General features: G+C 38.9%; 3 protein-coding genes across 3 annotated transcripts; 2 read left to right on the plus strand and 1 right to left on the minus strand.

The window, feature by feature from the left end:
- Positions 1 to 15,478: 15,478 nt before the first annotated feature.
- LOC127096351 (uncharacterized) lies at positions 15,479 to 16,081 on the minus strand. The gene has a single exon (XM_051034934.1). It carries the CDS (start codon positions 16,079 to 16,081, stop codon positions 15,479 to 15,481), a length of 603 nt encoding a protein of 200 aa, XP_050890891.1.
- A 10,000-nt stretch (positions 16,082 to 26,081) lies between these two features.
- On the plus strand, positions 26,082 to 27,075 carry LOC127097055 (endonuclease 4). The gene has a single exon (XM_051035569.1). The coding sequence runs from the start codon at positions 26,143 to 26,145 to the stop codon at positions 27,043 to 27,045; it is 903 nt and encodes a 300-aa protein (XP_050891526.1). The 5' UTR covers positions 26,082 to 26,142; the 3' UTR covers positions 27,046 to 27,075.
- A 19,142-nt stretch (positions 27,076 to 46,217) lies between these two features.
- LOC127097047 (endonuclease 4-like) lies at positions 46,218 to 47,205 on the plus strand. Its single transcript, XM_051035560.1, has one exon. It carries the CDS (start codon positions 46,276 to 46,278, stop codon positions 47,176 to 47,178), a length of 903 nt encoding a protein of 300 aa, XP_050891517.1. The 5' UTR covers positions 46,218 to 46,275; the 3' UTR covers positions 47,179 to 47,205.
- The last annotated feature ends 24,884 nt before the right edge of the window (positions 47,206 to 72,089 follow it).

Genomic DNA, 72,089 nt, shown 5'->3' on the forward strand with positions numbered 1-72,089 from the left:
ATGAAGTACCTGTTATGATTTAATTTTGTGGGAAATAATTTCACAATGATTGCAAGCTTCCATAGTGAAATATGAAACATATAACCACATTTGAATCAAACAATCGTAGTTTTTATACTTTCAATTTTTAAATAACAATAAATGTGAAGGGACACACACTTATTTTTATTGAAAAAATGGAAAAATGTTAGAGTTGAGATTCGAAGCTTGTCATCCATGTTCTACGACCACTGTAATTTTCTCAGGAACCGTGATGAAAAGTTTCTTAATAAAAAAACACCCGCGTAAAAAATGTGATATGACTACGGTGGAAAATGGTCGTTGTAATATTGTGTCACCGAAGATACATTTTCTACTAGTGAGTTTTGACGGTGTAACTAGTTAATGGCTCTTGCATTCTCTCTATGATATCATCATCATTAGATCTAGATGTGTATCTTGAAGATAGATTAGTTTTACCAAGGCACCTCGATGGGCGCCAACTTTATTGAAAAAAAACAATATTTGTAACCACGCTCATGTAGGACAAGAAAAGCCTCAATTAGTTTGAATATGTGATTAAGTGATACCTTGCTTTGACTACTAACATTCCTCATATATATTCTCTTGAGTACTCTAGCCATCTAGCTTTTATTACATAATTATTACATTGAACATCATGTATTTCCCATGTCTGGGACATGTGCGACATACTTTTATGGTGGTTATTGTTATGACTATTACATAATCATGGTCAGTACCGTTATATTATTTTTTATTTAGGATCGTCAGTGCAACATGTAACTCCTTATGTGACTCATGGTTTAGTCATCTTTTTATCTTGTCATTAAGCCAAAATCTCATTGGAATGAACTTGTCCATGTAGTGTATTGTGGCTAGGTATTCAACATGACTCGCAGTTAAACCAACTCGCCCATATTGAGTTAAGTACTCCCTATGGGTTTGCGCACTTCAGGGCTAATGGGTTGGGTCATTTTAAAATTAAGCAGGTTTAGGCCTCTATGAACATATTGGTACAACTTCATTGTTCCAAAAAATGCATAGTGATATAAATAAATAGAGATTTATAATAAACAAATTTTTTAAAATGTTATATTCTTATTTTAATCATGTATATGTAGTAATTTTAAATCGAGGGTTGAGAAATTCGCAGACACTACCCTCACAAAAAGAAAATGTTAGAGACCCCACATGGGTAGCAACTCACCAACATTCAATTCAATAGGAAGTATAGAATTTATCTTGGCACCATCCAAATTTTACCTGATATTCCCCCTAAATTATTCTTTTACTATAATACCCTTTGGCCTAAAAGTAAAAATCACATATCATTTATCAATTTTTGGACCTCTCACAAAAAACGGGGCAATTTACTGCATTTTTCGAGTATTCTACTAGATTTTTACAAGTCCGTCCCTTTTTTCGTTAAAACTTTGAATTTTTTACCAAAAATTTAAGATTCTTAATTCATTTTTAGAAAAACCATGACTTTTACCTGCATTTTCGAACAGTTCAACAAAATCCCATAATTTACATGCAATTATATCCGAGTTTTTGAAAAATCCAATAAACAACATGAATTTTTACCGGAATTTTTGAAATGTCCGGTAAAAACGCATACATGCATACAATATATTTGAAAAAAAAAATCCATGGATATAAGTTGAATATATTCTCAAATATCTAAATGCATGATGAGGTAAGATAGATTGTTGTTGATGTCGTTCTACTTCGATTGGTGGATTGTTCCTTGATCATGCTCAACACTCCACTTTTGTCCCTATTTTATTGAGAAATGGAATAAGGAGACATTCTTCTTTCATATTCCATTTGGTGAGAGGAAGATTACCACAGATGATGTTTCATGCCTCTTCCATCTCCCCCTTGCAATTAACTTCTTCACCTTTCCTCTCATTAACAGAAGCTTGCATGTATTATGGATGAGCAGTACTTGGGGGTTATGAAGGCCATTTTCATGGAGGAATTCAGGTTTAACAGGGGGCCTCGGTTTCGCCTCTCTTGGCTCTGAGAGACGTATCAGAGAATGGTGGAACACTCCATGTATGAGGTGTTGCTAGGGTATTCATGTTGCATATTATATAATGGACTATCCTAGCTAATAAGTCTCATGTATACATCGATGCCATATACATCTCTCTATTTTTTTGAGCTTGAGTATGTCGATTTGGCAAGACGTGTGTTGCTTTTATGGTACTATATAGTTCCCTTGGAGAGGCGACTATCTTTAAGACAAGGTAGCTTTCCAATTATATGAGTCTATTTAAGGTATGAATATTTATTATGTTTTATTTATTTAGTTCTTATTTATCAAATATATTCTGTATATGAAATGTCTTCTTCTTGTGTAGTGATGGATATACGAGCATTTCCCATCTATTTATGACAGACGTGTTTATGTTCCTATCACTGGCTCCCCACGTGCCACCATATGGAGGGCCTTGCATTCGCATCCAGAAGGTATTCAGGAGTACAAATGAAGGATCGATGCACTGAACATAGACGATGTCATATGGACACCCTACGTGAAGCATATAGTGCATCAATACTTTGATGACACTTCTCTGTTTTCAGGTATCTGTGATGGGAGAGTTCAGTGGCTAGATATTTACTTAAGAGGTGTGTGCGCCAATTTGGATATGTTTACGACATCCCTCGACTAGTACCTGGTGTGTCATCTAAGGGCATTGATAGATGGTTTATGTTCAACATTGTCACCAGCGGCGTATGTAGGAGATAACACTTCTTTCAAATAACATCATGGGTTTGGAAAAACTAGATGGTGAGATGTATGTCGGGTTGTCTCAGATAGCACACATTGCCCGTGGTAGACATGGGTAGATTTTATTAGTTTGTTTATTTTTTGATGTTGATGACATTATTTGTATAATATTGACATCTTATCATATATTATCTTAACATTTCATTGGAAGAAAATTAGCATTACATTACTCAACACGAACACTGTTTAACATAAATTAACAAGAAAATAACATGAATAAAACTTAAATAGTACTAAATGATTCAGGACGTTTCAACATCTTAATAATATCGTTAACAAATGTGGCAATTGTTACATCCACCTCGATCAGACATTTTGTTTCATATCGGTGATATGTGTTCCACATGACTTTTAAATCTTCATTTGTCTTCAGCTCAAACTTATTGAAACTAATATTCTCTTTATTATCGATTAATGGAGAATGATACTCGATCTTAACCACATTTCTATTGTCGATATGGTGCACAAGATTATTCAATTTGGATTTTAGAACATCAATAGGAGTTTCCTATACGAGCCTAAAATCATTTGAAGGTTTCACGTCGTTGAAGTACACAAATGCGTTATATCAATATTGAGACATAATGAGGTGTTTTTTTAAACAACATATCATACATATTTATACAAGTTTGGAATCATTATGGACCATACAAAATTGTTTGTACAATCACAACCCTACAAAAGTGTCAGCAAAATCTCAACCATTGAAAATTAATACTACCAAAATTTTCAGTATTATTTGAAAAATTTGATAATCACCGAAGGTTTTTTAAAAACACCGGTATTCTCAGAAGGTTTTTTTTTTTGGAAAAACCAGTAAACTAACACTACTAAAATTTTCAAGGTTATAGAAAAAATCGAATAATCTCTAATACTTCTGAAAAAAAATCGATAAATTTTAACACGCATCAAAATTTTTAAAAAACCGTTAAAAATGCATACCAATTTTTTTTTATAAACTAACAGATTTTTAGTATACATACCACACACCACACTTTTTATTAATCTATCAGATTTTTCACACGACAATTTTAACATGAATATTTTTAATATTATGAAAAGTTGAGATGTATCCTATTTAATTTCATGGGTGCCACGACAAATTCTCTAAGAAGTATATTGGGTTTGTAAAAAGTTGGGTCCAAAACAAAAATAGTGTGATGCTTTTGGTCAAAACAAAATGTCCATTTCATGAAAATCGGACTTCATATCTCTCTTTTAGAAGTATACCCCCTCCAAATCATATGAACTTACTAAAGGATTCATGTGTTTTAAAAACTAAACTATAATAATTTTCCTTACAAAACTCTTTACTCCAAAATTATCAAAGTTCTAAAAGATTCAACTGCGTTTTTAATTTTTACTAAAGTTTAACTATATAATATTCCCACAGAAAATGCATAAAAAGTTTTATTGTTTAGTACTTTCAGTATAAATATTTAAATCAATAGTTTTCTTTTTTAATATTTTAGATCTGAAAGTTTTATTTATTTTTGGAAGTTCTGGTTAAAATATTCAATCCACATATACTTCTAATTTACATATTTAACTTGAAACTTCCAATGAAGGAAACATTTAAGTTATTTTTCTTTATTTATTTTAATTTTTTTATTTGTTTTTTATTATTTATTATTCATATTTAAAGAATGAATTTCAACCACTAAAAATTTTTTAAAAAATTTACAATTTGATTCCTTATTATGTCTCATTTAATAAATAATCATCTATTTTATTTTAAAACAATTTTAATCTCCCTTTCCTATTTATGGTAAAAACGGATGTAATGTGTAATTTTTTTAATAGGTGGAAATTGTTAATTATATAATAGTTATCATTTTTTATAATAGTATATTTATTATATTATATTAAAACCTAATTACAAATAAAATAAATTATGTCAACTAAAATAGGAATAGAAGTGACCTCAATTTAAACTCTATAACATTTAGGAATGCATCAGCTAGCAAATTCATTATGTATCCTCATCAATGTGTTTTCTCCATCCTCTTCTAGAACGATCCATATTCTTATTCACACCTCCTTTTCATTTCAATCTAAAATATTCATAAATCAAAATTTCTTCATTCTCAACTATATTTGTTTTCGGTGAAATCCATATTTATGGATGCAGTTAAAAATTAACTGAGTTCTTAACTCCAAATTCTTTCTTCATTCTCTTACTAATTTTTCTAAATTTATTCTTTAATTTTATCAAAGAAATAATTTTTTAATGCAAATATTATTTTGGTTAAGAGAACTTTGACACTGCGGAGGATGGTTAGGTCTTGCATGTTGCACCTGTCTTCTTTTGAAGGGTCGAGGTCTAGGCCTAAATTGATGACTTGGTCCTCTCTGGTTCATCTGGCCAACTCCATACTGATCAATCTCTCCTTGAACCTTTTTCAAATTATTCTCAGTCACACTATATTGTCTTTGCACCCCTACACAAGCAGGGAACTCTCTTTCCATGTTGGGTGTCCCCCCATAAGCCTCCACGGGATTTAATCCACCATGAAACTCAAGAGGATTCATGCGAAAGAAACACCAGAAATCCCAACCCGCAACTTCTTGTGGAGTCACTTGAGGTTGTTGACCACCATGCAACTGTTGCATCCTATGCTGCATGAATTGGTTTTGTGGTTGCTGCATCGGTTGCACAAACTGAGGCCATTGAAAACCTTCACTACCACTTGGCAGTTCGGAGTCTGAATTCTGAGTTCTGGGCCTACCACGACCTCTGCGTCTGCCAGCCATGATCCCTAATGTCATAGAAATAGGATTAAGTTGTTCAGGCTTAATACTATGAATATAACACCAATGACAATGATGACAACCCACATATGAGGCAGAAAGAAATACTTATAATATTTCATGGCTAGGTCGAGGATATGACATGCTCTGATACCAACTGTAACAACCACATATAATATATGTCTAGAATACATATTATACATAGTGTAAACTGGTACTGAAATACATAAGCGCCTAGCAGCACAATGTACATCTACATACATGCCCAAAATAAAACATAACATGGCACAAAATGTACACAAAAATGCTCAAAATAAAACTACTAGGAGCTAGATCACTAAACAATGATCCCAAAAATATCTACACAGCGGAAAAGCCATCCAGTCATCAGGTAAGCAAGACATCACTCTAGCTTGTCCTTACCTTTCGCCTGCTCAGAACCACCTGAAAAATAATCAACAACATGGGGTGAGATAATAATCTCAGTGGGTTCCCTATCTTATGGATCCACTCGGCTCTACAAGGTTTTCTAATCAATATTCAGTTTTTCTATCAATATTCAACTCAAGTCAACAAGGGAACGAAGACTTGAGCGATGGGGAACTAACTCGCAATGTATGGCAACATGCACCTGAGTTCTCACAACTCAACCACGATCATTATTCAGATCACGACACATCAATCCCCGAACGGACTTACGTCTAAGCCAGGCCCGGTTCATGCATGCTCGTAGGATTCGGCTTTCGCGGTGGATATTGGGTCCTCTATGAGGCTTAATCCCCAGTTCAAGCGACCGTCACCCGTATGGGCCTCTAACCCACTTAGGGTATCTTTCACCGTACGGGCCTCTAACCCATTTAGGTGTCCACCTTTCCCCCACGTCCGTCGTGGTTGGGGCTCAAACCCAATTGAGGATCAAATCATCAGTCTCATATCCCAATGCTTACTCATCTAAGCATACCAAATAGAGATGTGCACCATCAAAGAAAACACATATTCTGAATACATGATCGGTTCCACAAATCATCGGTTCCACGTACCATAACAAAATCCATCAATCACAGGTGACTTCATTCATCACAATACACAAACAATAACATGGCATGTTCCATACAATATGTCTCATTCTTAATCATGACAACAATTCGTCCACGACCTCCACATAAGCGTCGTACGAATGAATACCATCATTTAATATTATCTAAGTTATAAACCTCACACATGACCTAATACCAATCCCATGTTAACTTACTAGATTCATTATGTAATTTTCACCATTAGCATGTATTCAACATAAGCATAGCATCACAAATGATTAATGGTTGGAAGAATGCATTTAGAAACACTTAAGAAATGGATTTTGAAGTTTTTAGCATAAGTCAATCAATTGGTTGGGGAGGCCCAATTGATTAGTTCCTCTCACATTTCTGTTTTTCAGAGTTTGCTGAGGATCAATCGATTGATCCTGAGTGTCAATCGATTGGCTCACTAAAATTTTCCACTGTTCATAAACAGAAAGTTTGTGCAATCGATTGTAATGCACTGTCAATCGATTGGTCCTGTAAAAATCACATTTTTTCAAAACAAAAGGGATGTGCAATCGATTGGTTGTAGGGACAAATCGATTGGTCCACTCACATTTTCACTTTTCCATTTCACAGAACACCACTTTCTTTGTTAAACCATTTGCAACAAAACACCCACTCCTTCTTCCAACCAACCCATCACACTACAAGCTTATATGCACATATATAACAAGTTCATAACCACAAGGATTTCAAGGTCATAACCACAATCAATCCTCTAACCACAATCACAACAAATCATGTAATCACAACAATCATAAGAACACATCAAGCACATATCCATGGAAATCAACAAGAGCAAGAGAAATATTCATCATATATCATGGATTTTCATGATTTATCTATGATTCTACAACCCTAATCTTCTAGAAATCTAGGGTTTCTAACTAGAACCCTGTAGCGGGAAATTCATGATCATCAATCTATTGATAAGCTAGAGATCAAATAACAAGAGTCACCACCGCGCTTTTATTGTTTCCAAGGGAAAAGGGGAAAGTACGAACAAAACCTAAAAAGTAAGAAGTTTTCAAATAAAAACTAATAAAAGTCAGAGATCACATGTAAGGGGTTTGGTTACACAAATGGAAGGTGTTAGCACCCAAAGTGTCCCAGGTACTCCTAGGGAACTCTTTTTGTGTGCATATATATTTGGTACAAAATGATGTTTACAAACAAATAGAATGGGGGGCTGAGAAAAGAATTCATTAATTATATTTTTGTGTTTGACAAGACCTTCGGTCTTGTGCCTACGTACCAACATAAAAATGAGGGATCAAACCCTCGTAGTTCGTGATACAAATTTCAAAGTGGGTGCATTACTTTTAACAAAACTAAGTTTGAAAGGCACAAAGTCCAAAAAATGGTTTGATAGAGTTAGTTCTTTTTGGACTTTTTGAAAGTTTAGGTCAGGTATAGTTAAGTCTATTTACAAGTTTGATTTAAGAAAAGAAGTTTGAAAATGCAATGGCATAAGGCCAAAGTTTCTATCTTTTTTGCAAAAGTGGTCAAAGTTTAAAACAAAAGTAGTTCACACAAAGAAGATTCTGAAAAATAGAGGGAGAGATTTTAAAATTAAAGAAATTGGGAGAAGATGAAGAGACTATCCTATGTACAAAATTAAAAGTTTAGAGTTGAAAAGATCTGACCAAATGGGTAGCAATCCACTAGACAAAATTGTCAATAGAAACCCAGAATTCCCTTGGACTTTTTTAGAAGAATCAAGCAACACACAAATGCACAATTATATTATCTTGAAGAGCAAGGCATCAAATAAAGATGGCCACGTCCAAGCTTATCCATTCCATGATCTTCTTCAAAAATAACCCATGTAACAGATGAAATCCATAAGTCACAGGTTCAAAATAACAACTTCACAATAATCATGTTGCAGATGAACTCATAGAGGTCTTCAAAGATGTATCAGAGGAATTTCAAATTGCAAGCACTTGGTTTCTCAGCAAATTGGCATTGGCCAAGTCCTTTAGCTTAGGAAGGTTGCCTAGATTCTAAGTCCATTTGTCCAAGATCAAGCCAACAGTCCACACAAAAGTCTTTTTATGGTTTTTGTTGTTATTATGTACATTAATGGTCAAAGACCACACAAACAAGCAAAGTATACATAAACAAAATATATCACACAATATGGTCCAAGTGGACAAAGTGAAAATTACATTAACACAAACAACTAGAATGATATGAATAATGGCAAATGAAATAGAGCGCTAAAAGTAAATTGCATTAAAGTAAAAGCTTGAAATTAAAAGTTAGTAGTTAGTAGGTTAAGAGTTAGTGTTGTTTTTCTTTTGCTTTTTTTATTTCAAGACATTCTTTGGAGAACACTCAACCCACTTATCACAAGCATGGATCCTTGAACCAAAACATCTTCCAAAGGAAGGAAATAAGGCCAAGTTTCCACACAATATCATGAAAGAGGGGAGACTTACAATCTCACTAACTAGAATGCTTATGCCTTTTATGTCACAAATTTAGCACTATGTTAAGCAATCGTAATTGGACTTATGTAGAAGTCACAACTATTTGAGGCCGGGCAATAGAATTTTGGTGTTAATGCATGTTAGAGACATAGTATAATGGACTATGCTCATGAAACATACCACACACAAAAAGAGTATGCAAAAGGTGTGGCTTAATCTCATCCATACTCATGTTAATTTTTCAATAAACTAGCATTAGGACTTTGAGATATCATAGGCCAAATGGAATGAATGAATGAAGAAGGGGAATAAGATGAAGTTGGAAGGGGATGAATGAAATCACAAATTGGTCAAAGGAAGACTTTTACCAAATTAATATCATTCATTTATTTTGGGAGATGGAATGTACATTCCATCAATCCCCTAAATTCAATGATATTAATTTGACAAAGTCAAATCAACCTTGACCAAGGCCCAATAACAATAAGCAAATTCAAACAAGTCAATACAAATGGTCAACAAAAATTAATTGGCATTTATTCAATTAAAAATAATAAAATAGTGCATTTAAATCAAATATGGTTTGTCTAATTCCTAAAATCTCATCAAAACACCAAAGAAATGGCCATGAGATTTATCATAGGTCAAACAAGGTCAAAGGACCTTGGAGAAAAAATTTCATAATTTTGGACATTCAAAAAAATTTAAAATAATTTAAAACAAATGCAAAATCAATTAATTCATGAAAAATATTAATAATGATCCAAAAAATAATTTTAATTCAGAATATAAAATAGGAAAATTTTTGAAATTTTTTGGTGAGAGTCCCATATTTTTTGGATCAATATTGAATTTAATATGAATTATTGAAAATAATGCAATTAAAATAAAAATTCAGAAAAATTAAAAATACGTGGACCATCTGATCTCCCTCATTAATTGAGGTGGCAGATCAGATGGTCCCTATCGCGCGTTCCACATGGTCTTGAGTCAACAGTGCTGCACAAGTCGTAATTAAAACCAACGCTCAAGATTAAAACAAAAGGAATGGATCATGTGGTTCAGAGTCTTGCCAACGCATCGCCGGAGCCAGAGCTCCGGTCATCTTCTCCGGTGGACCTCACCAGACTGGTCCACCATCAACCATCACCAAAATGAAAAACAAGGACATGATCTTAAAGAAAAAATGGCAATGAGCTCGAATATGACCTCAATTCACTCTAACTCCAAGTATATTGAGATATACATGGAGTAGAAATTTGAGGTGCATGAACTGAGTTGCTTTAATTTGGCCTCAAAGCAACTCAATCTTCTTGCCTACATTGGTAGGACTTCAGACAACCAAAGAATCAATAGAGTTGAGCCAGAATTAGAGAAAATCGAAGACTTCAAAATTTCTGGAAAATACCTTCAATGTAGGTCTGGATTCAATTGATCTTGATCTTGCTTGTGCTTGATCTCACTCCACTTGCTTGCAGAAGAAGGATTAGATGCTTGAAAGGCTATGGATTCCTGGAGAATTGAATTTCAAAACAGTGGAAATTCAATCTCAAATTCAAGAGAATTTTTCAGGCTTATCCTTTGCAAAGTGAGGGTTTGAGATGGGGGATCAAAGCTGGCGCGAATGTCTGTTCATTTCTGAGCAATTGAAGCTCTATTTATAGCCAAAACAGTTGATAATTGCACACTTCAAATCACTTTCCAATTTTGGCAAATGGTGATCCAAGGGTGCATGGGCGCGCACAGACCCATGAAATGATTGCTTGAGGTCCACAAATGAATATTGGATGGTTTGAATTAAGCTTGGATTGCAAGGCAAGTGTGCATTGATGTTTGAAGTTTGATCCTTGCCAAGTGATATCACCATGTTTATGCCATGCGCAGCCTATGCATTTCTTGTCCAAAATGAATGAATTTGAGCTCTTTGGAAAGGTGAGATCAAGAGGAACAACTTTCATGTTTAAGAATTTTTCATTTGGAGCTTGGAACTTGGAGAAATTTTAGGTGGAAGTTTGGAAATTTTTGACATATCAAAATTTTTCTAAGTGTCAAGCCATATGTCTCAATATTCCATCTTGCATAACTTTTTATAGGAGCTTCAAATGAGAAACGTGTCTTCATCAAAGTTGTAAATCTATGAAATAACTTCAAAATGGTCACTAATTTCATGTCATTTGGATTTGAAATAATAGAGTTATTCATTTTTGAAGTTTGGAAAAATCACTTGATCAATGGTATAGGTCAAAAGTGACCTATAATGTAACCTCATATCACATGCTCAAAAAATTTGAATTAGCTCCCACTCCAAACATAAAAGTTGAAGTATAAATATTGAATTTAATTGTGCAACTTGTAAATATTTCATCTCATAAAATTTGAGAAAGTTATGGTCTTGGGAAGTTGACTTTCAAATTAGGGTTTAGACAAAACGACCTATAATGTTTCAACATAGAAAATGATTTTCCAAGCAAAACTAGCTCTAGATCTCAACATGAAAGTTGTTTATAATGACATTTAGATTAAGTTTTATCTTGGAATCATTTTCATATGGTGAAAATTGTAGGAGATAGGGTCTAGGGAGACCCAGTTTTGATCAGATGAATTCATCTGGCCAACCACCATCAACCAACTTGCTAACTTCCAATTCTCTTGACTTTCTTGGCTCATTGTAGGTAATATATGTTTAATATGATGAATTTTGGAGTGTTCCTTGAGAAATTTGATCAATTGGTGAGAAAGCTTGTTGGAGAAGTTACTCAAGATACCCAGTCAAACTAGGGTTTCCAAGGCAAATCACTTTCAAACTCTTGAAGAAAACTTGATCAATATAACATGCAGAGAAAATTGGGACTCATATATGATGTTTATAACCATTCTTGAATCAATTCTTGGTTGTGTTCTTTGTTCATGAGGATCTCAAATCCTAGATGTGAAACTTGGTGAATCAATGAGATCATGCCCTTTCCTACAAAAGAGTTAGGCAAATGCAAAGACATATTTTTGGTATTTTGGTTAGTGAAATGATAAAATACAAATATGATATGATCACAACGTGCTTGGTGATCTCTCCCAAAATAAACCCAATGAAAGAGGAGTAAGGAGAATGCCAAGACATGATCCCAATGCTAATGCTTATGATGGAATTGCATGAGGGATCTTAGGGTCAAAATTGGGGTCTTACAAACCCACCTCAAGAATGGAAGAGGGAAGTTTATGAACATGAGATGAGGATGAAGATGATGGTGTTGGTTCCAAGCTTTTGATCTTTCCAAGCTTTTCTTCTTCTTCTCCACTCGCTTGTTTTCTCTTCTCCTCTTGAGCTTCTCTTTTATTCACTAACCTTTCTGATACTTAGAGAAAATGAAGTGGCTTATGGTAGGTGGTATATCATACAAACATGTGGTGGTGAGTGAGTCAAATATTATCAGCAAGTGGCCATGAGAAATGCGTGGTAAGAAAGTGGTCACTAGTAGCAACAAATATCTCAAGTGGCATTAATCTTGTAATATTTGTTCTACCAGAGCTATTGACCCATTATTAGTGTTACCAAAATGTCCCAATTAATAAAAGGTCAGTCCCAATTAATATTAATTAAGTCAACCTGAACTCACTATTTACTCTATTAATCCCAATTGACAACTTTTAGAGCACATAGGAACTCATTGACCTCAATTAATAGGAATTTAGGTATTTAAGGAAATACGGGGTATTACATCCTCCCCCCTTAAATAAAATTCTTCCTCGAATTTAAATATTACTTGGAAGAGGTGAGGGTAAGCTTCTCACATTTCTGACTCCAGTTCCCATGTAGGATCGCCCGGATGTGATTCATCCCACTGAACCTTAACAAGAGGAATCTCCTTATTTCTTAATACCTTAACTTCTCGTCCTACAACGCGACTTAGTAGAGGTTCGAAAGTCAGGTCTGCTTCTACTTCTATTGAATTTGGAAGGATAGGCTGAAGAGAATCTGGAATGAACTTTCGAAGTTAAGATGTGTGAAAGACGTCATTTATTTCTAATAGAGAAGGTGGTAAAGCTAATATGTAGGCTAATTCTCTAATCCTTTCTATAATCTGGTATGGTCCCATATATCTCGGGCTTAGCTTCCGTGACTTAAATGGTCCTTTCAATCTTAACCTCGGAGTCACCTTCAAAAATACATGATCACCCTCATCAAATTCCAATGGTCTTCTCCTGTGATCCGCATAGATCTTTTGGCGATCTTGCGCTTTCCTCATCTTATCACAAACCATCCTTATCCTTTCGGTAGTCTCTTGAATAATCTTCGGCCCTAAGATCCTTTCTTCACCAACTTTTGTCCAACATAAAGGTGTTCTACATTTCTGTCCATACAAGGCTTCATAAGGAGCCATCCCAATACTGGCATGATAACCATTGTTATATGCGAATTCAATCAATGGTAAAAGCTCCGCCAATTCCCTCCACTTTCAAGTACACAAGCTCTTAACATATCTTCCAGTGTCTATATCGTCCGTTCAGTATGACCATCCATTTGAGGATGATTAGAAGTACTCAAACACAACCTCGGTCCCATAGCTTGTTGGAATGCCTTCCAAAATCTTGAAGTAAACTTTGGGTCTCTATCGGATATAATACTATTTGGAACACCGTGCAGTCTAACAGTTTCTGAAATGAACAATCGTGCAAGATGAATTGCCTTGTAAGTAGTCTTCAAGGCCAAGAAGTGTGCAGACTTAGTCAACTGATCCACAATCACCCAAATTGAATCATAACCACCTAGGGTCCGAGGTAACCCTACTGCAAAATCCATTGAAATACCATCCCATTTCCAAACTGGAATCTCTAAAGGTCACAATAAACCACCTGGCTTCTGATGTTCGATCTTTACCTGCTGGTATACAATGCATTCCGACACATACTCCGCAATATCCCTTTTCATTATAGGCCACCATTAGTCCTTCTTCAAGTCTTGATACATATTTGACGAATCTAAATGTATAGTAAAAGCCCCTTTGTGAGCTTCCTCCAAAACTTTTCCTTTCAGCTCGACATCATTCGAAACATAAATCCTTTGATTAAATAGAATGACTCCATCCGGTGACTGAGCGAAACCAGGTTGAGTCGACATCTCTTGCAACTTCTCATCTATCATTTGTCCTCGTCGGATATCTTCCCTTAGGTTAGAAGTAACATTCAAATTTCCCATTATCACACCATTCTGCGTCCAACTAAACTGAAGATTAAGATCTCGGAACTTTTCCAAAAATGCGTATTCTAACATCATCAACTCAGCTTTATGCATCTCTTTCCGACTTAAGGCATCCGTTATTCGCTTTCCCCGGGTGGCACTTAAGCTCACAATCAAAATCCTTCAAATACTCCATCCATCTCCTATGTCTCATGTTTAACTCTTTCTGGTCTAATAAGTATTTCAAACTCTTGTGATCACTAAACATATCAAAATGCACTCCATACAAGTAATGTCGTTACACCTTCAATGCAAAAACAACAGCAGCTAGTTCAAGATCATGAGTCTGATAGTTCTCTTCATGAGGCTACAAATGACGAGAGGCATAGGCTACAACCTGACCACTCTGCATTAACACCCCTCTTAATCCTTTCTTAGAGGCATTACAAAATACTTCATAAGACTTACTAGGATCAAGGATGACTAAAACAGGAGCAGTCGTTAGCTTTTCCTTCAAACTCATAAAACTCTTCTCACACCTCGAATCCCATTTAAAAGAAACTTCCTTTCGGGTAAGTCTAGTCATTGGTAATGTTATCTGCGAGAACCCCTTCATAAACCTTCGATAGTAACCTGCCAAATCCAAGAAACTTCTGACTTCGGAAGCATTCTCCGGTCTTTCCCAATTAATAATTGCTTCAACTTTAGATGGATCCATTGCCACTCCTTCTTGTGATATTACATGACATAGAAACTTCACTTCGTTCATCCAAAATTCACATTTACTTAACTTGGCAAAAAGTTGCTTCTCTTGCAGTACTGACAGAACAATCCTTAAGTGTTCTTCGTGCTCTTGGGGAGTATGAGAATAAATAAGAATGTCATCAATAAAGATCGCCACGAACTGGTCCAAGTATGGTTGAAATATCCGATTCATATAGTCCATGAAAACAGCAAGGGCATTCGTCACACCAAACGGCATTACAAGGAACTCATAATGGCCATATCGGGTTCTAAATGCGGTCTTTGGTACATCCGAACTCTTAACTCTTATTTGATGATATCCCGATCGTAGATCAATCTTCGAGAACACGCAGACTCCTTTCAACTGATCTAACAAATCGTCTATCCTTGGCAGATGATACTTGTTCTTAATGGTAACTTTATTCAAATAGTGATAATCAATACACAACCACATACTACCATCCTTCTTCCTTACTAATAATACTGGAGCTCACCACGGTGAGACACTAGGTCGGATGAAATGCTTGGTTAATAACTCTTCCAATTGATTCTTCAACTCTCTCAACTCGAGTGGCACCATGCGATACGGAGAAATGGAGATTGGAGTAGTCACATGTATTAGATTAATAGGGAATTCCACTTCCCTTTCAGGAGAAAGAGAGGTGACATCCTCAGGGAAAACTTCCGGAAATTCACAAACAACTAGAATTTGCGTAACACTCGGATTATCGCTAGATTCATTGGTAAGTACCAAGAAAACTAACTTTTCATTCTCAAATAAGAAATTGACCATACCAACCGTACCTTCCAAGATAGTAGTTAGCACATCCCTTGGAGTAGCTTCACTAGATGGAATAATAATCAACTTCTCTTCACATCCAATAAACACTGAATTGGCGGAAAGCCAATCCATCCCCAAAACCACGTCAACCTTCTTAAGTGGTAAAAAAATAAGATCAATCTGGAAAATTCTAACATTCACCGAGAGCGAACAATTTTCACATGTCAACGGCATCTCAACCATATCATCCATGGCGGTAGTAACCACCATAGGAGGAGACAAGGGAATTGCTTGCAATCCAAGACGCTTCATGCACTGAATTGATACAAAAGAACGTGTCCCCCATAATCAAACAATAAAAAACAAGGATGATTATTGACGAGACACTTACCAACAATTAAGGCATTGTTGCTCTTAGCCTTCTTTGCACCCAACATATAAACTTGATCGATACTCTTTCACTACATCTGAACCTTATTTTATGGACACTCTCTAACCATGTGACCTTCTCCTTGACACTTAAAACACCTAATTCCACTTCTAACACATCTTCCAGAATGAGACTTCTTACATACTTGACATTGTGGAGGATGATTAGGTATTGCATGTTGCATCTGTCTTCTTTTGAAGGGTCGAGGTCTAGGCCTAAACTGATGACTTGGTCCTCCCTGGTTCATCTGGCCAACTCCATACTAATCAATCTCTCCTTGAACATTTTTCAAATTATTCTTAGTCACACTATATTGTCTTTGCACCCCCACATAGACAAGGAACGCTCTTTCCATGTTGGGTGTCCCCCCATAAGCCTCAACAGGATTTAATCCACCATGAAACTCAGGAGGATTCATGCGAAAGAAACGCCAGAAATCCCCACCCGTAACTTCTTGTGGAGTCACTTGAGGTTGTTGACCACCATGCAACTGTTGTATCCTCTGCTGCATGAATTGGTTTTGTGGTTGCTGCATCGGTCGCACAAACTAAGGCCATTGAAAACCTTCACTACCACTTGGCGATTTAGAGTCTGAATTCTAAGTTCTGGGTCTACCGCGACCTCTGCGTCTGCCAGCCATGATCCCTAATGTCATACAAATAGGATTAAGTTGATCAGGCTCAATACTATGAATATAACACCAAGGACAACGATGACAGCCCACATATGAGGCAGAAAGAAATACTTATAATATTTCATGGCTAGGTCGAGGATACAACCTGCTCTGATACCAACTATAACAACCACATATAATATATATCTAGAATACATATTATACATAGTGTAAACTGGTACTGAAATACATAAGCGCCTAGCAGCAAAGTGTACATATACATACATGCCTAAAAGAAAATATAACAGGCACAAAATGTACACAAAAATGCCCAAAATAAAACTACTAGGAGCTAGATCACTAAACAATGATCCCAAAAATATCTACACAGCAGAAAAGCCATCTACTCATCAGGTAAGCAAGACATCACTCTATCCTGTCCTTACCCTTCGCCTGCTCAAAACCACCTGAAAAATAATCAACAACATAGGGTGAGATAATAATCTCAGTGGGTTCCCTATCTTATGGGTCCACTCAGCTCTACAAGGTTTTCTAATCAATATTCAGTTTTTCTATCAATATTCAACTCAAGTCAATAAGGGAACGAAGACTTGAGCGATGGGGAACTAACTCGCAATGTATGGCAACATGCACCTGAGTTCTCACAACTCAACCACAATCATTATTCAGATCACGACACATCAATCCCCGAACGGACTTACGTCTAAGCCAGGCCCGGTTCATGCATGCTCGTATGATTCGACTTTCCCGGTGGATATCGGGTCCACTATGAGGCTTAATCCCTAGTTCAAGCGACTGTCACCCGTATGGGCCTCTAACCCACTTAGGGTATCTTTCACCGTACGGGCCTTTAACCCATTTAGGTGTCCACCTTTCCCCCACGTCCGCCGCGGTTGGGGCTGAAACCCAATTGAGGCTCGAATCATCGGTCTCACATCCCAATGCTTACTCATCTAAGCATACCAAATAGAGATGTGCACCATCAAAGAAAACACACATTCTGAATACATGATCGGTTCCATAAATCATCGGTTCCACGTACCATAACAAAATCCATCAATCATAGGTGACTTCATTCATCACAATACACAAACAGTAACATGGCATGTTCCATACAATACGTCTCATTCTCAATCATGGCAACAATCTGTCCATAACCTCCACAAAAGCGTCGTACGAATGAATACCGTCATTTAAGGTTATCTAAGTTATAAACCTCACACGTGACCTAACAACAATCCTAGGTTAACTTACTAGATTCATTATGTAATTTTCATTGTTAACATGTATTCAACACAAGCATGGCATCACAAATGATTAATGGTTGGAAGAATGCATTTAGAAACACTTAAGAAATGGATTTTGAAGTTTTTAACATAAGTCAATCGATTGGTTATGGAGGCCCAATCGATTGGTTCCTCTCACGTTTCTGTTTTTCAAAGTTTGCTAAGGATCAATCGATTGATCCTGAGTGTCAATCGATTGGCTCACTAAAATTTTCCACTGTTCATAAACAGAAAGTTTGTGCAATCGATTGTAATGCACTGTCAATCGATTGGTCCTTTAAAAATCATATTTTCTACAAAACAAAAGGGATGTGCAATCGATTGGTTGCAGGGACCAATCGATTGGTCCACTCACATTTTCACTTTTCCATTTCACAGAACACCACTTCCTCTGTTAAACCATTTGCAACAAAACACCCACTCCTTCTTCCCACCAACCCATCACACTACAAGCTTATATACACATATATAACAAGTTCATAACCACAAGGATTTTAAGGTCATAACCACAATCAATCATCTAACCACATTCACAACAAATCGTGTAATCACAACAATCATAAGAACACGTCAAGCACATATCCATGGAAATCAACAAGAGCACGAGAAATATTCATCATATAGCATGGATTTTTCATGATTTATCTATGATTCTACAACCCTAATCTTCTAGAAATCTAGGGTTTTTAACTAGAACCCACCTCAAGAATGGAAGAGGAGAAGTTGATGAAGATGAGATGAGGATGAAGATGATGGTGTTGGTTCCAAGCTTTTGATCTTTCCAGGCTTTTCTTCTTCTTCTTCACTAGCTTGTTTTCTCTTCTCCTCTTGAGCTTCTCTTTTATTCACTAACCTTTCTGATACTTAGATAAAATGAAGTGGCTTATGGTAGGCGGTATATCATACAAACATGTGGTGGTGAGCGAGTCAAATATTATCAGCAAGTGGCCATGAGAAATGTGTGGTAAGAAAGTGGTCACTAGTAGCAACAAATATCTCAAGTGTCATTAATCTTGTAATATTTGTTCTATCAGAGCTATTGACCCATTATTAGTGTTACCAAAATATCCCAATTAATAAAAGGTCAGTCCCAATTAATATTAATTAAGTCAACCTGAACTCACTATTTACTCTATTTATCCCAATTTACAACTTTGAGAGCATATAGGAACTCATTGACCTCAATTAATAGGAATTTAGGTATTTAAGGAAATACGGGGTATTACAGAAAGTCACTAGGATTATCGAGAGGTATAAAACTTCATAATGTTTGAAGGTTCTTATAAGAATAATTGTTCTAATTCAAAATAGTGAATTTCCTTTCTTGGGTAGAGTGTCCCCCCAGACGTAGATGTGGTTTCACTGAACTAGGTTACCTATCTTGTGTTATTTGATAGCTTTTTGCATTATATATTATTGATGTCAAACTGTTCTTAAACTGGTTTTAAAATTTGTACAAGTTGTCTCAACATCTGGTCCAACATTTGTCCCCTGACGAACAAAGTTCCAGCTTCAAATATTTTTTTGGTAGCATCAAGTTCCGTCATAGCTATCTCTTTCTCTAAAGTAGAGAATTCCAACATCTTCTCTAAGACGTCCCTTTCTTCACGAAGCCTTCCTAGATCCATGACTTCACATTTTTCAAAAGCTCTAAAAGAAAGTTAGGTAATAGTTATATGCATATGGAAAGTTGTATCAGTTATCATCTCACAGTTGGAAACCTTAGTCAAACTAGATATGTATACATATTCATTCTCCAGGATAATATTCTAAAGATCCTTGTTCGTTCTAGGCCCTTGTATGAACAAGACAAATGATAACTTAGAATAAGGGAGAGAGCAATCATTTACACCCAATGCTTATCTATTTAGATTAGGAACTTCTCTTTGTTTTTTTCTTTGTAGGTTCAACGTCAATGTGCCTTTTTCTTGTATCTTACTAGTATTATCATCACTGACAACTCTCAAAGACACCTTCTCAATAGGTTACGATACCAGTTCAGTAACAAGTTTCTTTTGAGCGTTTATTTCCTTCCCAGCATCGCCTCTTTGATCATATTCCCCCTCTTTTCAAGTTCACCCTTCTTCCCAAGTTCACCCTTTTACCGAGATTAGTTCTTCTTCTAGACATCCATAACCTCATGGTCTTGTTTAGATTCTCCTCCACGAGATCCTCCATCTGCATGACCTCAATGACATTAGCTTCAAGGAGAGTCTCTAGAATCACAAATGGGGAAGGAATGACTCTCCCTATTTTCTTAATCCCATGAATAATGTCAAGATGATCCATAACATTTGCAACAAGAAACAATAGAATAAATTCACAAGAACAAAGTAACTTGGAAGAAAATAAAAACAACATAGTTAATAGTGCAATCACTCATTTCCAAAGAGTTTCTTTCTTTTGAATTTAGTACCCACCTCAAGTAGAAAATGAATATCAATGCAATAATTTTTCTTCTTGGGATGTTTAACTCACTTGGGGTCAACTTCATCCATAATTCCAATATTGTTTCAGAATTTTGTAATGGTTATATTCAACCTTGCCTCCTCATCAGATATGTCACCTTATTTGTATACATGTGTCCCCGAAATCTAAAGAAAATGATTATGCATCCATAACTTTAGAAACTTATCTACACATGGTAGAAGGGAATGAAGAGTGTTAGAGGAGAAGGGGAATACCCTGGAAAATAATATTCTTCTCTCTTTGAACTAAATATTGTAACACCCCGAATTAAATAGGAGGATTATTTAATTAAGTTAATAATATATTTAATAATTTAATTAAATAAATTGAATTATTGGATTATTATTATTATTATTATTATTATTATTATTATTTGGAATAATAATTAGTGGAAAATATACAAGTTGGAATAAGAGAAAAAGGGTTCATTGTTGGTAAAGAGTTTTCACGTGAAACAGAGAAGCGGCTGAAAGGTGAAAAGTGGAGAAAGAGCAAAGGTTGAAGAACGGAAAAGCTTGAAGCTTAGAAATTGCCGGATTATCTCAGGTAAGGGGGGTTTATCGTCGCTTAATGGGTATTATAGATTAACATGTCATGGGTAGTGAGAAACCGTTGAATTGACCCTAATTGGGATTGTTGAATGCTGAAAAAATTGTGATGAATAAACTGGGTTTAAGCTGTAATTGAGTCCGTAATTGTGTGAGTCGTGTTTCCCCGAACGTGTAGCTTTTTACGGAAATTGAATCGGAGGTCCGGAAGTCCTCCAACGGCGGAAAATGCGGAGAATTCTGCATTCTGCCTTGTGTTAGCGCAGGGACTGCTGTTTTGCCTGCGTTAACCGGTTAACCCAGGGCGTTAACCGGTTAACACTGTTATATTTTGTGGAAATGTGCTGTTTTGCCTGCGTTAACCGGTTAACCCAGGGCGTTAACCGGTTAACACTGTTGCGTTTTGCCAGAAAATGTATTTTGTCCTGCGTTAACCGGTTAACCCAGGGCGTTAACCGGTTAACACTGTTGGAAATTAGAAAAATGGGTATTTTAATGTTGTGAATATAATTGGGGATTGGTCTATTATCGTTAATTTTGATGAGTAATTTTGTTGAGTTGATGTTATGAAGTGTTGATACAAATATGTTGATAAGTTGATTTTGTTGAAAATACTGAGTTGTAGGCTTGATGAGCCAAAGTTGATTATAAGTTGATTATGTTGAAAACCTTGTTGTGTTGCTATTATTATTATGTTGTCGGAATTGTAAAGTCGTGTATGCCATGTACATTCATATGCATTAAGTCGGAGCCTTGCTCACACCACGTTGGCCTGGATTGGCAAAATTTTAAGTTGAAAGTTGAAGGCTTATGCCTTGATGCCCACTAAAATGGCAATGATTTTAAGTTGGGAGTTTTACTCCGAATGGTACCACATGCATGACGAGTCGAGTCTCATTTGAGTTGCATTTTATGTTGTTCTTGAGTATGATATTGAGTTGATAACTGCCGTTGATGTATGTGTAATCTGATTTGGGTGATGAAACGTGTTAAATTACTTAGCATTACATGATGAATTATAATGCTTATTATATTGATTGAGAGACTCACCCTTACAGTTATTTTTCAGGTAACGAGCAATGAGTCGAGTAGAAGCTAATGCTTGGAGTCTAGTGTAGTCGCTTTAGTGGGTCATGCTCTGATAGATGTAACATCGGGACGGGATGTTTTAATTATTTTGTTGTCGGTTGTTGAACTATTTTTCATGTAATATGTTATACATTTTAATTGGTTGACATACTTTCTATCCGCTGCGTATTTTTGAAATGTTTTATGGTTGATATAATAAAAGAGCATGACAGATGTTATTTTCGAAGATGTGACACCCTTGTTTTGGGGTATTTACTCTGATATATACCTGTTGTTGTTATTAAATATTTGGGATGTTTAACTCACTTGGGGTCAACTTCATCCATAATTCCAATATTGTTTCAGAATTTTGTAATGGTTATATTCAACCTTGCCTCCTCATCAGATATGTCACCTTATTTGTATACATGTGTCCCCGAAATCTAAAGAAAATGATTATGCATCCATAACTTTAGAAACTTATCTGCACATGGTAGAAGGGAATGAAGAGTGTTAGAGGAGAAGGGGAATACCCTGGAAAATAATATTCTTCTCTCTTTGAACTAAATATCATCTTGAATGCATTCTTGGAAACGGTGTGTTCAGAAATAACCCCTCGCCTTTCTCCAGCCTTGAAGTCCCCTACTAGAATCTCATGGAGACTTTAGGGAGTATCATGATTTATAGGATCAACAATGTAATATGTATCCTTGAATCCTTTGAAGTTATCAATATATACTTGAAACATTTTACAACCCTACTTCAAGGATATCAACCCTTAAAGGTGGTCAGAATCAACAGACTTTTGTAAAATAGAAACAAATGAAAGAATAATGTCAACATAGGAATGCTACTCTTAAAGGATACATAGGTTTTTATTGTTTCTTGCAAAAGTCACCTACCAATCCGAAGACAGACCCATGTCGTGGTAGGCATACTACATTCTAGTTTCATCATCTACCCAAGGATATTAGCAACATCACCAGGTAGCTCAAGTGTTGGTGGCGTCATCCTTCACATGTCATTTTCATTGTTCATAGATAAAAAATGTTTATCATACATATTACATCTTGATCATTCCTCCAACCACCACCTTACCTCATCCTAAAAAACCTCACGTTTGAACATACACCTTAAACTCCTAGTGACACTTTATGCCTTATGATCCTCTATAAGATTTGTCATAGGTGTAGGGCCACTCATAATAACTTCACCAAAATAAAACCCAACATTAACATGTCTCATTTCTATCCTAGGGTAGACTCCCAATCTCTTAGCTTATTAAGGTCAACAATGGGAATACCTAAATTCGGGTCCGCTAAATCGACCATTTTCGAATTACTAGAAAATATTAGAGATGAACCAGGGGGAAGAAAGGAAGTACATTACGTTTTAAATGCATGTATGAAGAGTTCAAAAGGAGTTCAACTTGATTCAATCAAAACGATCTAAAATCTAAGAAATTTCAGCCACAAACTTGTAGGCAAAACCCCGTCTCTCTGATAACACTCAAGAACAAAGAAGAAGTCCAAAAAATGGAATTGAAGTTCAAGTTCATAAGTCATACGCATAAGCATCCGCCAAATAAATATTTTGTGTGCACAAGGAGCATTAAATGCACATGTTCCCTATGTCAACTACCCACACTCAATGTCATAATGAAGCTCTCTCTTTCAAGGGCAATTTCTCAATGGAGAAAGATTTCTCAACAATACATATTCTCATACCGCTCTTACAGATTTCTATTTTAACACTCTTCACTTCAAATCTATACTAAGGACTTCATTGACAACTGTTATGGGTTGTCCAAAGGCCCACCAAACTCAACCAATCTCGCAAAGGGCGTTCCACTCACTAACGCACATGTGGACTCTCACAGATGGACACCGCATAAGAGCATAAGTTCCCCCTCATCTCAACTTTAACCACATCTAACGTCCTTTTGCATTGTGTAAGACCCTAATTTTGACCCTAAGATCCCTCATGGCATCATATCATTGCTCAATGCATTGCCTCAAGGATTATAGCATGTGTGGCTCCTTAACCCTAGGGGTGGGACTTGTGTGAGTTTGTTTGAGATCACCAAGCATGCTTGTATTGTATATTATTGCTTTTTTTTATTGTGTTTACTAACCAAAAGCACAAAAATATGTCACTAACTCTTTTTGTTTTGAAGCTCAAGCGATCATGTGCTCCCATGCTCCTAGGAGGCTCCTAAGCCCAATGCAATGGCTAGATGAAGATGAGAAAAAGCACGACAATGGTCCAAAAAGTTCTTAATCATCATATATGTCTCCAAAGTATCTCAATTTTCCAAGTTGATCAAGATAACCGAAAGGGCTTGAGGATTGTTTCCCAAGGAAACCCTAATTCAATTGTGCATTGACTATGCCTTGCTCATGAAGCAACCTTAACCTATGATTAAATTTAATAAAGGGAAGTTATTTCATTCATTACTTTATGCATATATGAGCTTATGTGAGGTTCCTCAATCATTCATTCATCAAGATTTAAAGTTTGGCCTTGAGAAGTTGACCAGTCAAGTCATCTGACTAAACTGAGGATCACTGAGATACAACTTTTGATGTGTTTGTCAAATGAAGATTACCCCAAGATAAACAATGTTATTAAGAACCATATAAACAACTTTCATGTTCATCAAAAATCCATTTGAAACTTGTAAGGTCATCATTCATTTCAAAATATTATAGGTCATTTTGACTTAAACCCTAATTTTGGGTCAACTTCCCAAGGACCTAACTTACTTATTTTTTATGATTTTTAGGTGAGACCAAATGAATTGGAAATATTAAGATGTCTAATTAAAATGTTATGTTGGAAAAAATTTCATAATCCTAAAATAAATACATGTGATAATGCAAAACATTATAGGTCACTTTGGACCTAAGTCATTGAATTTGAAAAATTCCCAACTTCAAGTGCCCATAACTTTCTCATGAAAAATCCAAATGATGCAAAATTTGAGTCTAAATTGATCATCTTGAAAATATCTACAAATTTTATGTTGGAGGTTGTTTCATTTGAGGCTTTTATCATTGAAACAGAAGGTCTTGAAGATGCTTGCTTTTGGTAAAAAAATTCAAAGGGAACCTAGACATGTTTTGTACCCAAACCTTCACAGCCAGTTTTCATAAATTTCCAATTTCCAAATGAATTTTTTCCCAAAATGACTTTTGTTCCTTATTTCAAGGGCTTTCCAATCATTACTCACATTAATTTTTTGGACTTTCCATGTGGGAGTTTCAAAGAGCTTCATATTTATGTTCATTTTTGCATTTCACATTATAACTTCATGTGCAAGCAAATGCCAAGCCAATTGCACGTCCAATTCACTTCCATTTGAGTTCAGCATGGATTTGCAATCATTCTTGGGCCTTACATGCACCTGTACAGGCCCATGCAAGGAGAGTTCAAACTTCATGCACACGAGCCAAGCATTGTCTTGCATCACATTCCAGCTATAAATAGAAGTGCAATCTCATTCAAATGGTAACCAAGAGGAGATCTGAATTGCTGCTGAATTGAAAACCAAACCCTCACCAAAGGAATTTTCAGTTTTCATTCTCTTTTTCAAGCTTGAATTTCAACATCATTAGTTGATCTTCAAAGCTTAATTCCTTAACCTAGCATCACCATCACACTTCTAGAGCAAAATTGGATCAAAAGCTTGGAGAATTCGTGTTGTTTGAAGCTCTATATCAGAGGTAGAACACTGTCATACCCCGATTTTGACTCTGAAATTTTTTCCCATCAAATCAGTCATTTGCATTTCTCTTCATGACCACTTCACGTTTAATGATTTCTACGAAGTCATTCATCTAGAAAAACAAGTAAGTTTAAAATTGAAGAATAAAATTGGAGAATGAAAAGAATGGTACTCCTATGAACCGTGCAATATTTATGGAAACACAATCTCGATGATTTCTTCTATGTCTATCGGTAGTGATGATCGATTGATAGCACTCTTAGTTCTGTTACTGATACCAACAGTTCTTGGTTGGGGAAAAGAGGGACACTATGTGGTTTGTAAAATTACACAGGAGTATCTTAGTGAAGATGCTCTTTTTGCAGTGAAACAACTGCTTCCAGATTCTGCTCATGGCGATCTTGCTGCACTTTGCTCTTGGCCTGATGAAATTCGCTTCCATTATCATTGGAGTAGTGCTTCTCATTATGCTGATACACCTGATTTCTTGTGTAATTATCAATACTACAGAGATTGTCATGATTCTTATGGACGGAAGCATAGGTGTGTTACTGGAGCAATTCACAATTATACGATGCAATTAAAATTAGCTTATGCGGATGCTTCATCTAAATTTAACTATAATTTGACAGAGGCACTTTTGTTCTTGTCACATTTTGTTGGGGATGTACATCAGCCCCTACATGTTGGTTTTACCGGAGACCTAGGTGGAAACTCGATAACAGTTCGTTGGTACAGGAGGAAAACAAATCTTCATCATGTATGGGATAACATGATTATTGAGTCTGCTCTGAAAATGTTCTATGGCTCAGATCTTTCAACTATGATACAGGCTATTCAACGGAATATTACTGATATTTGGTCAAATGATGTATCTATTTGGGAACATTGTGCACACAACTACACAACATGTCTAGATTGGTATGCTTCTGAGAGCGTTAGCTTGGCATGCAAGTTTGCGTATAGGAATGCTACACCGGGAAGCACTTTAAAAGATGAGTACTTCCTTTCTCGACTGCCTATTGTGGAGAAAAGGCTGGCTCAAGGTGGTGTGCGACTCGCAGCTATTCTCAACCGCATTTTTACTTCCAAGACTGGAATAGCTCAAGCTTGAAACAAATTCAGTACATATTATGATTAAAAAAAAACACACGGTAATTACTGATATAATTCGCTTACAAAGCCAAAAGCTAACCACTTACAAAAGTAATATGTTACTATTTGAAGAACAAGTTAAAAAAATCAACAAAAGGCAATAAAGGCACATGAGCGCTCAAGGGCTCAAATGATGACTTTCACGGTTGTTTCGTCGCCGCCAACACATATTCTTGGCTCCACAAGGGCGCCCTTTCTCGCAAGCACTGATCTCTGCAAAGTTGAACAAGAGAACAAGTTGCTAAGGGTTAGAAAAGATCATCTTGAATGTGCAGATGAACATGATTTGAATGGAAATTCTACAGCTGCCTATGAATGCAACCAGAAGGCTGTTGATGTTTTTACCTGTGATGGCGTGAGAACTAATTCAGTCGAGCATCCGACATGTTTCAGTCTTACTTTAGACAGCAGTCCTGGATAAGTGAATGCAGCTTTTACAAACAACACGTATTGCTCAACCGGATGCGAGAACTTCAAAGGCAACGTTCGTGGAGAGAAGCAGATGTTGCAAGAACAATACAAGTATACATTAAGGGACCGGTTGCACGGTACAGGTTCTAAGGGTGTAGCTCCCAGGAATATGTCATACTCAAAATCCTGCATAACACCAATTACAACAATTCTATATAAGTTCACCAATCCGTAACACACACGAAAGGTCTCATCAAGATCATAAGGCTCACCAATTGCAGCAGAATCAACAGAAGCTGCAGGCTGCTTCAAGTTCTATGCATTTGCCTGCTTCTCAAACTGGACCGTCTTCGCACCAAATGGGTGCACAAGTTGCAGGATCTTTCATTCAAGATCCAAATAATCCCACTTGCTGAAAAAGCGCAGGCTGGATATCAAACCAGATGATATAATGCAGCAACAACACACATACGGCGAAGTTCGTGAACCTGCATCCAATTATTTTGATGGTCAAAGCAGGGCTGATACGTGGAGGGAAAAGATTGTCAGTGAAAGAAATCACGGATACTTCGTAAATAACCACAACAAGCTTGCAGCAACTTAAAACCGTTCCAACAATCATCACCAATAGCACGACAATTCAGCACCTTAATTACAAGAAACCGAAACAGAAAAGAAAAGAAATTTGGTTAAGGAATTTTACCAAACATTTGGTGTGCGAGTTGCAAAGTGGCTGATACAACACCAATTCTCCAAAAATTCTCCGACCACAACGAGATGACAGTGTCACAGACCTGCAATCAAGAAGTTTCAAGGTAGAAAAGCGAAAGGTTTCGGTTCATACATTTCACCCAACACTTGGTGTGTAAGTAAGTTATGAAACGTCAATTCACAAGGCAAAACAGAGCTCCAATCAGCAACAACATCACGGTGGAGAAGGAAAAGAATTTGAAACACAAAACAAACTCTAAATCGTACCGAAATTGTGCTTGAACCGTACCAAAATCGCACCGTTGAACCGAGTTGTATACCGTAACAGGATTTCACAAAGAAATTTGAGCTGAACACATAACGAATCTTGGTTTCGAATATGAAACTCTGAACCAAAGCTTACCAATTTCACTGCAGTAAAAAAGGTAGGGTCAATTGGCAAGCGTTAAAAGTCAGAAAAGTTCCCAAATTAGAATTAAGACAAAAATAAGGAAGAAAGCACGAGCTCAGAATACCATTTTCGGTTTTAGCATTAACAGGGCGATTTGATTCTGAGAACATCCAAAGTGCTTTGCAGAGTTACTCTTCTGGAACATCAAAGACACCCTTTGAAACCCTAATTTGTGAAGCATAAATAGAAAACGAATCAGTGGAGGGAGAGGAGGAATTAACAACGAAAATCGGAGGCGGAATTGAAACTTAAAAGCAAATCAAAACCCTAAATCCCAAATCAAAAAAACCGGTATTGGAAAGGAGGAGGAAGATTTAAGCTCACCTGATTCGTCGTCGCCAAAGGTGAGATTTCTTTTGTTGAGCATTTGAGTTTGAATGAGCGTCTGAGTTTGAGAGAGATTAGTTGAGGACGATTGAGCGATTTTGAGAGAGAGAGGGTTGGACGCGTTTGAGAGACGATTGGGTGAGGTTGAGGACGATTGAGTGAGATTGAGAGCGAAAGGGAGATTGAGATGGAAGCGGCTACGTGGTGTGAGAGAGGTTTCGTTGAGGTTGATAAGCGAAGGTTGAGGACGATGAGAGAGAGAGATTCTTTGAGTTTGATAGAGAATTCGTGAGATTGTGAGAAAGGAGACGGAAGTGTCTTCTGCTTTGGTTTCCTTATTTTCTTTTTTTAAAATTTATTTTAAACAGAATAAGTTTTTTGAAACATTAAAGATTTTTGTTTAAAATTCCTAGGTTATTTAGTTAATAATTGTTTTATGTTTTCAACTTATCCCCCATTGTAAACCCAACAGCCAGGCGGCTGGGTTTAATTAGGTTAGTCCAACAGTTTTCTTTTTTTATTAGTTTTTTATTTTAATTCTGATTTTTAATCCGTTTTAGTTTATTTATCCAATCTAGCATCAAAATAATAACTAGTCATGAGTGGTCTGGTGGGGAAGGGTAGTATCATAGTCTTGAGTGGGGTGGGTTCAATACTCATATGTAGCATTTTCTTTTAGCATTTTATTTTCTTTTAGCATTTTTTTTTCTTTTAGCATTTTATTTTCTTTTAATATTTTTTGTTATGTTTATGCTTTATTATTTTCATAGTTCATTATCATAACATAGATTTGTTTTCTTTTAATTTCATCATTCATTCAAAACCATTTTAAAACCATAAAAAATCATATTTTTCTCGATTTAATATCGAGCCCATTTTTCGACACCCTTGTAAGTCGATTGCTTTTTAAGCGTCGCCATCAACCTCACATAGCTTACTCTTGGGCTTTCTTACAATGAGCCGGTTCTCTTGCACTTACACTCATATTTCGCATCATTTGTTGTTTGGGCCTGATCTAATTATTTCATGATTTTGAATCCCCATTTGACAAAATGTACCCCACTTCCCCAATGTGTATATAATGTTGTATTGTTTTATTTCTCTATTTGTTTTAGACACTAACCTAAGAGTAAAATCCACCATTTCTGAAAAAAATACAAAAATATGACTCGATCCAACGTCGAGTATTTTCTCAATAAACAAATCAATTCATTTCGCCCTCCTATTCTATTCCTTTTCTTTCAAACTTTCATCAAATGCTTGATTCAACGTCAAGCCATTTTCTCTAATAAAAACTCAAAAAATATTAATTCATAGTCAAGACTTTTTTCAATAAAGATGGAAGTGGAACGTGGTGTATACCACGCACTCCTGAGACTAGGATTCGAGATGTATATCTCGCCAATCCTAGCTCTCGCCATCATCCAATTTACCCACTTTGTTTTCTCAAACACTCATTCAAATCTTTCTCAAACGTCCATCAATACTTGATCTAGGTCAAGTCATTTTCACAACAAAACTCAAAATACCTAATTCTTATTTAACACTTTTTTCAATAAAGGTGGAAATGGAACATGGTGTATACCATGCACTCCTGAGACTAGGATTCGAGATGTATATCTCGCCAATCTTAGCTCTCGCCATCGTCTAAAATTGTCAATGCGGTTTCTTCAAACCCTTTCTCAATCAAATTCCAAAATACTTAATTCCTATCTTAACCCTTTTTAATAAAGATGGAAATGGAACATGGTGTATACCATGCACTCCTGAGGCTAGGATTCGAGATGTATATCTCGCCAATCCTAGTTCTCGCCATCACTCAAAGCACATCCAACCAATCAAACTCTTTTTTCTCGCCGCCGTGCGACCAATCAAAAACCTTTTAAAATGAAAGATATATTGCCTTAAGAGATACAAAACAATGTTTCGGCCACGATTGTTGAGTAGAGATAAATGACGCTTTTCCGAATGTAGATTTGTAAATCCTAACACCTAAGTACATATTGCATGACAACTCTAGGGCAGAACTTCCCCATTTCTTTTAGACCTTCCGTGCGTCTCCGATCTTGTGGCATGTCAATCCATCCTATTGCAAAGAGGTAACTGCCTAAGACTCGATTCAGCGAGCTGCGACACCTACTGCTAGGATGTGGACGCATTGCCCACTCTCCTTTGACACAACTGGTGTCCTCCTTTGTAAGTCCATGTTCAGATGGCAATCCCTATGTAGCCGAACTACGGCAACTCTGATTCTCATGTTCAGATGAGATACGTAGGCACAAGATGCGATGTCTTGCCGAGTTTGACTAACGACTAACAACTAATCCTTGTTTGTTTTCGCCCTTGTTGCGATCCTTTCTCTCGCCCTCGTTGCGATCGAGACATTCCCTTTCTCTTGCCCTAGTTGCAATCGAGACCCTTACTTCCGTAGTTAGCTGAGCTACGTTTTGCTCTGATTCTCATTCCCGATGAGATACGTAGGCATAAGACGCGATGTCTTAGCGAGCACACATCTCTTTCACCCATAGGTAGCCGAGCTACGAAGACTCTAATTCTCATTCCAGATGAGATACGTATGCAATGGATGCGACATCCGTGCAAGTCATTTTCTTTGACCCTTTCTTTTAGTAAATAGTACATTAGATAAACACACACCCTTTAGACAAGAAACAACAAGAGTGGATCCCGTAGAGTACTACGGATGCGTAGGGGTGCTAATACCTTCCCTTCGCATAATCGACTCCCGAACCCAAGATTTGGTTGCGAGACCTTGTCTTTTCCTTTCCTCTCTTCAGGTTTACTTCGAGCGTTTCCTTTCCCTCCTTTGGGATAAATAATGCACGGTGGCGACTCTTCTGTCATTTTCTTTCGCCGGTTGTTTTTTTCGCACCTCTATATTTTTTTAGACCGCGACAGCTGGCGACTCTGCTGGGGAGCCGATTTCCCTAAGCGAGTCCCTCCTAGCTTTTGTAGGTGTCTTATTTGTTGGGTGTTTATGCTTTTGTACAGTTATTTATTTCCAAGCATTTATCTGCTTTATCTTTTGCATTGTGTACATATCATTGTTGTGTCTGTTGGCTCTGTTGGGTTGTTTGTTTGTTGGGGTGGGGATGTTCTATGAGAGATAAGCCCACTACCCAGGCTTGAGCATACACATAAGTGTTAGAGTGGATAGTCATGAGGCTTGCGTGGCATGTTGCTACGTTAAGTCGTTCATGAGACCCACATTCCAGACGAGGTTTCTGTTGGATATATTTTGTCCTATGGGTGTTCCATAACGATAGATATTCCTTTAGAAATCGTCGACTCTGGTGACCATTTCCCGAGAACTCAGTCGAGGCCTCTCCTCCGAGACGTGATTATGTTAGCTCTGGTGGGCGCATTCTCGTTGCTCAATCCGAGGACCCCGAGACTGGGAACTTGCTTTAGGATATCCTGTTGAGGGGAGTCAGCAGAGGTCTTTTATCCCGTAATAATGCCAAACCTTCAGTGGTAAATGTATTATTCTCGACTGAAGGGCTAAAGCTGACAAACTTCTGTTCTTAGAACCTTAACCTCCAACCAACCCGGTTTTCTGGAGCAGAGTTTTGATCTTATATTATATTCTTCAGTGGGTTTTCTCTTCAGACAGTGCAACCCGACAGATGTTCAAGCAGATACAGCAGTCCTGATTTCCATGTCACTGCATTGCATCACATCATTCCGCATTCATATCATTTAACACATGTTTATCCATTTCTAGGGGGTTTACATCTTCTTCTTGATTCCGGTCGGTTTTTTCTGGTTCTCTAGAGATGGATATTGGCATAAAGAGACATGTCGCCTACAAGTTTTCGGTGGTCTGTCTGGAGCCTATTCAACAGTTGATGAAGTTAATGGATCCTGATTCTCTAGAAGGATTCCGAAAGGATTACGGTTTGATTCTAAGTTTCGTCACGGTTCTTTCCAAGGATCAACATGACGCTCTATTCACACTGCTGCAGTTCTATGACCCTCCATTGAGGTGTTTCACATTCCCGGATTATATTTTGGTCCCTACTTTGGAGGAGATTGCCAGTTTTCTCAGAGTTCCTATCAAGTCACAGTTGTTGTTCTACAGTTCTGAGTTTCTGCCCGATCTCAGCATGGTTGCTTCGGCCACATGTTTGGGGAAATCAGTCTTGAAGGCTAATATGTGTCAGAAGGGAGGAGTCAGTGGTTTTCATTTGAGTTTCTTGCTGGGAGAAGCAAAGAAGAAACTTGAAGATGGTGAGCAGAGGGGTTTCAATGCTGTGTTGGCTCTTTGTGTGTATGGGATTGTCCTGTTCCCTAATGTTGCCAAATTTGTGGACATGGACGCAATACGCCTCTTCGTGTTGGGAAATCCAGTGCCGACCTTGCTAGGAGATTTCTTTCATTCGGTGCACCACAGGAATGAGAATAGAAAGGGAGGATTATTGAATTGTTGTGCGCCTTTGTTTTATAAGTGGTTCAGTTCTCACCTACCCAAATCAGGAGCGTTCGTTGATGTCGAGGACTCGTTGAGTTGGTCGAAGAGATTGATGGGGTTGAGAGCTGAAGATATTTCTTGGTGGTCTGACCGGAGCTTGCTTCGGGCGGATATTATTCACAGTTGTGGGAACTTCCCAAATGTACCGTTGGTAGGAAGAAGAGGAGGAATCAACTATAATCCTTCTCTAGCAGTCAGACAGTTTGGATATGCTTTAAGAACTCCGCCTTTGGAAAAGGATGTGGAAGAATCTCTGTTTTTCCATTCTTCGCCTGATTTGACTGTATCCCGTAAGGCAGCTGAGGCCTGGCTCAAGGTGATCAAGAGAGGAAGAACTGTGCTTGGAAAAGGAGATTGTAGAACTTATGCTCAGTATGGAGAGTGGCTTCAAGGAAGAGTCGAAGAGTTTGGTCTGCCGTTTCCTATTGAAGAACCTTTGTATCCACCTACTCCTGCGCAGTCAACAATGGTGAGCCGAGAGGAGTATGACAAATTGAAGAAAGCCATGGAGGAGCTTCAAATTGAAAACTCGGAGTTAAGTGTGAAGTTGCAAGACTATATGCATCAATTCCATGAGGCAGAATATCAGAAGGGGGAAGCCGTCAGATTGCAAGGGGAAGCAGAAAGGAAATTAGCTGTGGAGGTGGGCTTCTTCAGGAAGACAGACAAGGCCTTGGGATCATCCAGTTCTGAGTTGAAGCGAGTCAAGTAACAATTAATGGATGCTCATGGTAAATTGGCAGGGTGGCAAGAGCGATGGGATGCATTTTCAACTTCTCGGAAGGAAAAGGAGGAGGAGATGGTGACCGAACTGACTGGTCAGATGGAGAAATTGAAGACTTTGCTGAAGGAGAAGAACAATGAGCTTCTGTGCGCCCGTTCTACCAATGGTTACATCACCGATCAACTCAATGAGGCTCGAGGACAGATGGAAGAACTTAAGGTGTTGGCAGGTTTGAAGAAATCCAGACTTGAAGAGGTATTCGGAGAAGATGATGGGAATTACTACAGAGAGCACATCAACGAGTTGGATGGAGTTATTCACCAAAGGAATCTGCTTATCCGGCGCTTGATAGAATTCCCAGATCATCCTGACACGATAGCATTGTTGGCTGAAGTGAGGAGCAGTCCTCATGGTTTGTACACAGGAGGCTGAGTCCTAATTATTGCTCCTCCTTTTACTTATTGCTTTGTTGTTGTGTGGTGATGATCCACAGGCTTGTGGTGGAGATCCTCTTTTGATGTACTTTCGGCTAAGGCCCCTTTCCTTGAACTTGTTTGTATGATGGTTTCCCTTTATTGCATATCGATCTCAGAAGTTTATCCATGACTCGGTCTTCTTGCACTATTCACCTGATGTGAGACTGGAATCAAGGGGGTAGAATACCTTTTGGATTTGATAAACATGTCATTGCATTTACATATTCATTTTCATATCTTGCATAACAGGTACCGCTGCGGTGTTCTCATATTATTTGGTGTTCCACTAGCAGGATAGCTGATTCAGGAATTCACCGGTACGGAACCCGCAGAAACCAGCAGAAAGCAATGGAAAGTCTACAAGCAGAACTTGCTAAGATGAGGGTCCGCATGAACCAATTCATGGATGTGGTTCAGGGAGTAGCGCAAGGACAGCAAGAGATTAGACAAATGATACAAAGGAATCCCGCAACTACTCAACCAGAGGTCGTGACTGATCCTCCAATTGCAGAGGTTAATGGACCGGGGCCTGTCCCGATCCCACATAACAACCACGATCAACAACCCATTCACGATGATCAAGATGATCAGTTCTTGCTGCCAGAAGACTTTGGTTTAGGCCATGGCATGGATCCCATGTTCAGGAGATTAGAGGAGAGGCTGAAGGCGGTAGAAGGACAAAACCCCCTGGGGGTAGATGTTTCTGACTTGGGATTGGTCCCAGGCGTGAGGGTCCCACCGAAGTTCAAAGTCCCAATCTTTGACAAGTACAATGGTAGCTCTTGCCCGAAGACCCATGTGCAAGCCTACTTCCGAAAGATGGTTGCATACTCTGATGACGAGAAGCTACTTATGTACTTCTTCCAGGACAGCCTAGCTGGGGCATCCCTGGAATGGTACATGAGGTTGGATAGAGCCCACATCCGTTGCTGGAGGGATTTGGCGGAAGCTTTTGTGAAGCAGTATCAGTATAATGCAGACATGGCTCCGGACAGAACTCAACTTCAGAGTCTGTCTCTTAAAAGCAATGAGTGCTTCAGGGAATACGCCCAACGCTGGAGAGAGACAGCTTCTCGTGTTCAGCCTCCTATGTTGGAAAAGGAAATGACCAACATGTTCATGAATACGCTGCCTGAACCTTACCTGGAGCGTCTGATGGGGTGCAATGCCTCCAACTTTGCTGATGTGGTCTCTACCGGAGAGAGGGTAGAGAATTACCTGAAGACCTACAAGAGCCACAATGGAGGTGGATCTTCATCAGGAGTAAAGAAGCCATTTATGGGAGGACAGAAGCAGAGGGAGGGGGGTGTGAATTCTGTGTCTTCATATCAAAACAGGAGGAATAATTTTCAAAACTATCATCAGCAACCGTATGTTGCAGCTGTGACTATTTCGGCTGCAGCACCACTACGACAACAACAACCACAACGTCATTAAACTCAGTATCAACAACAACAACAGCCAGGTAACAAACCCGCCTATCAACAGAGGCAGAGGATGATGGATCGGCGTTTCGACACTCTTCCAATGTCGTACGCTCAGTTGCTTTCTAGTCTTCAACAATTACAACTTGTGCAATTACGCACTCTGGCTCCTCCTGTTGGTAGGCTTCCAGTGGGTTACGACGCCAACGCTAGGTGTAGCTTCCACTCTGGGGCACCTGGCCATAACATTGAGAACTGCAAAGCTTTTAAGCACGTAGTTCAGGACCTCATAGATTCAAAGGCCATCAACCTTGCACCATCTCCTAATGTCGTCAACAATCCCATGCCACAGCATGGTGGTGCAAACGTGAATATGCTGGAAGAAGAAGCCAAGTCCATTAAGGATGTGTTGAAGTTGAAGACTCCGTTGTTGGAAATTAAGGAATGCTTGCTGAAGGTCGACGTTTTCCCCGGTTGTGGGAAAGGTTGTTTGGATTGTGTAACACCCCGATAAAAATAAGATAATTATTTAATTTAAGTTAATATTATATTTATTAATTTAATTAAATAATTGGAATTTTTGGATTATTATTATTATTATTTTTATTGGAATAATAATTATTGGAAAATATATAAGTTGGAAATAAGGAAAAAAAAGTTCCATTTGGGTAAAAAGAGTTTTCACGTGAAAACAGAGAAGCGGCTCAAAAAGAGGAAAAGGGCAAAGAGGCAGAGCAAGAGGAAGAAGGTTGGAGAAGAGAAAAGCTTGAAGCTTAAAGATTCGCCGGATTAACTCAGGTAAGGGGGTTTATCGTCGTTTAATGGGTATTATGGTTTAACATGTAATGGGTAGTGATAAACCGTTGAATTGACCCTAATTGGGATGTCGAATGCTGAAAAATTGTGTTGGATAAGTTGTGTTAAAGCTGTAATTGAATCTGTATTTGTGTGAGTTGTGATTTCCCGAACGTATAGCTTTTTACGGAATCGGAATCGGAGGTCCGGAAGTCCTCCAACGGCGGAAAATGCGGAGAATTCTGCATTCTGCTTCGTGTTAGCGCAGGAACAGATTTCTGTCTTGCGTTAACCGGTTAACCCAGGGTGTTAACCGGTTAACACTGTTATGAATTGTGAAAAATTGCTGTTTTGTCTGCGTTAACCGGTTAACCCAGGGTGTTAACCGGTTAACACTGTTGTGATTTCTGAGAAATTGCTGTTCTGTCTGCGTTAACCGGTTAACCCAGGGCGTTAACCGGTTAACACTGTTAAGTTTTGCCAGGAAGCGTGTTTTGGTCTGCGTTAACCGGTTAACCCAGGGCGTTAACCGGTTAACACTGTTGAAAAGTGGGAAAATTGGTATTTAAATGTTGTGTACATATTTGATGGTTGGCCTATATCGGTATGTGATATAGTAGGGATCATTTCCCATTGTTTTGAGTAGTATAGGTATTAGTAGAGGGTGCTAATACTGTGATTGACTTATTTGACATGACATGATATGATTATGTGATAAATATGCTGATGATGTGTGAAAATATGCATAATGTTGCGAATGTATATATATATTGTATGTAATTGTGGATGGACTGTTTTATGGCTTAGAGTGTGAGCATATGTCCATTGTGGATTGTGGTTGATGTTTGCATGACTAAGTGATTTAGCTTGCATATTGTGGCCTTTATGGTGGTAGCTAATTCCCATGGTGAGGAATTAGTGAGTAAATCATTGTGGATTGTTGTTGATGTTTGCATGCTAGGTGATTAGCGTGCATAGCATGGCCCTTGGGGTGGTAGCTAATTCCCGTGGTGAGGAATTAGTGAGTGAGTCACTAGGTCTCAAATGAGTGGGACTAGTGGGCTTGGTAGCCGTATCTGGATTTGATCGGTGAGGTGAACTATATGTTCACGAATAGTCGGTACCGCATGCATGGAGTCTCATTGCATAATGTATGTATGGCGTATGATATGAATGGATGTATTCCAGTATTATACGTGTGTTGTGTGTTGTGTGTTGTGTTGATGCTGAGTATGATTGCGTTGATATTGTCGTTGCTGAATGTGTAATCTGAATTGGGTGATGAAATGTGTTAAATTACTTAGCATTTCATGATATGCTATAATGCTTTTTATATCGATTGAGGAACTCACCCTTACAACTATTTTTCAGGTAACGAGCAGTGATGAGTAGGAGCTAGTACTTGAAGTCTAGTGTAGTTCCTTAGTGGGTCATGCTCTGGTAGATGTAACATCGGGATGGGACGTTTTAAATGTTTTGTTGTTGGTTGTGAACCAGTTTACATGTAATATGCTACATGTTTTGCATGATTGATTTAATCTCTATCCGCTGCGTATTGTGCAAATGCTTTATGTTTTGAATTAATAAAAGAGCATGACAGTTATTATGGTGAATGGTGTGAAATGATTGTGTGACACCCTTAATTGCATAATTACTATGATTGATATATTGCTATTTTAATTAAATATTTGGGGTATTTTAGAAGGGTGTTACAGATTGCGCTACACAGGGTAAGGATTGCTTGAAGCTGCAGCAGGGTATCCAGGTCTTGCTTGACAATGGTACCCTCCAAGTTGAAGACTTGTCTGTCAAAGAGTTTGCTGAAGGGGTAGTTGAAGAGGTGTTTGAAGATGCTGTTGAAGAATACACAGATGTTATTCCTGCTGATTGTGTATTTCCCATTGATGTATTTAATTTTTCAAATGTTGTTGCTGATATACCAAACAATGTGTCTGATTTTGATGTAACTGAACTTGATTCCGGTGTTCCGGATGTTTTTGTTTCAATGAATGAGATTCCTGAGTATGACTATGATGTCGCTACTATCACCATCTTTTACCCGACTAATCAGATTAGTGTGCCAGAAGCACAACCAGTGCCACCAGTGCGACCGGCCGCTATGACAATCACAACCCCTGGTCCTTTACCTTTCACAAGCGATAGGGCCATTCCTTGGCATTATGGGGGGAGTGTATACACGCACGATCATGGGGTGGAACAACCATTGAAGGTAGAAGAGGGTCAGAAGTCTGAACTCGAAGTTGAAGGTCTCGCAGTGGACAATGTTGGTGGAATCGGGCGATTCACCAGGAGTGGCAGGCTATTCTCGCCGCCTGTTACCCAAAATAATAGTGTTGATGCCGCGGCTAAGGCCAAAGGCAAACAAGTTGTGAATGAGGGTACCTCTGCACCCCAGGCTGGCTCAGAGCCTACTTTCTCGAATGATGTGGACGAGCTCTTAAGAATCATAAAGAAAAGCGACTACAAAGTAGTCGATCAGTTGATTCAGACGCCGTCTAAGATATCCATTCTCTCACTCATGTTGTGTTCAGAGGCACACAGGGAGGAACTTCTGAAGATCCTTAATGCTGCATATGTGCCTCAGGAGATCTCAGTAAACCAACTAGAAGGGATCATTGCAAATGTTCATGCAAGCAACGGGTTGGGTTTTACTGATTCTGACTTAACACCAGCTGGACGCAACCATAACAAAGCTTCGCATATCTCAATGGAATGCAAAGACACCGTGTTATCTCATGTTCTGGTGGATACAGGTTCCTCTCTCAATGTGCTACCCAAGAGAGCCCTATCAAGGTTAGAAGTAGAAGGTTTGATCTTGAAACCTTCCGATCTCATGGTGAGAGCCTTCGATGGTTCTAAGAGGTCGGTGTTTGGAGAGGTAGAATTGCCAATTCAGATTGGATCACAAACCTTCAACACCGTATTCTATGTGATGGATATCAGTCCCTCGTACAGTTGCCTTCTGGGTCGTCCTTGGATCCACAATGCTGGGGCAGTCTCCTCAACACTGCATCAGAAGATCAAGTTCCCAATCAATGGAAGAATTGTCACCGTCTGTGGTGAGGAGGACATTCTGATAAGTAACCTGTCTACCTTCAAGTACGTAGAGGTAGAAGGTGAAATTCATGAGACTCTCTGTCAGGCCTTTGAGTCAGTTCAGATCAAGGATGCAGCTCCGGTGGAAGGGGTTAAAGCAGGAGCCCCTATCTCATCCTTCAAGCAAGCGCAAGCCTTGGTGGATTCAGGTATTGCTCCCGGTTGGGGACGTCTGTTGGAGTTACCAATGAAAGACGACAAGTTCGGGATTGGGTATCAACCAGCACTGACTTCTACAACTTCAGCACTTCAGACTCGTCAGGGGCCGATTACTTTCTCTAGTGCTGGCGTCATCCAATATGGCCAGATCTCTGCGATCAACGATGAAAATGGAGATAGTGATTGCGACATCGACAACTGGGTGCGTCCGAGGATCCCTGGTGAAGTCATCAACAATTGGTCTTCCGAGGAAATTGTCCAAGTCACTCTTCTAGAGGAGTAATTTTTCTTTGTTTATTCATGCATGTCCAAGTCTTACGTTCCGCCCAGGGCGTAATGACTCATTGTAGGGCTCATCTATGTGAATACCTGCATTGTTTATCATAAATGAAGGACGTCTTTTGCATTCAAAATCTTGTTCACTGTTTTTCTATTTTTACAATTTTCAAAATTTCAAAAGAATAAAAATATTTGGCAATGTTTTGTTTAGTTTTCACTCACTGTTCACACTCATAAGCACATACCATCACTCATGCAGATGCACATCACCGGATCCTATTGATAACAGTTCTGCTATGGCTCGCTTCGACTTCGAAAATCCAATCTTCCAAGCTGAAGAAGAGGGTGATGAAGACTGCGAACTCCCTGAAGAACTTGCCAGGATGTTAAAGCAAGAGGAAAGGGTCATTCAACCGCATCAAGAGTCTACTGAAGTGATTAATCTCGGCACCGAGGACGCCAAGAGAGAAATCAAGATAGGGGCTGCTTTGGAAGATGATGTAAAGAAGGGGTTGATTGAATTGCTGCAAGAGTATGTTGACGTCTTCGCTTGGTCTTATCAGGACATGCCAGGGCTTGACACAGACATTGTGGTACACCGTTTGCCTCTCAAAGAGGATTGTCCTCCAGTCAAGCAGAAGCTCAGAAGAACAAGACCAGAGATGGCTGTCAAGATAAAGGAAGAAGTGCAAAAACAGTTGGATGCAGGGTTTCTAGCAGTTACCAATTATCCGCCATGGGTTGCAAATATCGTTCCAGTACCTAAGAAGGATGGAAAGGTACGGATGTGTGTTGACTACCGGGATTTGAACAGAGCTAGCCCTAAAGATGATTTCCCATTACCTCACATCGACGTTTTGGTGGATAACACAGCTCAGTTCTCGGTATTCTCCTTCATGGATGGATTTTCTGGCTATAACCAAATCAAGATGGCACCAGAAGACATGGAGAAGACAACTTTCATAACCCCGTGGGGCACCTTCTGCTACAAGGTGATGCCGTTTGGTCTGAAAAACGCTGGGGCAACATATCAACGAGCTATGGTGACTCTATTCCATGATATGATTCATCATGAAATCGAGGTTTATGTGGACGATATGATTGCCAAATCTCAGACAGAAGAAGAACATCTGGTAAATCTGCAGAAGCTGTTTGAGCGGTTAAGGAAATTCAAGCTGAGGCTTAATCCGAACAAGTGCACTTTCGGGGTGAGATCTAGGAAGCTACTGCGTTTTATTGTTAGTGGAAAAGGGATTGAGGTGGATCCTGACAAGGTAAAAGCGATACAAGAAATGCCTGAGCCAAGAACAGAGAAGCAAGTCCGTGGTTTCTTAGGAAGGTTGAACTACATTGCAAGGTTCATCTCTCACCTAACAGCCACGTGTGAGCCAATTTTCAAATTGTTGAGGAAAGATCAGGCTATCAGGTGGAACGACGATTGTCAAAGGGCTTTTGAAAAGATAAAAGAGTATTTGCAGAATCCTCCTATCCTTATGCCTCCAGTCTCAGGGAGACCGCTGATTATGTACTTGACAGTACTTGACAATTCTATGGGTTGTGTTCTCGGTCAACACGACGAGACAGGCAGGAAAGAACATGCCATCTACTACTTGAGTAAGAAGTTCACAGATTGCGAGTCGAGATACTCAATGCTTGAGAAGACATGTTGTGCACTTGCATGGGCTGCTAAGCGATTGAGACAATATATGCTGACTCACACAACTTTACTGATCTCCAAAATGGATCCAGTCAAGTACATATTTAAGAAGCCAGCTCTCACCGGAAGGGTTGCTCGTTGGCAAATGGTACTGACAGAGTACGACATCCAGTATACATCCCAGAAAGCCATCAAAGGGAGTATTCTGTCAAACATTCTTGCTCAGCAGCCGATTGATGATTACGAGCCGATGAAGTTTGATTTTCCCGATGAAGACATCATGTTCCTCAAGATGAAAGACTGTGAAGAGCCAGTTGTTGAGGAGGGACCTGATCCAGATGAAAAGTGGACTTTAATGTTTGATGGGGCCGTCAATGCCAGAGGAAGTGGAATTGGTGCTGTCATTACAACTCCGAAAGGTGCCCACATGCCTTTCACCGCTCGTCTGACTTTCGAGTGCACCAATAATGAAGCTGAGTACGAGGCCTGTATCTTGGGTATCGAGCAAGCCATTGATTTGAGAATTAAGACTCTGGACATCTTCGGAGATTCAGCTCTGGTGATCAATCAAGTGAATGGTGATTGGAATACTCTCCAGCCCACTCTGGTCCCCTACAGAGATTACACGAGAAGACTGTTGACTTTCTTCACAACAGTAAAGCTGTATCATATACCTCGTGATGAGAACCAGATGGCAGATGCTCTTGCTACTCTATCCTCCATGATCAAGGTGGTTCGGTGGAACCATGCTCCTAGGATCGATGTTATGCGCCTCGATAGGGCCGCGTATGTGTTTGCCGCTGAACTAATGGTCGATGACAAGCCCTGGTATCACGATATCAAGTGCTTTCTGAAGAATCAAGAGTACCCTGCAGGGGCATCCAACAATGACAGAAAGACTTTGAGAAGATTGGCAGGCAGTTTCTTCTTGAACAAAGACGATGTGCTGTACAAGAGGAACTTCGACATGGTTTTGCTCAGATGCATGGACAAACACGAGGCGGACATGTTAATGCAGGAAGTTCATGAAGGTTCCTTCGGTACTCATGCCGGCGGACATGCAATGGCTAAGAAATTGTTAAGGGCGGGTTATTACTAGATGACCATGGAATCAGATTGTTTCAAGTATGCTCGGAAGTGCCATAAATGCCAGATTTATGCTGATAAGGTGCATGTACCGCCGAATCCTCTGAATGTGATGTCTTCGCCGTGGCCGTTTGCAATGTGGGGCATTGACATGATTGGAAAGATTGAGCCGACTGCTTCCAATGGGCATCGCTTCATCCTTGTTGCCATCGACTATTTCACCAAGTGGGTCGAAGCAGCGTCGTTCGCGAATGTCACCAGACATGTGGTTGCCCGTTTCATCAAGAAAGAAATCATTTGTCGCTATGGGATTCCCGAAAGAATCATTACTGATAATGGTTCCAATCTCAATAACAAAATGATGAGGGAGTTGTGCCAGAACTTCAACATTCAGCATCACAATTCTTCCCCCTATCGTCCTAAGATGAACGGTGCTGTTGAGGCAGCAAATAAGAACATAAAGAAGATTGTGCAGAAGATGGTCGTTACGTACAGAGATTGGCACGAAATGCTACCCTTCGCCTTGCATGGGTACCGCACTTCAGTACGTACGTCGACCGGGGCGACCCCTTACTCCCTGGTGTATGGTATGGAAGCAGTTCTACCTGTTGAAGTGGAGATTCCTTCTCTAAGAGTCCTGTTGGATGTCAAGCTAGATGAAGCTGAATGGATTCGGACAAGGTTCAATGAGTTGAGTCTTATCGAAGAGAAGCGAATGGCAGCCATTTGTCATGGGCAGTTGTATCAGAGTCGGATGAAGAGAGCCTTTGACCAGAAAGTGCGCCCTCGATGTTTCCAAGTCGGAGATTTGGTGTTGAAAAGGATCCTTCCTCCTCAGACGGATCACAGGGGCAAGTGGACTCCTAACTATGAGGGACCGTATATCGTCACCAAGGTTTTCGATGGTGGGGCCTTAATGCTTGCAACGATGGATGGTGAAGATTTCACTTCCCCGGTAAACTCAGACGCAGTTAAAAAATACTTCGCATAAAATAGACCCGCTGGACAGTAAAAAGAATAGTCCAGGCAAAAATGGGCATCCTGACGAACCAAGAAAATGAAAAGGTTCGGGCAAAAATTAGGGATTTAAAAATGAAAAGATCGTACACCCGGTAAGTTGAAAACCTGAGAAGGTAACTTAGGCAAAAATGGGTATCCCGGTGGATTGAAAACCCGAAAGGGCGATCCAGACAAAAGTTGGGGATTAAGCGAATGACTGCGTTCTGAGTAGTTCTGAATCTCATCTCATGTCGATGACTGGAAACTTTCAAAAGGAAGAAAACAATCTAATCACCTTTTCAGAAGGCTGATCATCTGGAAGATCTTGAAGACGGGCAAGTCATAGCAGAATTGGAACCCAATAGAAATCCATTTCACATTGCCATTAGATTAATTCTTGTTTTGCGATTACCTCTTTCCAGGGATTGCTTCCTGATGTAAACGCCTATTTAGAGGCCATTCAATCAATAAAATCATGTTATTCAGTACATCTCTGTGTTCATTTTCATTTTACTGTTTTGTTTGCAAAAATGACGTCCGAATTTTTGATAAACATTGCATCATGAAACATAAGAGCTTTACAGGTACATGCTCAATGAACATTTAAAATTGCTGTAAATTTTAAGTACTTTGAATCGTCTATTCAGAACAGGTACACTTGGGGCATTTCCTTAAGATTCCAGCAGGTTCTCACTATGGTGCTTCCCCAAGCATGTGATTCAGACTATACACTCCCCAATAGAGTTGACAGTGCCAGACTATATATCCCCAGCGGAGTTGACAGTGTCAGACTGTATCTTCCCAGCAGAAGCATCTACTCCTCAGAGTTCGATGCCAGATCGATGATCTCTTTCCTTGAAACATAATCTCGGTACCGTATCGGTGTTTCCCCCCCCCCCCCTGCTGAGTCATCTCTCGTAGATTATGGTTGCCATAACCACTATCGCTTTCCCCAACAACAGGTTTTCAGCGCCGTTCTCTCCCCAGTCAGAGTCTCGGAATCTCGTCATTGCTAGAACACCGTGTGGCGGGTCATTTCCCCACATAGTCCTTTGCGTTGTGCATCTCCAGCAGCCTTGCCAGGGTCCAGAAGATTGTGATCATTTCCCCAACAGGATTCCTTGCTTCGGCTTGGCATCCTCCCCAGCATTTCGCATCCCTGCATGTAGAATCATATTGCATTGCATCCTCCCAAATCGCGTAGCATTTCCATTTTCATGGAGCATTACACCATTGAAAAATTCAAACATACGCATGTAAGCATGAAACATTCTCGGTATCCCCAATGATAAGCCAGAAGTTGCTTCCAGTATTCAGACTGAAGGTTGTTCTTGACTTATTATCCCCGGCGTAGGTCGTTGGCCCACGTGCCGCCTCAATTATCATTTTCCCTATTTCTGCCGAGGCTGACAGGCATGAAGTTTCCGGTATCCAGACCGAAGTGGCATTCAGGCCAGTTTCCGATTTTCAGATCGAAGAAGTTTCCGACGATCAGGTCGAAGTACTTGTGGCATTCAGGCCAGTTTCCGATATTCAGATCGAAGAAGTTTCCGACATTCAGGTCGATGCAACTTGTGGCATTCAGGCCAGTTTCCAGTATCCAGACCGAAGTGGCATTCAGGCCAGTTTCCGATATTCAGATCGAAGAAGTTTCCGACATTCAGGTCGATGCAACTTGTGGCATTCAGGCCAGTTTCCGGTATCCAGACCGAAGTGGCATTCAGGCCAGTTTTTCCGATATTCAGATCGAAGAAGTTTCCGACGATCAAGTCGAAGTACTTGTGGCATTCAGGCCAATTTTCCGATTTTCAGATCGAAGTGGTGTTCAGACCAGATTTCCGGTGATCAGACCAACATTGATACTCTCATATTCTGATGCTTAGTGTTCAGACTAATGTGCGGCGTTCAGGCCATGGGTATTCCTGTGTTACCATTTATTTTGGTATCCAGATCAACTTTCTGTTTCGGTACTCAGGCCGATTTTCACCGTACCAGACAGATTCTTCTTTGAGCTCTTTCTATTTGGAGAATGAAAAGAATGGTACTCCTATGAACCGTGCAATATTTATGGAAACACAATCTCGATGATTTCTTCTATGTCTATCGGTAGTGATGATCGATTGATAGCACTCTTAGTTCTGTTACTGATACCAACAGTTCTTGGTTGGGGAAAAGAGGGACACTATGTGGTTTGTAAAATTACACAGGAGTATCTTAGTGAAGATGCTCTTTTTGCAGTGAAACAACTGCTTCCAGATTCTGCTCATGGCGATCTTGCTGCACTTTGCTCTTGGCCTGATGAAATTCGCTTCCATTATCATTGGAGTAGTGCTTTGCATTATGCTGATACACCTGATTTCTTGTGTAATTATCAATACTGCAGAGATTGTCATGATTCTTATGGACGAAAGCATAGGTGTGTTACTGGAGTAATTCACAATTATACGATGCAATTAAAATTAGCTTATGCGGATGCTTCATCTAAATTTAACTATAATTTGACAGAGGCACTTTTGTTCTTGTCACATTTTGTTGGGGATGTACATCAGCCCCTACATGTTGGTTTTACCGGAGACCTAGGTGGAAACTCGATAACAGTTCGTTGGTACAGGAGGAAAACAAATCTTCATCATGTATGGGATAACATGATTATTGAGTCTGCTCTGAAAATGTTCTATGGCTCAGATCTTTCAACTATGATACAGGCTATTCAACGGAATATTACTGATATTTGGTCAAATGATGTATCTATTTGGGAACATTGTGCATACAACTACACAGCATGTCCAGATTGGTATGCTTCTGAGAGCGTTAGCTTGGCATGCAAGTTTGCGTATAGGAATGCTACACCGGGAAGCACTTTAAAAGATGAGTACTTCCTTTCTCGACTGCCTATTGTGGAGAAAAGGTTGGCTCAAGGTGGTGTGCGACTCGCAGCTATTCTCAACCGCATTTTTACTTCCAAGACTGGAATAGCTCAAGCTTGAAACAAATTCAGTACATATTATGATTAAAAAAAACACACGGTAATTATTGATATAATTCGCTTACAAAGCCAAAAGCTAACCACTTACAAAAGTAATTATGTTACTGTTTGAAGAACAAGTTAAAAAAATCAACAAAAGGCAATAAAGGCACATGAGCGCTCAAGGGCTCAAATGATGACTTTCACGGTTGTTTCGTCGCCGCCAACACATATTCTTGGCTCCACAAGGGCGCCCTTTCTCGCAAGCACTGATCTCTGCAAAGTTGAACAAGAGAACAAGTTGCTAAGGGTTAGAAAAGATCATCTTGAATGTGCAGATGAACATGATTTGAATGGAAATTCTACAGCTGCCTATGAATGCAACCAGAAGGTTGTTGATGTTTTTACCTGTGATGGCGTGAGAACTAATTCAGTCGACCATCCGACATGTTTTAGTCTTACTTTAGACAGCAGTCCTGGATAAGTGAATGCAGCTTTTACAAACAACACGTAATGCTCAACCGAATGCGAGAACTTCAAAGGCAACGTTCGTGGAGAGAAGCAGATGTTGCAAGAACAATACAAGTATACATTAAGGGACCGGTTGCACGGTACAGGTTCTAAGGGTGTAGCTCCCAGGAATATGTCATACTTAAAATCCTGCATAACACCAATTACAACAATTCTATATAAGTTCACCAATCCGTAACACACACGAAAGGTCTCATCAAGATCATAAGGCTCACCAATTGCAGCAGAATCAACAGAAGCTGCAGGGTGCTTCAAGTTCTATGCATTTGCCTGCTTCTCAAACTGGACCGTCTTCGCACCAAATGGGTGCACAAGTTGCAGGATCTTTCATTCAAGATCCAAATAATCCCACTTGCTGAAAAAGCGCAGGCTGGATATCAAACCAGATGATATAATGCAGCAACAACACACATACGGCGAAGTTCGTGAACCTGCATCCAATTATTTTGACGGTCAAAGCAGGGCTGATACGTGGAGGGAAAAGATTGTCAGTGAAAGAAATCACGGATACTTTGTAAATAACCACAACAAGCTTGCAGCAACTTAAAACCGTTCCAACAATCATCACCAATAGCACGACAATTCAGCACCTTAATTACAAGAAACCGAAACAGAAAAGAAAAGAAATTTGGTTAAGGAATTTTACCAAACATTTGGTGTGCGAGTTGCAAAGTGGCTGATACAACACCAATTCTCCAAAAATTCTCCGACCACAACGAGATGACAGTGTCACAGACCTGCAATCAAGAAGTTTCAAGGTAGAAAAGCGAAAGGTTTCGGTTCATACATTTCACCCAACACTTGGTGTGTAAGTAAGTTATGAAACGTCAATTCACAAGGCAAAACAGAGCTCCAATCAGCAACAACATCACGGTGGAGAAGGAAAAGAATTTGAAACACAAAACAAACTCTAAATCGTACCGAAATTGTGCTTGAACCGTACCAAAATCGCACCGTTGAACCGAGTTGTATACCGTAACAGGATTTCACAAAGAAATTTGAGCTGAACACATAACGAATCTTGGTTTCGAATATGAAACTCTGAACCAAAGCTTACCAATTTCACTGCAGTAAAAAAGGTAGGGTCAATTGGCAAGCGTTAAAAGTCAGAAAAGTTCCCAAATTAGAATTAAGACAAAAATAAGGAAGAAAGCACGAGCTCAGAATACCATTTTCGGTTTTAGCATTAACAGGGCGATTTGATTCTGAGAACATCCAAAGTGCTTTGCAGAGTTACTCTTCTGGAACATCAAAGACACCCTTTGAAACCCTAATTTGTGAAGCATAAATAGAAAACGAATCAGTGGAGGGAGAGGAGGAATTAACAACGAAAATCGGAGGCGGAATTGAAACTTAAAAGCAAATCAAAACCCTAAATCCCAAATCAAAAAAACCGGTATTGGAAAGGAGGAGGAAGATTTAAGCTCACCTGATTCGTCGTCGCCAAAGGTGAGATTTCTTTTGTTGAGCATTTGAGTTTGAATGAGCGTCTGAGTTTGAGAGAGATTAGTTGAGGACGATTGAGCGATTTTGAGAGAGAGAGGGTTGGACGCGTTTGAGAGACGATTGGGTGAGGTTGAGGACGATTGAGTGAGATTGAGAGCGAAAGGGAGATTGAGACGGAAGCGGCTACGTGGTGTGAGAGAGGTTTCGTTGAGGTTGATAAGCGAAGGTTGAGGACGATGAGAGAGAGAGATTCTTTGAGTTTGATAGAGAATTCGTGAGATTGTGAGAAAGGAGACAGAAGTGTCTTCTGCTTTGGTTTCCTTATTTTCTTTTTTTAAAATTTATTTTAAACAGAATAAGTTTTTTGAAACATTAAAGATTTTTGTTTAAAATTCCTAGGTTATTTAGTTAATAATTGTTTTATGTTTTCAACTTATCCCCCATTGTAAACCCAACAGCCAGGCGGCTGGGTTTAATTAGGTTAGTCCAACAGTTTTCTTTTTTTATTAGTTTTTTATTTTAATTCTGATTTTTAATCCATTTTAGTTTATTTATCCAATCTAGCGTCAAAATAATAACTAGTCATGAGTGGTCTGGTGGAGAAGGGTAGTATCATAGTCTTTTAGCATTTTATTTTCTTTTAGCATTTTATTTTCTTTTAGTATTTTATTTATTTTAACATTTTTTGTTATGTTTATGCTTTATTATTTTCATAGTTTCATTATCATAACATAGATTTGTTTTCTTTTAATTTCATCATTCATTCAAAACCATTTTAAAACCATAAAAAATCATTTTTTTCTCGATTTAATATCGAGCCCATTTTTCCACACCCTTGTAAGTCGATTGCTTTTTAAGCGTCGCCATCAACCTCACATAGCTTACTCTTGGGCTTTCTTACAATGAGCCGGTTCTCTTGCACTTACACTCATATTTCACATCATTTGTTGTTTGGGCCTGATCTAATTATTTCATGATTTTGAATCCCCATTTGACAAAATGTACCCCACTTCCCCAATGTGTATATAATGTTGTATTGTTTTATTTCTCTATTTGTTTTAGACACTAACCTAAGAGTAAAATCCACCATTTCTGAAAAAATACCAAAATATGACTCGATCCAACGTCGAGTATTTTCTCAATAAACAAATCAATTCATTTCGCCCTCCTATTCTATTCCTTTTCTTTCAAACTTTCATCAAATGCTTGATTCAACGTCAAGCCATTTTCTCTAATAAAAACTCAAAAAATATTAATTCATAGTCAAGATTTTTTTCAATAAAGATGGAAGTGGAACGTGGTGTATACCACGCACTCCTGAGACTAGGATTCAAGATGTATATCTCGCCAATCCTAGCTCTCGCCATCATCCAATTTACCCACTTTGTTTTCTCAAACACTCATTCAAATCTTTCTCAAACGTCCATCAATACTTGATCTAGGTCAAGTCATTTTCACAACAAAACTCAAAATACCTAATTCTTATTTAACACTTTTTTCAATAAAGGTGGAAATGGAACATGGTGTATACCATGCACTCCTGAGACTAGGATTCGAGATGTATATCTCGCCAATCTTAGCTCTCGCCATCGTCTAAAATTGTCAATGCGGTTTCTTCAAACCCTTTCTCAATCAAATTCCAAAATACTTAATTCCTATCTTAACCCTTTTTAATAAAGATGGAAATGGAACATGGTGTATACCATGCACTCCTGAGGCTAGGATTCGAGATGTATATCTCGCCAATCCTAGTTCTCGCCATCACTCAAAGCACATCCAACCAATCAAACTCTTTTTTCTCGCCGCCGTGCGACCAATCAAAAACCTTTTAAAATGAAAGATATATTGCCTTAAGAGATACAAAACAATGTTTCGGCCACGATTGTTGAGTAGAGATAAATGACGCTTTTCCGAATGTAGATTTGTAAATCCTAACATCTAAGTACATATTGCATGACAACTCTAGGGCAGAACTTCCCCCCTTCTTTTAGACCTTCCGTGCATCTCCGATCTTGTGGCATGTCAATCCATCCTATTGCAAAGAGGTAACTGCCTAAGACTCGATTCAGCGAGCTGCGACACCTACTGCTAGGATGTGGACACATTTCCCACTCTCCTTTGACACAACTGGTGTCCTCCTTTGTAAGTCCATGTTCAGATGGCAATCCCTATGTAGCCGAACTACGGCAACTCTGATTCTCATGTTCAGATGAGATACATAGGCACAAGATGCGATGTCTTGCCGAGTTTGACTAACGACTAACAACTAATCCTTGTTTGTTTTCGCCTTTGTTGCGATCCTTTCTCTCGCCCTCGTTGCGATCGAGACATTCCCTTTCTCTTGCCCTAGTTGCAATCGAGACCCTTACTCCCGTAGTTAGCTGAGCTACGTTTTGCTCTGATTCTCATTCCCGATGAGATACGTAGGTATAAGACGCGATGTCTTAGCGAGCACACATCTCTTTCACCCATAGGTAGCCGAGATACGAAGACTCTGATTCTCATTCCAGATGAGATACGTATGCAATGGATGCGACATCCATGCGAGTCATTTTCTTTGACCCTTTCTTTTAGTAAATAGTACATTAGATAAACACACATCCTTTAGACAAGAAACAACAAGAGTGGATCCCGTAGAGTACTACGGATGCGTAGGGGTGCTAATACCTTCCCTTCGCATAATCGACTCCCGAACCCAAGATTTGGTTGCGAGACCTTGTCTTTTCCTTTCCTCTCTTCAGGTTTACTTCGAGCGTTTCCTTTCCCTCCTTTGGGATAAATAACGAACGGTGGCGACTCTTCTGTCATTTTCTTTCGCCGGTTGTTTTTTTCGCACCTCTATATTTTTTTAGACCGCGACAAACACCAAACTTTATTGATCTAGATCTTGCAATATAATGTGAATCTCTTTGGTTTGTGTGGTTTTATGAAGCCCTCATGCTTGAGGCAGGCCAGTGGTGGTCTTAATTTTGCAAATCGTGCCATTTCAGTTCATGTACCATGATCTTCAAGCTCATGTTTCTCTCTAAATAGGAACTGTGAGGATGATCCATGGTTACAGGGGTAATGTACATCACCTCAGCTTCATTTTGATATCCTCAGTTTTCATTTTCATTAAACTTCATTTCCCTGCGTGTGGTGGCCGGATCTGGTTAGATCACCGGAGAAGAAGGTGGTTTTCACCACCATCCCCATGTGGCAGCTTCAGAGCCCTTGGATCATGATGAAACGTTTTAATCTTGGCCATTGCGTGTATTGACTTATTTTAAATCCAAGTGTAGCGCGCTTGACTCAAGAGTTTCGTGTATCCGCGCATTAAAACCACATGATCATTGCCACGTCAATTAATGACACCATCTGAGGGCGCTGGATTTTCCTGATTTTCTTATTTTTGTTTTAATTTCATTTAATTCCTTTTATTTTCAAAAATTCATAAATATTTTATTTGAAATCACAAAAATATGAGACCAATGCCAAAAAAATTCTTGAAAAATCTAGTTTCATATTTTGATTTTAAATTATTTTTGTGACTTTATTTAATATTTTTTGTGAATTATTTGGTTTTTAATAGTTTTAATTCATTTTAAAATACTTTTTGATATTTGAAAAATCCAAAAATATTTTTCTAACACCTATGGATCATGATAAGTCAATGAAAAATAGTCTCATCAATTTCTTAGTTGATTTGAGATTTATTTGAGATTTTAATTTATATTGTGTTATTTTCCATTATTTTTAATTCTTTTTAAATAGTTTCTGGTTTCAAAAAGTGTTGAGAAAATTTGTCGAAGTTTGCTTCACAATTTTAGACCTATGAGAATTTAATTGGACTTGTTGAAGTTGATTTGAATTAAATTTGAGGTTTGACCATATTTTGTTTATTTTATTTTGCATTTATTTTTAATTCCAAAAATACCAAAAAAATGTGATTGACTTGTTGACTTGTGATCTTCATTTCTCTTCTTTTTAGCATTGATTGATGATGATTTGATTCACATTTGATCATTTATGTTTGATGCTTGAATGTTTTTTCCATCCATTTCATCTTCACCCCATTCTTTTTTCCAATTTGGCCAATGAGTTAATGTCTTATGGTTGGTCTTGACAAATGAGAGGTTTAACCTTCTTTGATCCAAACCAAACTCAACTTGATCCAAGATCAAGTGAGTTGCTTTGTGTCCAAGATAGGTTGCTTCTTGGTCAAGCAAAAAAACCTAAAGTCCATACAAGGCTTTTCCCCTTTTGTTTTGGCATGGCAAGTTTTAGGAGCTTGGCTTACTAGTCATGATCTTTAACTTGTTTTATTTGCCTATAGTTTATTGACCGGCCTAAGATAAGTGTGACTACTACATTATTCCACTTACGATTGCTTAACATAGCGCTACATTGCCGTATGACAAACTAACATAACTTCACTAATTACTAACTTTAATTTTAGCATTTAATTTGAGCATTTAATTTCTTACAATTTACTTTAATTCCATTTATTTCTTGCTCATTTATTCATATTGCTTTTCATTTTTCTCACATGAGCACATATTTTATGTTTATGTCATTTTCTGTTTGCTCATTTGAGCTCATTATTGTAGAAGAGCAAACTTGTTGAAGAGCAACTAGGCCTCATGCCTTTAGAATGCTAAACTTGTTGAAGAGCAACTAGGCCTCATGCCTTTAGAATGCTAAATATCAAAGTTGACTTCAAAGGACTTCCTTTCCAAAACTTATTCTTTGTCCATTTCCCTTATTGTGTTGTGAACTTTTTAATATTTGCTCTTGTGTGATAGGGATTCCATCTTGAGATAGTAAAGAGGACCATTGTCATGGATAGCCAAGTTAAGAGAGACAAGCCAATGGAGATCCTAGGAGATTGAATCTAAATTGTTTGATTGCTTGATTGTGTGCTAAGTCCAAAGGAAATGAGTATCTTGAATCATCTCTATGATTTCAAGATAAGGAACTCCAAGGGTTTTATCTTCTCTCTTATATTTGTATGCTTTAGGACTAGCCCTTCTCTTCTTCTCCTCACTCTAACCTAAGCCAAAATCTTTTCTTGCAAACTTTGACTTTGTTTCAAACTAGAAACCTAGGCCTTATGCCTTTGACTTTTCAAAACCATTTTCATAAATACTCAATTGTGAATAAACCTTAATTAAACTTTGACCTCATTTTGTAAATAAATCTAACTTGTAAATACAACTCACTTCAAGTTGTTTTTGTGGTTCCAATGACCACTTTGTTAAAACCTTTTCATAAACATTAGTCATAGGTTTGAGTTATCATAGTGGTTGATGTAAATCTCACCTCATCCTTAGTGATTGGATTATAAGTCTTCCATACTTATTATAGGGTTAACCCCTCACTAGTATGTTGAAGCTCTCCTCACATGGTGGATTGTTTGTTTAGGTTGAGTTTTCTCCCTTTGATAACAAAAGACCTTAAGACTTTTGGTCAAATCAATTCACCAATCTTTGTGATTTCTGCCCCGAACTATGAGGTTTTGATCCTTCTTTGTGATGGTACGTAGGCAATGGGTTCATCCATTCAAATAAAAAAATTGTAAATATAATTTATTCTCTTCTCATCCCCTCCAATCTTTTGCACATATTCTCACAAATACCAACCTACAACACATATTTGCAAAGAGAGGTTCCTTTAGAGTACTAAGAATATTTTGGGTGTGTAAAACCTTCCCATTTCATAACCAACCCCCTTACCTAGATCTCTGACATTTTTATTAGTTTTTTATTTGATAAAACTTCTTACTTGGCTTTGGTTCGCTTTTTAGCCTTTCCTTTGGACAAATAAAAGTGCGGTGGCGACTCGAATTGTATGTTTACTTTTGGTTTAGTCAATTAACCTAAAGGTAACGAAAACCCCGCTACAGAAAAGTGGTGACTCTGCTGGGGAAGGACACCTAATGGGTTAAGCCTACTTTTTGCCTTTGTGTGTTGTATCTTTATATTTATTTGTGACATATTTTTGTGCAAATTTGGGATGAATGTATTGTTTGTAATGTATGAATAGCTTGATATATATCAATTGCTTGTATGCTTGGTGGTTTCTTGTGAGATGAGTTCTATACCCGAACTCGAGTGCACTTATGATAGGAGATTGGCATAGTCTTATTGACTTGTGTGGAGTTATTCCTTAGCAAGTTGACTTGCAAGCCCATTCACTTGGTGGAGGTCTTATTGGGACCAATAATGTCACACGAGTAGTCGTGGTTAGGCATTACTCTTTACAATATAAACCTTAGAAGCCAAGGACCTTAGATACCTAGCCCATCTTGGCCTATTTTAGGACGTAGTGTGAAGGTCGTTCAAGTGTAAGATTTGATATGATTGTTACGCGATACTACACTCATAAGAGTCTTTCTTGAGGATATTTTTGGAGGACGAGTAGTCGTTTTATCCAATAATATCCGAAAGATGAGATGATGACTATTGGGAACTTTTTAGAACATGATTGCCAGGTTTAACCATAATACACTCCCATTGGGTGGTTCTTAACCGAGACTCCATGCTCGTGACTTACAACAAACCCTTAATTCGCGGTTGATCCGTTCTTGTATATCCTCAATATCAATGGAACTTGGGTGTTGATAAGGTGTAAACCATAATCCACCAAAATGGATGATTAATATTGATGATGACTTGAACCATCCCGTGACCTTTGTGTGGTGTGACTTTCTTGATCCTTGAGTGTGTTTGTTGCATCCATGCATTCATTCGCATCCATATCATCAACAATGAAAGTTTTCAAGGAACTTAAGAGGTCTGTTTGCAAATTTTCAGAGACATGGATAAGCAAAGAAGGAATACGAAGAAGTACAGTTTCAGACAACCTGATTTGAAAGAGTTAAGGAGTTTGACATCTTATGTATTAGAGCCTTTGGAGTTCAAAGCTCGTCATGGGAAGCTTTTGTCTATTCTTTCTACCAAGGTGGATGAAGGTCTGATGAGCGTGTTGGTGCAGTTCTACGATCCTCTGTATCAGTGCTTCACTTTTCCGGATTTCCAGCTTTTGCTTACACTTGAGGAGTATGCCTATCATGTGGGTATACCTATTCTGGATCAGTTGTCGTTCAGTGGTTTGGAGAAGGTTCCGTCTTCTCAAGAGATTACTGATATGCTTCACATAGATGTATCTGATATTGTTGATCATATGACTACCAAAGGTGGAATTCAAGGTCTCCCATCTGATTTTCTTATTGCCCAAGCTACTTTGTTTGGGAAGGTCATGAGTGAGGACGCCTTTGAGGCCATATTTGTACTTCTCATCTATGGGCTAGTGTTATTTCCCAACATCGACAATTTTGTGGATGTGAACGCTATTAGGATTTTCTCTTCTCTTAATCCCGTTCCGACTCTGTTGGGTGACACATATTTATCTTTGCATATGAGGAATGCAAAAGGTGGTGGATCCATTGTGCGTTGTCTGCCTCTGTTGTACAAGTGGTTTATTTCGCACTTGCCTCAGACGCCCGTCTTCAAGGAGAACAAGGGATGTCTACGGTGGTCTGCGAGACTCATGTATCTCACTAATGATGATATCTCTTAGTATAATCGTGTTTATGATGGTGTTCAGATTATTGACTCTTGTGGTGAATTCTCCAATGTGCCTCTTCTTGGTACATGTGGTGGAATTAACTACAATCCTGCTTTGGCTCGCCGTCAACTTGGGTTCCCCTTAAAGTATAAACCTAACAACATTTTATTGGAAGGAGTGTTCTTTCAAGAGGGTAAAGATCCCCAAAACTTGAAAGGTAGAATGGTCCGTGCCTGGCGCAAAGTTCATAAGAGGGGAAGGAATGAGCTTGGTCAGAAGAATTGCATTGCTTTGGAACCTTACACTGCTTGGGTGAGGAAGAGAGCTCTTGAGTACCCCATACCCTACGATTATCCGAGACCTACCCCTATGGTTATGGTTGGGCCTTCAACCCTTCCTAACCAAGAAGTAGAGGAGTTGAGAGGTGAAGATCGGTCGCGTGCATGGGTTCGTGAGCGTGAGGAACTTCTTCAGCAGCTCAGAGATAAGGATGCAGTCATAGAATTTCTAGAGTATCAGGTTATTGATGAGCCTGATGATGTGGTTACTTCTCTTCTTCCTCACTCATATAGGTTTTGGAAGAGGAAGTATGATCAGCTCGCCAAGGAGAAGGCCGATATGGAAGCAACTTACGAGAGAGAGGTGAAGAGGCTTCGTGCAACTTATCTACCGATCTCTAGGGCTTTGAACGATTATTTCTAGGGCTCCATAGGATGTTCATTCTCCTTTTCTCTTGTATTATATTTGGTTACCAAAACTGTATTACTTCTTTGGTGTAAAAAAGTTTCCAAATATTATTGCTATGAGTATTCCATATATGTCTTAAAAGTTAAATATTTTTCAAATATTTGCAAATATATCTCTATAAAGTTCCTCAAATAAAAAATAAATCATATGCACAAACATTGCATGCATCATATGCATAAGCAGGTTTTGTTCTGAGCTCTTGATCAGTGGTCTAACTCTTTGCTCTTCATTTATTTTGAAGACAAGCTGACGCACCGGTATAATACCAGAGCCAATCATCAGAGGATAATGGATCATTTAGAGCAAGAGAACAGGGACTTGAAGGAAGAGATTTCTAGGCTGACTACCATGATGAAGTCAGTCCTGGCCGCCCAAAGCCAAGCTTAGCCAACTCCTGCTACTCCTCCCGCGAGGACTGTTATATCTGAGATAGCAACGTCAATTGGGCCTGCTGCAACAGCCCACTTCGCTCTATCTATGCCAGTCGGGTTCCCTTGGGGAATGCCTGCTAATTTCGTGCCCGAGGGTTTTGCTCCTACTCTCGCTTCCATGCCGGCATCTAGCCCGGTCCTATCTGCTCCACCTCCCGTTGTGCACACCTTACCCCGTGTTGAAGACACCATCTATCAATCCGAGCCATCTGAGGGCCCGGACGTTTATGAGAAGATGGATGAGATGAAAGATCAATTCCTTGAGCTGTGCAAGGAACTAAAGACTTTGAGGGGGAAGGACCTCTTTGGTAAAAGTGTTGTTGAGTTATGCCTAGTGCCCAACATGAAGATCCCTGTTAAATTCAAAGTGCCTAATTTTGAGAAATATAAGGGAAACACATGCCCGCTCAGCCATCTTGTGATGTATGCTCGCAAGATGTCAACACAAACTGATAATGATCAACTGATGATCCACTACTTTCAAGATAGCCTGACAGGTGCTGCGCTCGGGTGGTATATGGGGCTGGAGAGTGCGAGCATCCACTCTTTCAACGATCTAGGTGAGGCCTTCGTCAAGCAATATAAATATAATATGGATATGGCTTCGGACAGGGACCAGTTGAGGGCGATGTCGCAGAAGGATAAGGAGACCTTCAAGGAGTACGCCCAGAGATGGCGAGAATTGGCAGCTCAGGTAGTGTCACCCCTAGAAGAGAAGGAGATGAGAAAGATCTTCTTGAAGACTTTGAGCTCTTTCTATTACGAGAGAATGATTGCCAATGCTCCCTCAGACTTCACCAAAATGGTGAATATGGGGATGAGATTAGAGGAAGGGGTCCGCGAAGGACGTTTATCCAGAGATGATAGTTCCTCAGCAAATAAGTATGGAGGCTTTGCTAGGAAGAAAGAGGGAGAGACCCATGTTGTGTCCTCCCATGTTAAAAGAAGGCCCTCTGTAAGGAGGAAGGATGTGCGCCCTGCCATCAACCAACACCAGGTGGCTCATATAGCACCTGTTTTCCGAGAAGTTCATCATCAACAACAACAACAACATCGTCAACAACAGCAGGCCTACCAGCCTCGCAACAACAATAACACCAGCACCAGCAACTACGAGAGGAAAGGGGTAACTTTTGACCCAATTCCGATGACATATGTTGAACTTTATCCTTCTTTGGTATACAGAAAACTGATCACTCCACGAGACCCTCCTAATGTACTAGCTAACCCTCAATGGTGGTATAAGCCTGAGCTTCACTGTGTATATCATTTTGGTGCTCCCGGACATGATGTGGAGAACTGTTACCCGTTGAAGACCAAGGTGCAAGACCTTGTGAGAAGTGGGATATTGTTTTTTGAGGACGTAGGTCCAAATGTAAAGAAGAACCCATAGCCCGAGCATGGGAAAGCAGCTATTAACATGTTCCAGGGGTGCCCTGGAAAATATAAAGTCCTGTATGTGAATGACATAAGGAAATCTTTGGTCGAGATGCATAAGTTGTTGTGTGAACACATCCATTACGAGCATGACCATGATGGGTGCCAGGTGTGCACTATCAATGAGAGAGGATGTCGACAAGTAAGAAAGGACATCCAAGAGATGATTGATCAAGGGATGATTGAAATACTTCAGAATTGTAATGAGCATGAAGTTGATGTTATCACCCCAGTGTTTTAATTTCCCGAGCCTGTTGTCATCAAGTATGATGGCAACAAGAAGAAGGTATCACCAACTCTTGTAATAAAGCCAGCGGGTCCTGTCTCATATGTATCAGATAAAGTTGTTCCCTATTGATACAACACAGTCATGCTGGAGGATGGGAAGGAGGTGTCATTGCCCTCAACTTCTGTTGTAAGCATTTCAGACGTCAGTGGTGTGACCTGTAGTGGTCGTGTTTTCTCGACGCAGCCGAAATCCCATGAAGATGTCATGAAAAGAACAGTTGTTAATCCTGCCGGTCCCGTGGGGACTTCTTCTTCTTCTAATAATCCTGCTCCTGTTGTGAAGGGTGTTGACCCTGTTGTTGTTAATAATACTCCTATCCTGGTTGGCCAGTCTGGCATTTTGAAAGAGGATGGTGACGAGATGCTGAGGCTCATCAAAAGGAGTGAATACAATGTTGTTGATCAGCTGCTACAAACTCCATCAAAGATATATGTCTTATCTTTGTCGATGAATTCTGAGCCACACCGCGAAGACTTGCAGAGGGTGTTGGACGTGGCATACATGGACCACGATGTCACAATAGAGCAGTTTGGTAGCATTGTTGCAAATATAACCGCTTGCAATAATTTGAGCTTCTGTGATGTTGATCTTCCCGAGGAGGGAAAAGACCACAATTTGGCTTTACACATTTCAATGAACTGTAAGGATGATGCCTTGTCCAATGTGTTGGTGGACACAGGATCATCACTTAATGTGTTGCCAAAATCCACTCTTGCTAAACTTTTGCACCAGGGCCCCCCCATGAGGCAGAATGGAGTGGTTGTGAAGGCGTTTGATGGATTGCGCAAAATTGTGATCGGCGAATTAGAACTCCCGATCAAGATTGGACCTAGTGATTTTCAGATCACTTTCCAGGTCATGGATATTCATCCATCTTACAACTGTTTGCTAGGCGCCGTGACATCCACCCTACACCAAAAGTTGAAGTTCGTGAAGAACAAGAAGTTGGTGGTGATAAGGGGAGAGAAGGCTCTCTTGGTCAGTCATTTATCTTCCTTCTCCTATATTGATGCTGAGGATGAGGTTGGGACTCCGTTCCAAGCCTTATCTATTGCTGAGCCTTCGAGGAAAGGACTTTCTTCATTTGTCTCCTACAATGATGCGAAGTTGGCCATTGAGCATGGTGCAACTACTGGTTTGGGGAAAATGATAAAGTTGGAAGATAATAAGTCCCGAGCTGGCATAGGGTATTCTTCTGGTGTTTCCAATGAATGTGGGTTGTTCCAGAGTGGAGGTTTTATCCACACCGTTGAAGATCATGAGGCTGTTACCATTGTTGAGGATGATGAAGAGGAATACCTTGGCAACTTTGTCATACCCGGAGGAATCTACAATAACTAGGTCACTGTTGATGTTCTAACAGTTGTCCATAAGTCAACGTAATGTGTTCATTTTGTTTAAAAATCCTTCTCCCATGCCAAAAGGAGAAGTGATGACATTGTTGGCATAATTTGATTAATACAATGATATTCATTCAATAATCACATGTTAAATGTTTGTTTTTCAAATTATTTTTCCTTTTTGCTTTTTGCATGAAATTGGGGATCACCATAAAACCCTAAAAAAGAGAATAAAATCAATCTTTTCATCTGCATAATGATTTGCCTTGTTTGAATTCTGAAATCTCTTTTATACTCAAAATCATTATGCAGGTTAATCAAACCCATTGAACATAATGATCCAACACCGTCTCCCAACTTTGAGTTCCCTGTATTTGAAGCAGAAGAAGATGATGTTGAAGAGATTCCTGATGAGATTACCCGTCTGCTTGAGCACGAGGAGAAGATTATTCAGCCGCATCTTGAGAATCTGGAAATAGTCAACTTGGGGTTTGAAGACTGCATTCGTGAAGTAAAGATTGGGACACTCCTTGAAGAGTCTATTAAGAAGGGGTTGACCGAGTTGCTACGAGAATATGTCGATGTCTTTGCCTGGTCATATGAAGACATGCCTGGTCTAGATACTGATATTGTGCAACATTTCTTGCCGTTAAAGCCTGAGAGTGTACCTGTGAAGCAAAAGCTCAGAAGAACTCATCCTGATATGGCAGTGAAGATTAAAGAAGAAGTTCAGAAGCAAATTGATGCTAGGTTTCTAGTGACTTCTACATATCCTCAATGGGTGGCCAATATTGTGCCCGTGCCTAAGAAAGATGGAAAAGTCCGAATTTGTGTGGATTATCGTGACTTGAATAAAGCTAGTCCGAAAGATGATTTTCCTCAACCACACATTAATATGTTGGTAGACAATACAACTAAATTCAATTTCTTTTCATTTATGGACGGATTTCCCAGTTATAATCAGATTAAAATGGCAGCCGAGGATATGGAGAAGACAACATTCATCACACCTTGGGGAAAATTCTGTTATCGAGTGATGCCCTTCGATTTGAAGAACGCCGGAGCCACGTATCAACGAGCTATGACTACCTTGTTTCATGATATGATGCACAAGGAGATTGAGGTGTATGTTGATGATATGATTGCAAAGTCAAAAACGGAAGTTGAACATGTAGAGCACTTGTTGAAGCTTTTCCAGCATTTGAGGAAGTACAAGCTCCGCTTGAATCCAAACAAGTGTATATTTGGAGTCCGTTCCGGCAAGTTATTGGGCTTTATTGTCAGTGAAAGAGGTATTGAAGTTGATCCTGCCAAGGTCAAAGCAATACAAGAGATGCCTGCACCCAAAACTGAGAAGCAAGTCCGAGGTTTTCTTGGTCGCTTGAATTACATTTCGAGATTTATATCCCACATGACTGCCACATGTGCGCCTATATTCAAGCTCCTCCAGAAAGATCAGCGTCATGATTCGACCGAGGATTGCCAAAAGGCCTTTGATAGTATTAAAGAATATCTGTCTGAGCCTCCGATTCTGTCTCCGCCTGTTGAAGGGAGACCTTTGATTATGTACTTGGCCGTGCTTGATGACTCCATGGGATGTGTATTGGGTCAGCAAGATGAATCAGGGAAGAAAGAATATGAAATATACTACTTGAGTAAGAAGTTTACTGATTGTGAGTCTCGATACTCAACGCTTGAGAATACATGTTGTGCTTTGGCTTGGGCCACTAAGCATTTACGCCAGTATATGTTGAATCATACAACTTGGTTGATATCCAAAATGGATCCAATCAAGTATATCTTTGAGAAGCATGCCTTAACTGGGAGGATTGCTCATTGGCAGATGTTGTTATCTGAGTATGATATTGAGTATCGAGCTCAAAAAGCTATTAAAGATAGCATCTTGGCTGACCACTTGGCACATCAACCAATTGAAGATTATCAGTCTGTGCAGTACGACATCCCAGATGAGGAGATTCTGTATTTGAAGATGAAAGATTGTGATGAGCCTACACTCGATGAAGGGCCAGAGCCTGGTTCCGGATGGGGTATGGTGTTCGATGGTGCTGTCAATCAGTATGGAAATGGTATTGGGGCAGTGATTATTACTCCTCAAGGCATACATTTTCCTTTTACAGCAAGGCTAACTTTCAAATGCACGAATAATATGGCGGAGTATGAGGCTTGTATTATGGGATTGGAAGAGTGTATTGATCTTAGGATCAAACATCTTGATGTTTATGGTGATTCGGCCCTTGTTAATCAGATTAAAGGTGAATGGGAAACGAATCAGCCTGGCCTCATCCCATACAGAGATTATGCGAGGAGGATTTCAACTTTGTTTACTGAGGTTGACTTCCATCATATTCCTCGAGATAAAAATCGATGGCAGATGCTCTTGCTACGCTTGCTTCAATGATTATGGTGAAATATTGGAATGAAGTCCCCAATATTACTGTGATACGCTTGGATAGACCAGCTCATGTATTTGCAGTTGAAGAAGTGAAATATGATAAGCCATGGTATTATGATATCAAGTGCTTTCTTCAAAGTCAGACTTACCCGTCTGGGGCATCTGTTAAAGACAAGAAGACTTTAAGGAGATTATCTGTCAGTTTCTACCTTAATGGTGATGTGCTTTATAAGAGGAATTTTGACATGGTTCTGCTCAGATGCGTGGATAGACACGAAGCAGACCTGTTGATGACTGAAGTCCATGAGGGTTCATTTGGTACTCATTCCAATGGACATGCCATGGAAAAGAAGATGTTGAGAGCAGGCTACTATTGGCTGACAATGGAGTCTGACTGCTGCAAATATGTGAAGAAATGCCACAAGTGTCAGATTTATACGGATAAGATTCATATTCCCCCGACACTTATGAATGTTATTTCCTCACCATGGCCTTTCTCCATGTGGGGAATTGACATGATTGGCATGATTGAACCAAAGGCGTCAAACGGTCACCGTTTTATTCTCGTAGCTATTGATTACTTCACCAAGTGGGTTGAAGTGGCATCATATGTGAATGTGACCAAGCAAGTGGTTGTGAAGTTTATCAAGAATCAACTCATATGCCGATATGGTGTGCCAGACAAGATCATTACCGATAATGGATCTAACTTGAACAACAAGATGATGAAAAAGCTATGTAGCGAGTTTAAGATTGCGCATCATAATTCTTCTCCCTATAGACCCAAGATGAATGGGGTTGTTGAAGCTGCTAACAAGAACATCAAGAGGATTATTAAGAAGATCGTTGTTACGTACAAATATTGGCATGAGATGCTGCCATTTGCTTTGCATGGCTATCGTACATCAGTTCGCACTTCAACAGGGGAAACCCCTTTCTCTCTTGTATATGGCATGGAGGTTGTGCTCCCCGTGGAGGTTGAGATTCCATCAATGAGAGTCTCGATGGAAGCCAAGTTGACTGAGGCTGAATTGGTTCAGAGTCGTTATGACCAGTTGAACTTGATAGAAGAGAAGAGATTAACTGCCATGTGCCATGGTCAGTTATATCAGCAAAGGATGAAGGAAGCCTTTGATAAGAAGGTAAAACCTCGCGTGTTCCGAGAAGGTGACCTCGTGCTCAAGAAAGTCTTGTCTTTCGCGCCCGATTCCAGGGGCAACTGGACTCCAAACTATAAAGGTCCATATGTTGTTAAGAGAGCCTTTTCAGGCGGTGCTTTGTTGCTCACAACTATGGATGGGGAGGATTTCACTCGTCCTGTGAATTCAGATGCAGTCAAGAAATACTTCGCCTAAAAAAATCAAAACAGAATAGCTCGCTAAGTTGAAAACCCGAAAGGGCGGCTTAGGCAAAAAATGAGCTTCTCGGTGAATTGAAAACCCGAAAGGGCGGTCCAAGCAAAAGTTAGAGATAAAAAAATTGAATATATATATCCCGCTAGATTGAGTACCTCACCCTGGGGCAATCTAGGCAAAAATTAGGGATTTGGCAAGTAACTGCATCTTGACAAGACTTTGCTCTACAACTATCTTCTATCAACGATTCTCGCTCAGTCATCGTCAACTGAAGCTTCAAATACATTGGATTCAGAGTTGGAGAAACGGTCATTATGTTCAATATAGCCCTTTTTCCAATATATATCACCAATTTCAAAATTGTAAAGATCCATGGAGTCTCACTATTTGCGGACTACCATTCCATTAAATAAATTTGGGCTTTTATCCAATTCTTGGCACTCTTATTTGTTTCTGTTAACAAACGTTTGCATGTTTTAATTAATGAGTATCATTTGTTTTAAGCAAATAAAGTTTTATAAAACTGTTTTAAACAAAATGAACATTTACAAAGACTAAAAAGGATAAATGGAATGTCTTCAATGCTCTCCCAAGGATAGTACGATTTCCAAAAGGTAAGACATTTGTTCATAATCTGGCATGTTGATATCCTCTTCATCAATTTTCAGTTGTTTCATCAGCAAGAAGTTGTTTAGAACAGTTGGTGAAGGATTTGAGTCCCTTTTCATCCCCAGCACGACATGTATGGACGAAGGATTCATTTCCGATTCCCTCAGCCAAGGTATCTCCTTTGAGAATGTTGGTAGTCTATCCTCAGTATGGTCGCCTACAGTTCACCCCCTGCAGGTTTGGTAATTTGTATCCCCTCCATATCTGAAGTTTTCTTCTAAGTATTGAGGAGATGAGGAAGATGTGTTGTTTCCTTCCCTAGCGAAGCAAATTGTTCTTTCTCCCCTTGGCAAAGATGTCTCTCCAGCGGTTAGAAGGAAGTGTTTTGATTGATGGGTATCTGTTTGGCGGTTGTTCCCCATAGAGTTTCACATCATACCTTGATAAGCTCCCCAGTAGAGTTTCTTCTACGACGGATCTTATCCGTTTTCAACATCCTGTCCCCGAGACTTGTGGGGAAATCCCTGGCAGTCGGAAGTTGTGACCTTTGCCTACCCTCAGCGGTGGTCTATGTCTCTTGGTATTAGATCATCCCCACCAGGGCGGAGTTCTCCTGTGGGCCTTGTCTTTCTTTTTGAAGATGTTATGCCGGATGTCCGTTTGTGATTCTTGGACTTGTTTGTGTTAGATATGTTTGTTTGTCTGTCAGCATTAATCATACATAAATCACGCATATACATGCATAATCATAGCATTCAGATATTCAGGATTGCATTCTTTGCCATATATCTTTGCTTGTTATTTCCTGCTATTGGTGAAATATTCTTCCCCAAGCAGATGTTTGTGTCTGATCTCTCCATATAGAGTCATCCCCATAGGCAAAAAGTGTTTACCTTTCCTTCTTTATTCCCCACTGAGTTATGTCCTCGTGGATGATTATTGTTTCAGTTTCCTCCCCAGTTGTGTATTGGGATGGAATTACTCCCCTGAGTTATATCCTCATCGGGTTGAGTTTTATTTGATTGTGTCTTTCTAGTTTGTTCCTAGATTGACTCCTTTCTTGTTATCCCCTGCAGTTCCCTGCGGTTTAATTGTTCAATTTCTCAGTAACCAGTAATTGTCCATCTTTTCCCCAGTGTATCTTGTGGCCTTCTACCCAGTAACCAGTAGTTGTAAGTCCTATTTTTGTGGTTTTCTACCCAGTAACCGGTAGATGTAATCCCCTTTGTTGGTTATCTTTACCCAGTAACCAGTATTAATACTCCTTCGTTTTTTAGTATACCACCCAGTAACCGGTGATATATCTCTAGATAATTGCTTCTGTTAAGAAATTCATCCCCCGCGAGTCGCCTTTCATTTACCCTTGTTCGGTAGTGATTGTTTCTCCTTTTGATTGGTCATCATTTTATACCCAGTATCCGGTATCCCGATGTCCTTTCTTTTCGGTTGATTTATCCTTTATTAACCCAGTAACCGGTTGCGGATAATCTTCCATGTGAGTATGTTATCTACGTTGTAACGGTAATAGATAATATATCTCATGCACTCTTCCGTTGAAGACTTTTTCTTCCCCAGTCGAGTAAGATTCGCATTTCCTTGTGGAATCGACTGCCCATCCTGTAAGTCGAGTTTGCTTTTTCAACCCTCCTTTCGGATGATGAGTGTCTTGGATATGTTCCCAATTCACGCTTGGTTGGTCACCTATTATATGCCCAGTAACCGGTATCCCTGGTGTTCCTTCCTTCTGCTCCCTATTATGACTTTTTGTCCCCCGTGGAGTTAGATTTTCCTGAGTTGAGATGTGCCTTTTGGATCCTCCTTAGAGGTTTCGGATGATTGATATCTCTCACCCTTATACCGGTCTTAGATATTCTTTCTCCCTGAGCATGTTGGTTCTCTCACCCAGTAACCGGTGTTTTGATAACATTGTCTCTCTTTGAGTTTATTACCCAGTAACCGGTAATATCTCACTGTTTCTTCCTCAGCTGAGTCCGTTGAGGACATCCCCGTTTAAGTTCGAATTTTTATCCGATGTATCCTTTGTGGATAGTTTCGCTGTATTGGCATATTCCCTAATACATGCATCTTTGTGTCAGCTCGAGTCTTTCCATCGATTTATTTTCATGGAATCCCTTCGTGTCTCCCAGTAAGTTTTCAAGTCGTGACCTGCTCACGCATTTTTACCCTATTTCCCCCAGAGTCTATGTCTCCCTAGTGAGTATGTTACTCCTATGGATTTTTTGGTTTCCCCCGATTTCTTTTCCTTTGTGGCAATTATTCACCATGAAGGTTTTGTTTTGCACGCATACATTTGCATCATGAGGTCTCTTAGGGACCAAAATTCGTCTCTTTGTTTTTATTTAAGCCCATTCTACCTCGTCGAGACTAAGATTTTAACCTTCATATCTCCGGCTAGAATGACCTTAAATAGGAGCATCTGTAAGACCCTAATTTTGACCCTAAGATCCCTCATGGCATCATATCATTGCTCAATGCATTGCCTCAAGGATCATAGCATGTGTAGCTCTTTAACCCTAGGGGTGGGACTTGTGTGAGTTGGTTTGAGATCACCAAGCATGCTTGTATTGTATATTATTGCTTTTCTTATTTTTTTTACTAACCAAAAGCACAAAAATATGTCACTAACTCTTTTTGTTTTGAAGCTCAAGTGATCATGTGCTCCCATGCTCCTAGGAGGCTCCTAAGCCCAATGTAATGGTTAGATGAAGATGAGAAAAAGCATGGCAATGGTCCACAAAGTTCTTAATCATCATATGTGTCTCTCAAGTATCTCAATTTTCCAATTTGATCAAGATAAGCCAAAGGGCTTGAGGATTGTTTCAACATGATCAAATTTAATCAAGGGAAGTTCTTTCATTCATTATTTTATGCATATATGATCTTATCCGAGGTTCCTCAATCATTCATTCATCAAGATTTGAAGTTTGGCCTTGAGAAGTTGACCAGTTAAGTCATCTGACTAAACTGAGGATCACTGAGATACAACTTTTGATGTGTTTGTCAAATGAAGATGACCCCAAGAGAAAACATATTCTTAAGAACCATATGAACAACTTTCATTTTCATCAAAAATCCATTTGAAACTTTGAAGGTCACCATTCATTTCAAAACATTATAGGTCATTTTGACTGAAACCCTAATTTTGGGTCAACTTCCCAAGGACCTAACTTCCTTATTTTTTATGATTTTGAGATGATACCAAATGTATTTGAAATATTAAGATGTCTACTTAAAATTTTATGTTGGACAAAATTTCATAATCCTAAAATAAATACATGTGATAATGCAAAACATTATAGGTCACTTTGGACCTAAGTCATTAAATTTGAAAAATGCTCAACTTCAAGTGCCCATAACTTTCTCATGAAAACTCCTAATGATGCAAAATTTGAGTCTAAATTTATCATATTGAAAATATCTACAACTTTAATGTTGGAGGTATTTCCATTTGAGGCTTTCATAATTGAAACAGAAGGGCTTGGAGATGCTTGCTTTTGGTAAAAAAATTCAAAGGGAACCTAGACATGTTTTGTACCCAAACCTTCACAACCAATTTTCATAAATTTCCAATTGCCAAATGAATTTTTTCCCAACATGACTTTTGTTCCTTATTTCAAGGGCTTTCCAACCATTACTCACATTAATTTTTTGGACTTTCCATGTGGGAGTTTCGAAGAGCTTCATGTTTATGTTCATTTTTGCATTTCACATTATAACTTCATGTGCAAGCAAATGCCAAGCCAATTGCACGTCCAATTCACTTCCATTTGAGTTAAGCATGGATTTGCATTCATTCTTGGGTGTTACATGCGCCTGTACAGGCCCATGCAAGGAGAGTTCAAACTTCATGCACACGAGCCAAGCATTGCCTTGCATCACATTCCAACTATAAATAGAAGTGCAATCTCCTTCAAATGGTAACCAAGTGGAGATCTGAATTGCTGCTGAATTGAAAACCAAACCCTCACCAAAGGAATTTTCAGTTTTCATTCTCTTTTTCAACCTTGAATTTCAACATCATTAGTTGATCTTCAAAGCTCAATTCCTTAACCTAGCATCACCATCACACTTCCAAAGCAAAATTGGATCAAAAGCTTGGAGAATTCGTGCTGTTTGAAGCTCCATTTCAGAGGTAGAACACCAAACTTTCTTGATATAGATCTTGCAATATAATGTGAATCTCTTTGGTTTGTGTGGTTTTCTGAAGCCCTCATGCTTGAGGCAGGCCAGTGGTGGTCTTAATTTTGCAAATCGTGTCATTTCAGTTCATGTACCATGATCTTCAAGCTCATGTTTCTCTCTAAATAGGAACTGTGAGGATGGTCCATGGTTACAGGGGTGATGTACATCATCTCAGCTTCATTTTGATATCCTCACTTTTCATTTTCATTAAACTTCATTTCCCTGCGCGTGGTGGCCGGATCTGGTTAGATCGCCGGAGAAGATGGTGGTTTCCACCACCATTCCCACGTGGCAGCTTCAGAGCCCTTGGATCATGATGAAACGTTCTAATCATGACCATTGCGTGTATTGACTTATTTTAAATCCAAGTGTAGCGCGCTTGACTCAAGAGTTTCGTGTATCTGCGCCTTAGAACCACATGATCATTGCCACGTCAATTAATAAAACCATCTGAGGGCGCTGGATTTTCCTGATTTTCTTATTTTTGTTTTAATTTTATTTAATTCCTTTTATTTTCAAAAATTCATAAATATTTTATTTGAAGTCAAAAAAATATGAGACCAATGCCAAAAAAATTCTTGAAAAATCTAGTTTCATATTTTGATTTTTAATTATTTTTGTGACTTCATTTAATATATTTTGTGAATTTATTGGTTTTTAATAGTTTTCATTCATTTTAAAATACTTTTTGATATTTGAAAAATCCAAAAATATTTTCCTAACACCTATGGATCATGATAAGTCAATGAAAAATAGTCTCATCAATTTCTTAATTGATTTGAGATTTATTTGAGATTTTAATTCATATTGTGTTATTTTCCATTGTTCTTAATTGTTTTTAAACAGTTCCTGGTTTAAAAAATTGTTGAGAAAATTTGTCAACGTTTGTTTGACCATGTTAGACCTATGAGAATTTAATTGGACTTGTTGAAGTTGATTTGAATTAAATTTGAGGTTTGACCATATTTTGTTTATTTTATTTTGCATTTATTTTTAATTCCAAAAATACCAAAAAAATGTGATTGACTTGTTGACTTGTGATCTTCATTTCTCTTCTGTTTAGCATTGATTGATGATGATTTGATTCACATTTGATCATTTGTGTTTGATGCTTGATAGTTCTTTTCATCCATTTCATCTTCATCCTATTCTTTTTTCTAATTTGGCCGATGAGTTAATGTCTTATGGTTGGTCTTGACAAATGAGAGGTTTAACCTTCTTTGATCCAAACCAAACTCAACTTTATCCAAGATCAAGTGAGTTGCTTTGTGTCCAAGATAGGTTGCTTCTTGGTCAAGCAAAAAAACCTAAAGTCCATACAAGGCCTTTCCCCTTTTGTTTTGGCATGGCAAGTTTTAAGAGCTTGGCTTACTAGTCATGATCTCTAACTTGTGTTTATTTGTCTATAGTTTATTGACCGACCTCAGATAGGTGTGACTACTACATTAGTCCACTTACGATTGCTTAACATAGCGCTACATTGTCTTATGACAAGCTAACATAACTTCACTAATTACTAACTTTAATTTGAGCATTTAATTTCTTGCAATTTACTTTAATGTCATTTATTTCTTGCTCATTTATTCATATTGCTTTTCATTTTGCTCACTTGAGCACATATTTTATGTTTATGTCATTTTCCGTGGGCTCATTTGAGCTCATTATTGTATATAAATATATTGTTGTCTTGTGTTGGTTTTGTCTTTGTTTTTGTGTGAACCTAATGCAAAAAAAAGAAAGGACTTAGAATTAGGACTTACCTGTGCTTAAAGGAGTTCAAGAGCAACTAGGCCTCATGCCTTTAGAATGCTAAACTTGTTGAAGAGCAACTAGGCCTCATGCCTTTAGAATGCTAAATATCAAAGTTGACTTCAAAGGACTTCCTTTCCAAAACTTATTCTTTGTCCATTTCCCTTATTGTGTTGTGAACTTTTTGATGTTTGCTCTTGTGTGATAGGGATTCCATCTTGAGATAGTAAAGAGGACCATTGTCATGGATAGCGAAGTTAAGAGAGACAAGCCAATGGAGATCCTAGGAGCTTGAATCTAAATTGTTTGATTGCTTGATTGTGTGCTAAGTCCAAAGGAAAAGAGCATCTTGAATCATCTCTACGATTTCAAGAAAAGGAACTCCAAGGGTTTTATCTTCTCTCTTATCTTTGTATGCTTTAGGACTAACCCTTCTCTTCTTCTCCTCACTTTAACCTAAGCCAAAATCTTTTCTTGAAAACTTTGACTTTGTTTCAAACTAGAAACCTAGGTCTTATGCCTTTGACTTTTCAAAACCATTTTCATAAATACTCAATTGTGAATAAACCTTAATTCAACTTTGACCTCATTTTGTAAATAAATCTAACTTGTAAATACAACTCACTTCAAGTTGTTTTTGTGGTCTCCAATGGCCACTTTGTTAAAACCTTTTCATAAACATTAGTCATAGGTTTGAGTTATCATAGTGGTTGATGTAAATCTCACCTCATCCTTAGTGATTGGATTATAAGTCCTCCATACTTATTATAGGGTTAACCTCTCACTAGTATGTTGAAGCTCTCCTCACATGGTGAATTGTTGGTTTAGGTTGAGT

This window comes from Lathyrus oleraceus, chromosome 6 (assembly GCF_024323335.1).
Source record: "Lathyrus oleraceus cultivar Zhongwan6 chromosome 6, CAAS_Psat_ZW6_1.0, whole genome shotgun sequence".
Taxonomy (NCBI): Eukaryota; Viridiplantae; Streptophyta; class Magnoliopsida; order Fabales; family Fabaceae; genus Lathyrus; species Lathyrus oleraceus.

Bases quoted from the DNA above. Each gene is read 5' to 3' on its own strand.
- LOC127096351 (XM_051034934.1), bottom strand. From the start codon at position 16,081: ATGAAGCGTCTTGGATTGCAAGCAATTCCCTTGTCTCCTCCTATGGTG.
- LOC127097055 (XM_051035569.1), top strand. From the start codon at position 26,143: ATGATTTCTTCTATGTCTATCGGTAGTGATGATCGATTGATAGCACTC.
- LOC127097047 (XM_051035560.1), top strand. From the start codon at position 46,276: ATGATTTCTTCTATGTCTATCGGTAGTGATGATCGATTGATAGCACTC.